The sequence below is a fragment of the Lolium rigidum genome, chromosome 6 (genome assembly GCF_022539505.1).
Source record: "Lolium rigidum isolate FL_2022 chromosome 6, APGP_CSIRO_Lrig_0.1, whole genome shotgun sequence".
In the NCBI taxonomy this organism is placed as follows: domain Eukaryota; kingdom Viridiplantae; phylum Streptophyta; class Magnoliopsida; order Poales; family Poaceae; genus Lolium; species Lolium rigidum.
This window is the reverse complement of record NC_061513.1, coordinates 82,872,946-82,945,034: the sequence shown is the minus strand read 5'-3', so window position 1 is coordinate 82,945,034 and position 72,089 is coordinate 82,872,946. Positions and strand designations below refer to the sequence as shown.

Genomic DNA, 72,089 nt, shown 5'->3' with positions numbered 1-72,089 from the left:
TAGCGAGAAAACAGGTTCATCTTAAGACTAGGAACATGAGAAACATCAGGAACAGAGAAAAAGGTAGTAGAAAGGGTGTCTCGACTGGAAACAGGAAGAGAGGTACCATCAGCCGTGATAACACGAACAGGAGAAACAAGAGAGCGAAGAGCAGAAAGAATAGAAGACGCAGAGGTCATATGAAAAAAATCTCCAGAATCCAGATACCACTAGGATGACGTACCTGACTGTGTGGAAGGTGGTGGTCGCGCGGTGACAGAAGAGCCAGGCACAGAACCAGCAGTGCCCGTCGAGGAAGATCCTGTACCAGCGAGCAGACCACGAAGACCACGGATAATGTCCTGATCATATAGCGCAACAGCAGAAGATCCTGAAGAACCAGCCTGACGACGAGTATGCTGCGGCGGACGTAAGCTGGGATCCCTCTGCCAGCAAGTAGAGACAGTGTGGCCAGTCCTGCCACAGTAGGTACAAGGAAGTGATGTCGAACCACGATGCTGCTGGGGCTGACGCTGGCCCTGGAATGGAGGAGTAGGGAGTATCGGCTGTGACGGAGACCGCAACGAAGCCGGCGGCATAGAAGGTCCACGAGCAGACGGCACAGGAGGGCCACGAGCAGCAAGAACATAGAGAACCTCAAGAAGACCAGCACCACGAAGACGAGTCTCCTCAGCACGAAGCTCAGCAAGTACCTCAGAGAGCGGAAGACGACCACGGGCAAGCAGCTGGGCACGGCGCGACTCAAACTCCTTACGGAGCCGCGACAAGAACTCAAAAACGCGCTGAAACTCCAGATCCGCGCGCACGGTCGGACGACGGGGACAGGTGGCACACACAGCTATACGGAGAGAATCAAGCTGACGCCAAATAGCAGCACTCTGAGTGTAGAACTCATCAATAGTAGAATCACCCTGCTGAAGAGCATGCTCCTGACGGACCACAGACAGGTAGAGAGCATCCCCAAACGGCTGATAGCGCTGACGAAGAAAAGCCCACTGAGCAGCCGGCGGTGGGAAGATCCATAAACTCAGCGGCATGCGAGGCGGAACACCGGAGGTGAGAACAACAACGAGCACGAGCATCCTCATCTATCCACCGAGTGTACTCGGTCGGATCCAGCCGGTAAGTCGCAACGGCGGTAGAGTGGTCCTGGACCTTCCGGTCATAATCAGCCAGAGCAGTGTCATCAGCACTCTTGGCTGCATCCTAATCCGCCTGAGTAGCATCAGGGGCAAGGGCAACAGGTGGCGGTGCAACAGGCACCGTAGGAGCAACGGGGCGCGACGGACAGGAGACCTCGCCAAAAAGCACACCCCAAAGACGAAGACCGCGCATGTGGACGCGCATGAAGGCAGCGAAATCAGGGTAATTCGCGCCATCAAAGATCACCGGGCAGCGAGGGATCGCAACATAGCCCGAGGAAGACATAGCTCTCTCTTTTTTTCGCTTTTTTTTACCTCAGATCGAAGTCAACTACGACGTGGGAGACGAGAAACGGGCCGGCGGCGCAGATCGGGGAGCGGGCGGCGCGGATCGGGGAGCGGGCGACGCAGATCGGAAGCAGAGCGGGGCAGATAGCAGAGCAGCCCGGGCGTCGGGCGTCGGGCGGGCGGAAGCAGAGCGGTCGGGGCAGAGAGCAGAGCAGCCTGGGTGGAGGGCGTAGGGCGGAGGAGAGCAGCCCGGGCGGAGTAGAGCAGAGCAGCCCTGGCGCTGCGTGGAGATCGGAAGCAGAGCGGTGGGCGGGGCAGAGAGTAGAGCGGGTGGGGCGGGCGTATCGCGCAGAGGAGCAGAGCGGAGGGCGTCGGGCGGAGGGCGTCGGGAGGAGATCGAGCGAAGCAACTTGGCGGCTTTGGCGAGCTGACCAGATCGAGGACGGGGGACGGACGGGCGACGGACGGAGACGAACAAGCAACGTCGGCTAGGGAACTAGAGGATCAATTTTTGCTTTGATACCATGTTAGGGCAATATGCTTGTTGTATTACAGGGGGCCAAAGGCTACAATATATAGTAATTGTACAGGTGCACATATGCAGAAAGCCCCCTAACATATGGGGAAACTACAATATACAAATATATACATCTAACAACGATTACACCTAGCCTCTGCAACAACGTAATACCCTAATGGCAGTACGGATGCACGTAGCCAAAAAAAACTAAGAAAATAAAGGTCCTGCTACCGTATTCTAGCTCTAGCATCAATAATACAACCACAACCAAGATAACACCTGAATTCTAGTCTCTCCAAAACCGACCCATTCAAGAAAGGAACGGTACATTAGCGTTGTTGTCATGGGATCAAAAGATTTTAGATTTTTACCCTAAAGATAATCCATGCTATCAAAACCCTTGCCTTCAGACATTGTTAGACACAACTAATTAAGGTTAGTTAGATCTTGAATTTTTATCTTGCTCTGGTTTACTCGATGCCACTCCTAGCATGCCCTTGGGCCCCAACTAGCACCGTGACAATCGTATGGAACTTCAGTGTTGTAGAAGTGATTTGGTGCAACGATGATTTGATTGATCGTGCACGAGGCACATATATAAGTACAGAGGTGTGATCGGGTCTAGTCTCCACGTGAATACAAAGGGAGAGAGACGCTACAGGTGCAACATACAAAACCCAAACCTATACATATACATATTCGTTCAACACCCCCCGCAGTCGAAGCGGTGCCAGTGACGCAAAGACTGGACCTGAAGCTCTCGAAAGTCGAGGTAGGAAGGCCTTTCGTCATCACATCGGCGAACTGCTGATCGGTGGGGACGTGTAGAACACGGACACGACCAAGGGCGACGTGCTCCCGAACGAAGTGGATGTCGAGCTCGATATGCTTCGTTCTGCGATGATGTACGGGATTAGCCGAGAGATACACCGCGGAGATATTGTCGCAGTAGACAATCGTAGCCTTCGGAACCGGGCAGTGGAGCTCCTGTAAAAGCTGTCGTAGCCAGGAACACTCAGCAACGGCGTTAGCCACAGCCCTGTACTCAGCCTCGGCGCTCGAGCGTGAAACCGTGGGTTGTCACTTAGACGACCACGATATCAGGGAGGGACCAAGGTAGACACAGTAGCCGGAGGTAGAGCGGCGCGTGTCAGGACACCCAACCCAGTCGGCGTCGGAGTAGGCGACAAGACTGGTATCGGAAGAAGCCGTCAGGGTGAGTCCCATGGACATGGTGCCACGGATGTAACGGAGGATCCGTTTTACCAGTGCCCAATGAGTGTCACGTGGAGCGTGCATGTGGAGGCACACCTGCTGAACAGCGTACTGAAGGTCCGGCCTCGTCAAGGTGAGGTGCTGAAGACCGCCAACGACGGAGCGATAGAAGGCAGCATCGGACGCCGGAGAGCCCTCAACGGCGGATACCTTGGCCTTCGTGTCGACAGGCGTGGAAGCGGGCTTGCAGTTAAGCATGCCGGCGCGCTCCAGCTGCTCATGCGCATACTTCTGCTGATGCAAGAAGAACCCGGTGGCGGTGCGGACGACCTCGATGCCGAGGAAGTAGTGGAGGACCCCCAAGTCCTTGAGGGCGAACTCAGCGCTGAGCTGCGCGGTGATCTGCTGCAGAAGAGCCGTCGAGGAAGCAGTCAGGATGATGTCGTCGACGTACATAAGGAGGTATGCAGTGGCGGCGCCCTGGTGGTACACGAACAGGGAGGCATCGGACCGTGTAGACTGGAACCCCTGTTGCTGAAGAAAACCCTCCATCCGCTGGTACCAAGCTCGAGGAGCCTGCTTGAGCCCATATAGAGAACGGGAGAGCAAGCACACATGGTCCGGGCAGGCGGGATCGACGAAACCAGTAGGCTGCTGACAGAACACTTGCTCAGTGAGATGCCCGTGCAAGAATGCATTGGACACATCGAGCTGGTGTACAGGCCAAGCTCGAGAGGCCGCAAGCTGAAGAACGGCGCGAATCGTGCCCGGTTTGACAACCGGGGCGAAGGTGTCGGTGAAGTCCACGCCAGCACGCTGATGAAAGCCGCGTACCACCCAGCACGCCTTATGGCGCTCAAGAGAACTATCCGGGTGAGTCTTGTGCCGAAAGACCCATTTGCCAGAGATGACATTGGCATGAGGAGGTCGGGGCACAAGCTGCCATGTGCGGTTGCGCTGGAGAGCATCGAACTCTTCGCGCATAGCAGCAAGCCAGTGCGGATCACGAAGGGCGGCATGGGCGGAGGAGGGCAGTGGAGACGGCACCGACGTAGAGGTAGCGTACGCATACGCGGGGTCGGTGTAGCGTGGGTTCGGACGACGAGTGCCGATCCGAGCACGGGTGAGCACACCGTCGAGAGGTGCAGCTGCATGGGGCGCGGGCGCAGCCGGCGCTGCAGGAGACGCGGGCGCAGCCGGCGTCGCAGGGGACGCGGGCGCAGCCGGCGTCGCAGGGGACGCGGGCGCAGCCGGCGGCGCAGGGGACGCGGGCGCAGCCGGCGCTGCAGGGGGCGCGGGCGCAGCCGGCGTCGCAGGGGACGCGGGCGCAGCCGGCGTCGCAGGGGACGCGGGCGCAGCTGGCGCTGCAGGGGGCGCGGGCGCAGCCAGTGTCCCGACGCTGCCGTGAGGTGGAACCTGCTGAAACGGAAACACAAGCTCATCAAAGTAAACGTGTCGCGAGGTGTAAACCCGACGGGACACGGGATCATAGCACCGGTAACCTTTGGTGTTGGGGGGATAGCCAAGGAAGACACAGGGAACGGAACGTGGGGCGAGTTTATGAGGAGAAGTGGACGCGGTGCTAGGATAACAGAGACACCCGAAGGTCCGAAGACCATCGTAGGACGGTGGGACACCGAATAGGAGCTGATGAGGAGCATAGTTCCAGCGAGGGCGACAGGGTCGGATGTTGAGAAGGAGGGTAGCGGTGGAGAGAGTATCCGGCCAGAAGCGGGGCGGGACGTGAGAGTGGAACAGCAGTGTGCGGACGCAGTCATTGAGAGTGCGGATGACGCGTTCGGCGCGGCCATTCTGCTGATACGTATAAGGACAAGTGAGGCGGAAGACAGTGTCGTGCGACGCGAGGAGATGGCGGACAGCAGCGTTGTCAAATTCCTTTCCGTTGTCACTCTGAAGTGTGAGAATAGGACGACTAAACTGAGTGGCGACATAGGAGTAGAAGGTAGTGAGAGTGGCGAAGACATCAGACTTACGACGAAGGGGGAATGTCCATACGTAATGAGAGAAATCATCCAAAAGGACTAAATAATATAAGTAACCCGTGTTGCTGGCAACCGGGGATGTCCAAACGTCACTATGTAAAAGCTGAAACGGAAAAGTAGAAATAGTGGTAGACTCGCTAAAGGGAAGCCGTACGTGTTTGCCAAGACGACAGGCATTACAAGTATGATGTTCGGCCTTAGTACATGAGAATGAAAAAGTCTGAAGAATTTGATGCAAGACGGTGGCGTTGGGATGACCAAGACGAGCATGCCAAAGGTCGACGCTGGTGGTGAGGGCGGCTGGGCGAGTGGCGGCTGTGGAAGAGGGGTGCACCGGGTAGAGCTCGTCGGCAGGGCTATCACATCGGTGCAGAACCGTCCGAGTGCGGGCGTCCTTCACAGAAAAACCAACGGCGTCAAATTTAACAGAGATAGGATTTTCACGAGTAAGTTGGCGAACAAAAAACTAGACTTTTAACTAAGTTAGGACAGACAAGGACATTAGACATCTTAATGGGAGTGGACGTGGTGGAAAAGACATACTACCGACATGTGTAATAGGAAAAGAGGAACCGTCTCCGACGGTGATGCGGGTGGAGGTATGGACGGGAGTGGAAGAAGTGAGGTTACCGGGATGATTTGTCATGTGAGCGGTAGCGCCCGTGTCCATGAAGTAATCACCGCCACCGCCGTAGTTGGCGGGAGAGGGCGCCGAGTGCAGCGCGGCGAGGAGAGCAGGGTCCCATGGCGGCGGCACCTGTGGAGGGTACGCGGCGGGTGGCACGGCGACAGGCGGAGGCGCGTAGTAGCTCGGGTACGAAGCAGCGGGAGGCGTAGCGCCGAAGGCCGGGTAGGAGGCACCGTGGGGCGACGCAGCTGGCCCGGCGAAGTACGCCTGGTGAGTCGACGGAGCCGGTCCGAATTGGCTCGGAGCGGGTGCCCGAGGCACTGGCATGGAGTATGCATGGACCATGCCCGTCCAAGGATTGGTGCCGTACGTCCAGGGAGGGGAGGGCTGCATCGCGCGGGGAGCCTGGCCGCCCCCAGGGACCAGCGGCTGCGGCTGCTTGCGGCCGCCACGCCGGTTGCCGCGACGACCGCCCTGCTGCGGTTGAGGGGCGGCAGGGGGGCGGGGACCGGGGCGGTGGGAGGAGCGCCGCGGAAGACGCCGGCGGCAAGAGCCTGGTGCTGCGCGCGAGTCTTCACGCCCTTCATCCGACGTTCTTCAAGCTTGAGGTAGGACACAAACTTGGAAAAAGAGGGGTCGGGCATCAGGGTGAGGTTGCTAGCCGCATTGCCGAAGTCCTCATGAAGATTGGCGATGAGGGTGCTGAGGATGAAATCATCATCGATCGGGGCTCCGATGTCGCGCAGCTCATCCGCCAACTGCTTGAGGCGACGAGTGTATTCGTCGATGGTCTGGTCGTCCTGGTGGCAGGATGTGAACTCTTGATGCAAGAAGACGCGGCGCTGAAGCTTGTTGTCGGTGAAGAAGCCATTGAGCTTGGTCCACACGGCGGTAGCGTCGTCACCTTCCTTGATGACGGTGAGGAACAGATCGCGCGAGATGGTGGTGAAGAACCACCGGATAAGCGTAGCGTCGATCGAGGTCCACTCGGGGTCAGCCGCCATGATGCGCGAGTCGATGGAGCCATCAACATGATCCAGCAGGTTCTCCTCGCGGAAGAGAAGGGTGAAGTAGGTTTTCCATGGGTGGTAGGAGGAGGTGGTGGCGTCGAGGGTGACGGGGACGCGATCGCGGATGTTGATGAGGCGGATGGTGGCGGGGTCGGGGCCGGCGAAGGGGTTGGAGTAAGAGGAGGCCGACGACATGGCGTCGGGGGGCGGTGGCGCGTGGGGTAGGGCGCGCGGCGGCTTGGAGGAGGCGGCGGCCAGAGAGACCTGCGGCGACGGCGGCCTGAAGGCGGCGGCAGGGAGGCGGCGGCGGTAGGGAGAGGTGGCGGCGGCGGCGGCCGAGAGATGGCGGCGGCGGCGGCTAGGAGAGGCGGAAGCTAGGGTTAGGGATCGGTGCGGTATCTGATACCATGTAGAAGTGATTTGGTGCAACGATGATTTGATTGATCGTGCACGAGGCACATATATAGGTACAGGGGTGTGACCGGGTCTAGTCTCCACGTGAATACAAAGGGAGAGAGACGCTACAGGTGCAACATACAAAACCCAAACCTATACATATACATATTCGTTCAACAAGTGTCACTAAAGTTTAATCCCAATTAGCCATCCCAAGGATCTTCAGGACAGGCGCTAACTTCTTGGCATGACACTATAATCTCTTTTCCTTTGACCATGAACTCGCATTCAAACGCATTGACTGCGCTCACGCATGGACGCCCGCCTACAATTCCATGTGTCCGTCCGCATCGCGCGCTAATCACGTCGGTGTCTAGTTTGGCACCTTGACAAATTACTGGGTTAGGACTTAGGAGTATAGCCTAGGCCTAGCCAATTTTTTTGTATGATATGAAAAAAAAAGGCCTAAGAGCCTAGCCATCTTTGTTTACTTGCTTCATTGCCCTGCCTAACTGAAATGAGTATTGGTTGGTTCGTGATGGCATTGTGACTCTCGGGAAAAATGAGAAACCCTGGGGTGTGTTTGGTGCTCCACTGGCAGTGGCGGCGGTGCAAGAAGGCGCGGTTTTGGGGGTCGGGGCCTGATGCCGGAGCTGCGAGATAGAGACGGGCGGCGCGCCGCTCCTGCAGTGTGATCTTCCGGCGGGGCTGGTGGCAGGTCAGGGACCGATCTAGGCTAGTCGACCATGCTCATGGAGTGCTGCTGGCGTGAAGGCGTTATGCCGCTCTGACCGGCGGCGTGCGAGCCTACTGTTTCAATTTCTATGGGTATACAGTAGCGGATAATGTCATGGCGGCTGTGATTTGCGGACCAATAATGGTAGAGGGGTCATAAAGGGCTAAAGGCGATGAAGACTTTGCTTCATAGGTTTTTGCCCATGCATTACGGGGTGATATCCTCGTCCATTCCATACATGTTACTTGTGAGGCTGGTGATTCGTGACTTGTAGTAGCCGTTTCATCAAGTGGGAAGGGCAGCACTGGAGGAGTACGAAGTATTGTCTCTAAACCTATAATCTGACTTTAATTAATTTTTTTGTCCTTGTTAAAAGCATTATTTTAAGAGCGCAAACTTTCTTCCAAGTCAAAACCTAAAATCTATGATTAGGCAATGGCGACTCTTGAGTTGTCCGAGGAGTCACTTTTGGGGAATGTGGACTCTGAATGCTGCCTTTGGCGGTGATTTACGCTACAGATGCAAGAAATTGATCACTGTGGTGAGGCCTTTTTTTTTCTTCTTTTTTTGCTTTTTAGTTATGTGCATTGTAATATCTTTTCGATATTTTGTTTTTCTATATTTTGTTGGTGCATAGGCTAGATGTAATTGGTATCTCCATGATATTAATTTATTTCCTATGTCAAAAAAAGAGTTTTTCCTATTTTTCAGTTTTGTTCCCGCGGTTTGGGCCATGTTGTGCAACTAGTTTAGTTGCCCACATTGTTTTGACATTGAAGGAGAAACTCAACCTCAGTGTTTGGTTACCTGTAGTTTATGTTTTTAAATAAATGCATTGTTGTTGGTTACAAATGATGTGATGTGATCCGGACTTTTCATGTCTCTTTCACTACATGTGCATAAGAACTTTTCTTAATGTTGGATTTGCTAGTACTTTTCCCTAGGAATTTTTGTCTGGATTTACTGCAAAAATATATTACTATTTATGAAAAGTAGAATTCTCGTTGATGTTGCATAAGAATTTCCAAAATGTTGGAATCGTTGTTGTTTTTTTGCTGAAAAAGACTTTTGGATTTGTTGTTTCCTAAGTATTTATTAAAATTTGAATTCATTGATCTAAAAAATTTCGATAAAGAGCATATATTAATATCGCGGAGATACCAATTACACTCAACCTCTACAACAACATCATGCCCTAATGACACAAAGGATGGACAAAGCCAAAAAAACAGAGAAGAATTACAAAAAAAGAAATGTCCCGCTACGGAGATCGAAAACTTGAAACAGCAACACTTGCATCACCAAGACAACACCAAAAGATCAACTTCTCCATAAGACAACACCAAAAGATCAACTTTTCCATAAGCGATGCCTCCAAGGAAACAGTTTGAGCAACGCCTCCAAGAAGAAAATAGTGCACAAACGCTGTTGTCGCTCGATCATAGATCTTAGGTTTATCCTCACTCTCAAAACAATGCCTTCAACAAGAACATTGTCGGGCACAACCAATTAAGGCCAGACCTTGGATTTTCACCCTGAAAGATGAAACTCTGAACTTCTCCTGTGCAGTCGCCCCCGAATACAAGTCGTTGTTTGAAGTCACGAAGCACCAAGCCAATTCCAACTCACCACCAAGATCTAATCACCATTGCTCTTCCACTGGTATCGGCTTTCATGATCTTCTCCCCCAGCACCATGAAAAGAAAACGAGCTCAATGATACTAACAACCAACAGAGCTTCAAAGCGCTCCTATGAAACCAAACGGTTAGATAAAAAACATGGGTGCACGACCGAAAACACACAATCCAACAATCTTCGAGCATTGATCGCACAATGAATTTCGCCAGCAGGGCCTTTCGGAACACGACAATCCAACCAACCCGGCGGGAAGAAGCTTCCAACCGATCTTCACTTGGCGCGAGAGGAATCCGAGGACCACCACCATTATTGGCAAGACTAGCAACCCCCTCGTCGCCGGTCAACTACCAACTAGATCAGAAGACATGGAGAGGGCAGTCCAGCACGGCCCGATGGTGTGGCAAGGACCAACACCAGGAATGCACCTGCCTTAGGCTCACCCGGTCCAGATCTTGGCCGAAACCCTAGATTGGATCGAGGCGGCGCAGAGCACCACAGCGGAAGGGCGACGACGGCGCACCACCCCTTTCTTGTCGCCGATCCGGTGGAGGCGCTCAGGCCCCGGCCACGCCCAGCTGCGCCGCCGACCAACTCCCCTGAACAGCGGCCGAGAAAACCACCTCCCCTGCCCACCATCGCACCGAACGGGTAGGCGCCACCATCACCGCCAGCGCCGGCGACCGGGAGAGGAAGGAGAGGTGAGGCTCTTAGGGTGGGGAAGGAGGGATCCTCCGGAGCCGCCCGGGGGAGGCGACTCGGGAGGAGAGCCATTGATGCTACATACTAAGAATTTTCAAATATTGGATTTGTTGGTGCTTTTTCTTGGAAGTTTTTTGGATTCTGTTGAAAAGATATGCTACCTAAGTATTGATGAAATAGATTTGTTTTTCGTTGATGCTACATAAGAATTTTCTTAATGTTGGATTCATTGGTGTTTTTTTGTTGGAAATGTTTTTCGGGTCCATTGCATAGAGTTATTGCACAATTATTGATGAAAATTTCTCAATGTTTCTTTTCGTCGGTGATTTTTGTTGGAAGGATTTTCTAGGTTTTTTTAGGGTAAGGATTTTCTCAGTTTGTTGGCAAGACACGTTGTGTGTACCGATGGAAATCGGATTTCTCTCTGATTTTCTCTCTGATGCTGGAATACTAATTTATTGACGCTGGATTAGTTTCTTCAGGCGGGTAGCGCTGGAGCCTGGAGGGAGGCTGGCATGTTCGGTTCTGGAAGTTGGAGAAAGCCCAGAAAGAAGAGAAGGACTAAACGAACTAGATTTTGATGTGCGCCTTGGCGCACGGACCCGTAAAGGTTGTGTCAATATTTATTTTATATACATTTGGAAACATCAGCAAGTATTAAATAAAAATTGAATAATTATCCGTTTGAAAAATTATTAGTTGACGAAGAGGAGCAAAGTCAGTCGCTTTTCTGCAGTCCTACACGCCTACTGCCTCCTGATCCCTAATCTCACGCCACCGCACAAGGCAAAAAAAAAAAAATCTACATAAACTCACTGCGGTTCGGTTTTAAAGATTTGTATTCTGATAACTTCGGAATGCAATCCTGTATGCACCACTATTAGAATAACATGAGATTTAAGTACATTTCATGAAAACTTACTGCTAAATGTATTCAAAGTCTAAAAAGAACAAATATGCAAGATTTGTTTTAATCTATTCGTCGTAGTCTCCATCGGCGAACACGGCAACCGTCTTTTTCCTGTCGAATCTCCTCATGTGCATCCATTGTTGCCCTGGCCGAGCTCTTGGCATCTGCATACTTCAAAAACACCTGCAATCCAGAAATAAAATCAGAATGATGGATACATTCTAGGGAAAATTCCTTACCAATTCTAAATCGCGCAAAAAACAGGGCTGACCTTGCCAATTCCAGGAACAGGGTCACAGCGGGGATGGGTCATGGAATCACAGCTTGCACCAGGTTAGCTGTTCCAAGTTTATCAGTTAGAACATGCACACGAAAAAAAACATTAGATTTGTCCAATCAAATCCAATTGAAAAAAATGATAGTATCTCTGTAGGTTAGACCGGATTGCGAGTTCTGCATGTGGTCAGATTATAAATGGCTGGGCAATAGTACTATGTAGCACTATAAAACAGACATACAGAAAGAAAACACAAGAGAAAACCCGTTAAGTAGCTGAGCAAAAGGCAAATCACGTAGGTAAATCAGAGTGCATAGAGCTCAGAAAACAAGGGCTGACTGATGTTCACCTTATTTGTGTGCTTCTAGTGTCATATCTTCCAGTATGTTATTGTGCTCTCGTCTCTGAGGCCATCTGGTGAGAGTTGTACCACCTTTGTCAGTAGGGCACCGACTTCGTACACGAGTCTCAGCTAAGAAATCAAACAGCGTCAGAAATTGGTAGGCTATAAACTGATTGTTTTCTTTATAAGAGCATGTATTTTGAGGACTAAAATGAGTTCACACCTTATGCAGCTAAAACCAAGAGGTTAGCAGTATAGTTTTCCTGTTGCGGTAATAAATATGCTCTCTACATTTATATAACAAATGGCTTTAATTGTTAAGATTTACAACAAAGCTGTACAATCTTCTTTCTACATGGAATACTGGAAGGGAACAGCAGGTTTGCGAGAGCGCCTGAATATATTAATCATTGAAATGCACATATGGAAAAACTATTTTGCAGGTATTTGATTGTTGTCGTCAAGGCCTAGAAAGGAGCATTCAACTGAACTTATATACCATACCAATAATGTAGTAGAAATGTACTACTGTACTGAGTCTTATCCGCCACATAAGATGCTCATCAGAGCAATTCATATCAAGAGGATGGTTGTGTCTGCTGATATTTATGTGTACAGAGTACTTGCAGAATAACAGACACTATATGGTAGATGTGAGAAACACCATCTAATACGAACTTAAGATAAAAAAATAGGAACTTAAAAAGTAGGAATCCGAATGGCACCACGACCAATCCCCCCGAGAGCTTCCTTGGTAGGGAACAGCGGGTTAGCGAGAGCGCCTAAATAGGACCACACGGTTCACTGAAATCTTAATTTTCATAGGATAACAATTATGAGAAAAGATAGTCGCGAGGGAAAATGGACACGAAATCAGGAACCATAATAATTGAATTCAGAAGAATCTATATAGATAATATGTGATGGAAACTTCCTTGTAAAATTAATTGGTTCCCAATATAAATTTTAGAACCGAGATCAATATTTATATCATCTCATTTGGCGAAGCTAGGAATTCAATTGTTGGGATCCATGTACCAACTACTTGATGCATAGAAATAGGCTGTCCCAATTACCATACACGGTAGCAGCACCAATTGTGTGCTACCTTTCAACCGAGCCCAACCCATCGTTCTAAGATTAGGTAGCAGTTGGCCAGCTGAGGAGAATATAGAGCAACACCCATAGAACTTCTCACCTTCTCTGTAGAAGGCCAGGGGTGGAGGGATCGGACGAATCAATTCTCCACTATAGCTAGCTGCTGGGCACATCTTCTCATCACTGTATCATCTCTCCACCGAAACCTGAGCTCCTGCACCGTGGCTCTGACCTAGGAGACCTAGCATGACAAAACAAGTAGAGGAAAGGGAGAGATTGTAGGATAACGTTGCATAGAAAACAAAAACTTTCCTACCGCGAACACGCAATCCAAGCTAAGATGCAATCTAGAAGACGGTAGCAACGAGGGAGTATCGAGTCTCACCCTTGAAGAGATTCCAAAGCCTACAAGATGAGGCTCTTGTTGCTGCGGTAGACGTTCACTTGCCGCTTGCAAAAGCGCGTAGAAGATCTTAATCACGATCGGTTCCGGCGCCACGAACGGGCAGCACCTCCGTACTCGGTCACACGTTCGGTTGTTGATGAAGACGACGTCCACCTCCCGTTCCAGCGGGCAGCGGAAGTAGTAGCTCCTCTTGAATCCGACAGCACGACGGCATGGTGTCGGTGGCGGTGGAGAACTCCGCGGAGCTTCGCTAAAGCTACGCAGGAGATATGGAGGAGAGGGGGCGGCTAGGGTTTGGGAGGGGGTGGCCGGCCACTTCAAGGGGGGCGGCCAACTTGTGGTCTTGGGGTGGCCGGCCCCCTCCCTTGGCCCCTCATTATATAGGTGGATCCCCAAGAGTTGGTCTCCAAGTCTTCGAATAAGACCCGAACCAAAAACCTTCCATAAGGAGTGGAAACCTAGCCAAGCTAGGACACCCACCAAAAAGTGGGAGTTCCACCTCCCATATGGGGGGGTGGCCGGCCCCCTAAGAGGGAGTCCACTTGGGACTCCTCCCCCACTAGGGTTGGCCGGCCATGGAGGTGGAGTCCCATGTGGACTCCACCTTCCTTGGTGGTTTCTTCCGAACTTTTCTAGAACCTTCTAGAACCTTTCATAGAACCTTCCGCGACATTTTAATTCACATAAAATGACATCCTATATATGAATCTTATTCTCCGGACCATTCCGGAACTCCTCGTGATGTCCGGGATCTCATCCGAGACTCCGAACAAATATTCAAACTCCATTCCATATTCAAGTACTACCATTTCAACATTCAACTTTAAGTGTGTCACCCTACGGTTCGTGAACTATGCGGACATGGTTGAGTACTCACTCCGACCAATAACCAATAGCGGGATCTGGAGATCCATAATGACTCCCACATATTCAACGATGACTTTAGTGATCGAATGAACCATTCACATACAATACCAATTCCCTTCACGCGATATTTTACTTGTCCGAGGTTTGATCTTCGGTATCACTCCATACCTTGTTCAACCTCGTCTCCTGATAAGTACTCTTTACTCGTACGGTGGTATGTGGTCTCTTATGAACTTATTCATATGCTTGCAAGACATTAGACGACATTCCACCGAGAGGGCCCAGAGTATATCTATCCGTCATTGGGATGGACAAATCCCATTTGTTGATCCATATGCCTCAACTCATGCTTTCCGGATACTTAATCCCACCTTTATAGCCACCCATTTACGCAGTGGTGTTTGGTGTAATCAAAGTACCTTTCCGGTATAAGTGATTTATATGATCTCATGGTCATAAGGACTAGGTAACTATGTATCGAAAGCTTATAGCAAATAACTTAATGACGAGATCTTATGCTACGCTTAATCTTGGGTGTATCCATTACATCATTCATACAATGATATAACCTTGTTATTAATAACATCCAATGTTCATGATTATGAAACTAATCATCCATTAATCAACAAGCTAGTTTAAGAGGCATACTAGGGACTTCTTTGTTGTCTACATATCACACATGTACTAATGTTTCGGTTAATATACAATTATAGCATGATATATAAACATTTATCATAAACATAAAGATATAAATAATAACCACTTTATTATTGCCTCTAGGGCATATCTCCTTCAGTCTCCCACTTGCACTAGAGTCAATAATCTAGATTACATTGTAATATACCTAACACCCATGGCATTACGGTGTTGGTCATGCTTTGCCCTAGGGAGAGCTTTAGTCAACGAATCTGCTACATTCGGATCGGTGTGTACTTTGCAAATCTTTACTTCTCCATCTTCGATGTACTCGCGAATCGAGTGGTAACGCAGCTTGATATGCTTCGGCCTCTTGTGTGACCTTGGCTCTTGTGCATTGGCGATGGCACCCATGTTATCACAGTAAATGATTAATGGGTCCAATGCACTAGGAACCACACCGAGCTCTACAATGAACCTATTCATCCATACCGCTTCTGATGAAGCCTCTGAAGCCGCTATGTACTCTGATTCTGTTGAAGAATTCGCCACCGTGCACTGCTTCGAGCTTGCCCAGCTTACTGCAGTACCATTCAATATAAACACGTACCCAGACTGTGACTTAGAGTCATCAGGATCAGTGTTCCAACTTACATCGCTGTAACCATTTACAACGAGCTCTTGGTCACCTCCATAACAAAGAAACATATCCTTAGTTCTTTTCAAGTACTTCAGGATATTCTTGACCGCTGTCCAGTGTTCCATTCCTGGATCACTTTGATATCTGCTAGTCAAACTAACAGCATGTGCTATATCCGGTCTAGTACATAGCATGGCACACATGATAGATCCTACTGCCGAGGCATAGGGGATATTATTCATCCTTTCTCTTTCTTCTGCCGTAGCCGGTCCTTGAGTCTTACTCAAGACCTTGCTCAGTAACATAGGTAAGAACCCTTTCTTACTTTCGGCCATTCTAAACTTCTTTAGAATCTTGTCCGGATATGTACTCTGTGATAGCCCTATTAGGCGTCTTGATCTATCTCTATAAATCTTGATGCCTAATATATACGATGCTTCACCAAGGTCTTTCATTGAAAAACTATTATTCAAATAACCTTTAACACTTGCTTAATAGTTCTATATCATTCCCGATCAATAATATGTCATCTACATATAATATCGGGAATGCTACGGAGCTCCCACTCACTTTCTTGTAAATACAGGCCTCTCCATGACACTGTATAAACCCGAAGTCTTTGATCACCTTATCAAAGCATCGGTTCCAACTTCTCGATGCTTGCTTCAGTCCATAGATTGAACGCTGAAGTTTGCATACTTTGTCAGCATTTTTAGGATCGACAAAACCTTTGGGTTGTACCATATACAACTCTTCCTCAATGTCTCCATTAAGGAACGCCGTTTTGACATCCATATGCCAAATTTCATAATCGAAAAATGCAGCTATTGCTAACAAAATCCTCACAGATTTTAGCTTCGCTACAGGTGAGAAAGTCTCATCGTAGTCAACTCCTTGAATTTGTCGGAAACCTTTTGCGACAAGTCGAGCTTTATAGACAGTAATATTACCATCAGCATCTGTTTTTCTTGAAGATCCATTGATTCTCGACAGCCTTTCGGCTATCAGGTAAGTCTACCAAAGTCCATACTTTGTTATCATACATGGATCCCATTTCGGATTTCATGGCTTCTTGCCATTTGTTGGAATCTGGGCTCATCATCGCTTCTTCATACGTCGCGGGGTCCTCATCATTGTTATCCACAATCATGACATTTAGACAAGGATCATACCAATCGGGAGTGGTACGTTCCCTTGTCGATCTGCGAGGTTCAGTAGTTTCCTCGTTCGAAGTTTCATGATCATTATCATTAGCTTCCTCTGTTGCCGGTGTAGGTGGTACGGGTACAACTTCCGGTACTGCGCTACTCTGATCAACGAGTATAGATTCATCAATCTCATCGAGTTCTACTTTTCTTCCAGTCACTTCTTTAGTGAGAAATTCTTTCTCAAGAAAGGTCCCATTCTTAGCAACAAAGATTTTGCCTTCGGATTTGTGATAGAAAGTATACCCTATAGTTTCCTTAGGGTATCCTATGAAGACGCATTTCTCCGCTTTGGGTTCTAGCTTGTCCGGTTGTAACTTCTTTACATAGGCTTCGCAACCCCAAACTTTCAGGAACGACAGCTTAGGTTTCTTATTAACCATAATTCATACGGTGTCGTTTCTATGGATTTTGATGGTGCTCTATTTAAAGTGAATGCGGCTGTCTCTAATGCATAACTCCAAAATGATAACGGCAAATCAGTAAGAGACATCATAGAACGAACCATATCTAAGAGAGTTCGATTACGACGTTCGGACACACTGTTACGTTGAGGTGTTCCCGGCGGTGTCAATTGTGAAAGTATTCCGCATTTCTTTAAATGCATGCCAAACTCATAACTCAGATATTCACCTCCACGATCAGATCGTAGAAATTTGATCTTCTTGTTACGTTGATTTTCTACTTCACTTTGGAATTCCTTAAACTTCTCGAAAGTTTCGGATTTATGTTTCATGAAATAGATATACCCATATCTACTCGGATCATCCGTGAAGGTTAGAACATAACGATAACCACCGCGTGATGCTACGCTCATTGGTCCGCACACATCGGTATGTATGATTTCCAATAAGTCAGTAGCTCGCTCCATCATACCAGAAAATGGAGTCTTAGTAATTTTTCCCATCAGACATGCTTCGCATCTATCAAGTGACTCAAAGTCAAGTGATTCAAGTAATCCATCAGTATGGAGTTTCTTCATGCGTTTTACTCCAATATGACCAAGACGACAATGCCACATATAAGTAGAATTATCATTCAATTTAATTCGCTTAGCATCAATGTTATGTATATGCGTATCACTACTATCGAGATCTAACAGAAATAAGCCATTCTTTTGTGGTGCTCGACCATAAAAGATATTATTCATAAAAATAGAACAACCATTATTCTCAGACTTGAATGAATAACCGTCTTGCATTAAACAAGATCCGGATATAATGTTCATGCTCAACGCAGGTACATAATAACAATTATTTAGGCTTAAAACTAATCCCGAAGGTAGATGTAGAGGAAGTGTGCCGACTGCGATCACATTGACCTTGGATCCGTTTCCAATGCGCATCGTCACTTCATCTTTCAGCAGTTGTTGTTTATTCTTTAGTTCCTATTTCGAGTTACAAATATGAGCAACCGAACCAGTATCAAATACCCAGGTACTAGAACGAGAACCAGTGAAATGAACATCTATAACATGTATATCAGATATACCTTCTTTCTTCTTCTTGACAAGGCTGCTCTTCGGATCAGCCGGATACTTGGAGCAATTACGCTTCCGGTGTCCCTTCTCCTTGCGGTAATAGCACTCGAGCATCGGGCTTAGGGCCGTTCTTAGGTTTCATAGGAGGTGTGGCAGCTTTCTTGCCACCCTTCTTGAATTTTCCCTTAGACTTGTCCTGTTTCTTGAAGCTGGTGGTCTTGTTGACCATCAACACTTGGTGCTCTTTCTTGATCTCAATCTCGGCAGCTTTTAGCATGCCAAAGAGTTCGAGTAACTCCTTGTTCATGTTACGCATATTGTAGTTCATCACAAAGTTCTTGTAACTTGGTGGCGGTGATTGAAGGACACGATTAATCCCCGATCTGTTAGGAATCACTATTCCCAAGTCAGTGAGTTTCTTCGCATGCCCGGTCATGGCGAGCATGTGCTCACTAACGGAGCTGCCTTCTTCCATCATGCAGCTGAAGAATTGTTTCGATGCTTCATAGCATTCCACGGCCGCATGAGTCTCGAATATAGCTTTCAGCTCATTCATCAACTCATGAGGATCGTGGTGCTCAAAACGTTTTTGAAGATCGGATTCCAGACTGCATAGGATGGCACACTCGAACTTGAGAGTACCGAGTTTTCCGAGTCTCGTAAACAGCTTTTACTTCATCGGTTTCAGTTTTGCGGGAGGGTCACCTAGCGGTGCATCAAGCACATATTGCAGATTTCCGCCGAGAGAGGAAGATCCTCACATGACGGAACCGGTCGGTGAAGTTGCTACCGTTGCTCTTAAGCTTTTCTTTCTCTAGGAAGCTGGTTAAAATTGATTGGGGACGCCATCTCTACAACACATATTTGCAAAAGTTTAGACTAAGTTTATGACAAATTGAGTTCAAATTTTAATTCAACATAATTAAAAACTAGGTGAACTCCCACTCAAAACAATATCCCTCGCATTGTCTTAGTGATCACACGAACCAAATCTACCGCACCTAAACCCGATCATCACGAGAAAAGGTGTGATTTCAATGGCGAACACTCAAAGTGTTCATCATATCAACCATATGATTCATGCTCTACCTTTCGGTATCATGTGTTCCGAGACCATGTCTGTACATGCCAGGCTCGTCAAGGCCACCTTAGTATCCGCATGTGCAAAACTGTCTTGCACCCGTTGTATGTACTTATTGAATCTATCACACCCGATCATCACGAGATGCTTCGAAACGACAAGACTTGATAACGGTGCTACTAAGGATGAACACTTTGTTATCTTGAGATTTTAGTGAGGGATCATCTTATAATGCTACCGTCGCGATCTAAGCAAAATAAGATGCATAAAAGGATTAACATCACATGCAGTTCATATGTGATATGATATGGCCCTTTTGTCTTTGCGCCTTTGATCTTCATCTCCAAAGCACGGACATGAACTCCATCATCTTTGGGCATGATCTCCATCATCGTCGGCGTAGCTTCAAGGTCAATGGCGCCGTCTCCATGATTGTCCTCCATGTAGCAACTATTACAACTACTTTGAAATACTACTCAACATGAAATTTAAAGACAACCATAAGGCTCCTGCCGGTTGCCACAATACAATAATGATCATCTCATACATATTCATCATCACATTATGGCCATATCACATCACCAAACCACTGCAAAAACAAGTTAGACGTCTCTAATTTGGTTTGCATATTTTACGTGGTTTAGGGTTTTCGAGAGAGATCTAATCTACCTACGAACATGAACCACAACGTTGATACTAATGTTGTCAATAGAAGAGTAAATTGAATCTTTACTATAGTAGGAGAGACAGACACCCGCAAAGCCTCTTATGCAATACAAGTTGCATGTCGAACGAGGAACAATTCTCATGAACGCGGTCATGTAAAGTTAGTCCGAACCGCTTCATCCCACTATGCCATAAAGATGCAAAGTACTCAACTAAAGATAACAAGAGCATCAACGCCCACAAAACCATTGTGTTCTACTCGTGCAACCATCTATGCATAGACACGGCTGCGATACCACTTGTAGGATAACGTTGCATAGAAAACAAAAATTTTCCTACCGCGAACACGCAATCCAAGCCAAGATGCAATCTAGAAGATGGTAGCAACGAGGGAGTATCGAGTCTCACCCTTGAAGAGATTCCAAAGCCTACAAGATGAGGCTCTTGTTGCTGCGGTAGACGTTCACTTGTCGCTTGCAAAAGTGCGTAGAAGATCTTGATCACGACCGGTTCCGGCGCCACGAACGGGCAGCACCTCCGTACTCGGTCACACGTTCGGTTGTTGATGAAGACGACGTCCACCTCCCGTTCCAGCGGGCAGCGGAAGTAGTAGCTCCTCTTGAATCCGACGGCACGACGGCGTGGTGTCGGTGGCGGTGGAGAACTCCGGCGGAGCTTCGCTAAAGCTACGCGGGAGATATGGAGGAGAGGGGGCGGCTAGGGTTTGGGAGGGGGTGGCCGGCAACTTCAAGGGGGGCGGCCAACTTGTGGTCTTGGGGTGGCCGGCCCCCTCCCTTGGCCCCTCATTATGTAGGTGGATCCCCAAGAGTTGGTCTCCAAGTCTTCGAATAAGACCCGAACCAAAAACCTTCCATAAGGAGTGGAAACCTAGCCAAGCTAGGACTCCCACCAAAAAGTGGGAGTTCCACCTCCCATATGGGGGGGGGCCGGCCCCTAAGGGGAGTCCACTTGGGACTCCTCCCCCACTAGGGTTGGCCGGCCATGGAGGTGGAGTCCCATGTGGACTCCACCTTCCTTGGTGGTTTCTTCCGGACTTTTCTAGAACCTTCTAGAACCTTCCATAGAACCTTCCGCGACATTTTAATTCACATAAAATGCCATCCTATATATGAATCTTATTCTCCGGACCATTCCGGAACTCCTCGTGATGTCCGGGATCTCATCCGGGACTCCGAACAAATATTCGAACTCCATTCCATATTCAAGTACTACCATTTCAACATTCAACTTTAAGTGTGTCACCCTACGGTTCGTGAACTATGCGGACATGGTTGAGTACTCACTCCGACCAATAACCAATAGCGGGATCTGGAGATCCATAATGACTCCCACATATTCAACGATGACTTTAGTGATCGAATGAACCATTCACATACAATACCAATTCCCTTTGTCACGCGATATTTTACTTGTCCGAGGTTTGATCTTCGGTATCACTCCATACCTTGTTCAACCTCGTCTCCTGACAAGTATTCTTTACTCGTACCGTGGTATGTGGTCTCTTATGAACTTATTCATATGCTTGCAAGACATTAGACGACATTCCACCGAGAGGGCCCAGAGTATATCTATCCGTCATTGGGATAGACAAATCCCACTGTTGATCCATATGCCTCAACTCATACTTTCCGGATACTTAATCCCACCTTTATAGCCACCCATTTACGTAGTGGTGTTTGGTGTAATCAAAGTACCTTTCCGGTATAAGTGATTTATATGATCTCATGGTCATAAGGACTAGGTAACTATGTATCGAAAGCTTATAGCAAATAACTTAATGACGAGATCTTATGCTACGCTTAATCTTGGGTGTATTCATTACATCATTCATACAATGATATAACCTTGTTATTAATAACATCCAATGTTCATGATTATGAAACTAATCATCCATTAATCAACAAGCTAGTTTAAGAGGCATACTAGGGACTTCTTTGTTGTCTACATATCACACATGTACTAATGTTTCGGTTAATATACAATTATAGCATGATATATAAACATTTATCTTAAACATAAAGATATAAATAATAACCACTTTATTATTGCCTCTAGGGCATATCTCTTTCAGTCTCCCACTTGCACTAGAGTCAATAATCTAGATTACATTGTAATATACCTAACACCCATGGCATTCTGGTGTTGGTCATGCTTTGCCCTAGGGAGAGCTTTAGTCAACGGATCTGCTACATTCAGATTAGTGTGTACTTTGCAAATCTTTACTTCTCCATCTTCGATGTACTCGCGAATCGAGTGGTAACGCAGCTTGATATGCTTCAGCCTCTTGTGTGACCTTGGCTCTTGTGCATTGGCGATGGCACCCATGTTATCACAGTAAATGATTAATGGGTCCAATGCACTAGGAACCACACCGAGCTCTACAATGAACCTCTTCATCCATACCGTTTCTGATGAAGCCTCTGAAACCGCTATGTACTCCGATTCTGTTGAAGACTTCGCCACCGTGCACTGCTTCGAGCTTGCCCAGCTTACTGCAGCACCATTCAATATAAACACGTACCCAGACTGTGACTTAGAGTCATCAGGATCAGTGTTCCAACTTGCATCGGGGTAACCATTTACAATGAGCTGTTGGTCACCTCCATAACAAAGAAACATATCCTTAGTTCTTTTCAAGTACTTCAGGATATTCTTGACCGCTGTCCAGTGTTCCATTCCTGGATCACTTTGATATCTGCTAGTCAAACTAATGCTAGTCAAACTAACAGCATGTGCTATATCCGATCTAGTACATAGCATTCCACCTTTTCCCGAAACTGTGGGACACAAATGATCACCGTTTACTCTATCTGGATTTGTATATGTCGAAATGGTTGAAACATGGAAAACATAAAAATTCAATATTCCTTGTGTTCTCAAAAATAATCATGAGTCTGACTTATTGTATATGTTGAAGTGATGCATAGTCTGCTCATTCTCTTATGTGCACTGGGAGAGTAGTGATTATTTTGACACTTTAGGTAAAATTTTCCTTTGAAAAAGGCAAACTGCTGTAACTATTGTTTATTAGTAAGGCAGCATGTAGCAACAAAGAACTATAGATACATCATATAGAAAGATACCACGAGGCAGAAACCAAACCCAGCTAATTTTTTTGCCAGTCTTTAATTAATGAAATGGGTAGATGAGCACAACGGAAAACGAAAGGTAGACGTGGTTGATGTTTTGTCCGTTGGAGGAGCAGTGGACAGGGCAGGTGGAGAATCTGGAGCATCAAGCACAGGTAAACCAACCTAACATAGAAGAGGAATAACTCGTAAGGAAACAAGCCTAATGCAAGAACACAAACACATATCGCTAACATGCACGCAACCCCACCTCTTCAGACCAAACCTAGGAGCCAACTCTAGTGTAGCTCCCAACCCATGTTCATGCGATGATTCGGCGAACATGGTCCTCTAGGGCTGTGTATCAGTCTCACTGTTACCATCACTGCACGACCTGTGAGAGGATGTTAAACAATGAATCTAAGCAACCATGCATGTAAATGAACTAACACATGAAGTTCCTGCTTGTACCTAGGTGGAGGGAGAAGAATTGAGATTTATACTGTCAAAATACATGTACAGTATGCTATTGCCATCTTTTTTTGGGAAAATAATGCGATCAAATATTAAACATAATTAAATTGCAGGTTGATTAGTTTCAATCGGAAAACAAACAATTGCTACCCTGCTCTCAAAGATTTCAAAACGCAGCCCAAGAAGACATAACAGCCGTTGTCTATTATGAAATTGATAAAGTAGCCCAAAAACAGTTCAATCTATCAATGACATCTTCCCTAGAAATGAAAGTATTAATGGCTCATTGAGTTGGACTATCTGTTCTCTAACAAAGGTTTGCAAATAAGAATATTTCAAAAATAAATTAACCATGATGTACAGTATACATGATCACATTTATAGTACTGTACATCAAAATAGGCAGCTATAGCCCAAACAAAGAGAGCGAAGATTTGTAGAACTTACTGGTTGTTGAGTTAACTACAATGTTAAATAGTAAGTGGATCAAGTCTGGCACTCAAATATATTTGTTACTTGCAAGACAAAAAGAATACATTGTAATATTGTTGTAATGTTCCATGCGAACGATCAGGTATGATTTTCTCTTCTCAGGAAACAAATTGCTATATGGTAAATAATGGATGGAACTTTGTATGTAGATTTCTTTTGAAAGAATAAAGAGATTTAATCTTCTGGATTACCGGCTTCGTGCGGCACTTGCAAGGTCAGGGGCAAGCCTTCATGTGCTGATTCCATTTCCACTTCCAAAGAGAAGCCTGTCTTATGACCATAAAGGAACGATAGCCTCTCCGATAAATAGCCGCTGCTAGACATGTCCTTCCAGTCCGAAGCCAACCATAGCTTTCTGAAACAGAGGGTTCATCTGCTGAATAAAGAATATTATCTAATGAGAAATTTATAGTGAGGTTTTCTCACGAGTTTCCCTTCTCTTTTAAGGTTAAATGTAGCAAAGATTGAAATGAAAAATGCAAAAAAGAAATGAAAGATCCTAAACAGGAAAGCTAACGTAGTGTTTGGATGGAGTGAATTGGGTCCCGAATTGGGGAATTGGAATTAGGCCCTCTAATTCTATCGTTTGGTTGCGTGTGAAATTCGTCCCCGGAAACTGAGCCAAATTCCAGCCCACCCGCCGCGAAGCGTTTTTTGTGAAGGGACAATTCGGAGGGTCGACCCTCCGTATTGGCCTGGAATCGCCTCTCCCGCATACCCCTTCGCCCTGGACAATCTTTTCCGCGCTACAGAAACTCCAACGCCTCCGTCTCCCACGATCTTGACCTATGACTCCGACGATGCTACGTACCCTCTCCGCCCGCCTCTCCCTCTCCCACTCCCCCCTCCCGCCCGGCCATCTTCTTCCTATCCAGGATATCCTCTCGCTGATCCTTACCCCAAACCCGGCCTGGTTCGAAGAGAGCGCTGGGACGGCGGCTGGAGGTGAAAAGGCGGCAGTTGGGGGTACTGGCGGCGCTAGGGGGTGGGTGGCAGTGGTTTCTGGCCGTTCTATGGCCAGTTCCTGGCTGGGTCGCTGATGGACTGTTCCCGTGAATTTTCTGGTCGTTGATGGCAGTGTACGTGAATTTGATGGCCGGGTAGCTGATGAACTGTATACAGTAGGAGCTGACGCATGTTCTGGCCGGTTATGCGTGGTATAACATGATTTTCCCTTTTCCTTCTTAACTGCACGTTTCCTTCTGTATCAAGTAGCAGCTGGGGCATTTTTAGAGGTATGAACATGAAATCATGTCTCAGTTTGTAATTTCCATCTTATTATGATTATTTTAATATTTTAATATGTATGAAAATAAGACATATAGTCTAATATACACATTATTTTTTTAACATATACACAAGTTTATATTGTCCAAACTAAACAAAATATCAAATTTCTTGGTTTGTAAATCCAAACAAAAATTGGAATTGGGTATACCATTTAATTTCAACAACAAATTCCAGCTGCACCCAAACAATATAATTTGAATTGGAGCCAATTCATTTCCATCCCGGATTTAGAATTTCCAGCCTAATTCAATTCTAGATTCAATTCACCGCATCCAAACAAAGCGTAAGGGTATCTTTCTAATGAAAATTGATGTAGAGAAGCTGCAAGGTCATTTATATAGAAGCTTGGCAATGCAAACTGAACATTGAATCATATAGCATAAAAAGATAATTCTAAAAGCTTTCCTCACAAAAAGAGATGTGCTAAGCAATTATAGGTGAAAGTAGAGGAGCAAATGGACAAAGAAATGAATCAAAACGTGCCCATGGAAGCTTGTTCATAGTAAAGTAATTAAACGAACTGTTCCTTGTGGGGGTAATCCGTCTGAATTCACATGTCTAATTGAGCAGTAATAAACTACATCGATAAAAATACAAATAATTTTTCCACCACATTTCAAAAACTTCAGCTGCATTATGCATGACCACAAGAATTCAGCCACTCACACTAATCAAAATTTAAGCACTGTGCTTTGAAACATAGGACCAGGAATTAAGAGGCTTTGGAACCAAGCTAGATTGCATACCATTAATAATCCAAGTTCTGCTGCTGCAGTTAATTAAGCGCCACGAGCACCGGCGGCACGTACCTCCAAAATCCTCTTCATCAAGAATTCAAGAACTCCAACACTTCAAATGCAGGCAAGACATAAGAAGTGCTTCAGGAAAAAAAAATCACCATAAGACCGGAAGGGTCGACAAAATACAGAGAAGTCCTTCTAAGTGGGAGAGTAAAATGACAGTTGCTACAGGTACATCGCTGTATAAAGATGGGAAAATGAGTACTCCCTCCATTCTTTTTTAATTGACTCGAATTTAGTACAAGTTTGTGCTAAATCCGAGTCAATTAAAAAGGAACGGAGGGAGTATTACATGCAGTATCTCCACTCACCCATGTATTGACATAAATTTTTGGTGCTTTTGAAGCTGAATTATCTGAGTATCGATAGAAAAAGAGGGTGTTAAAGAGGCAAAATATAGACAACATGTACAGTTAAAGAAGCATATCATGTTCTATGTCGCTCTAGAAGACAAACAAAATTCCAGTGCCAGCCAATAAACTATAAGAAAGTGCAACGTACTTTCTTTACCTAGTTCAAAAAACAAAAATGTATATTAAATCATTTAATTGGTTATTTAGCTAAACAGAACAGTGAAGAAACATATCTAACGATGTCTGCAAAATAACTTCAAATAGTATAAGATGTTGCATGTGAAGTATCTTTTATTTTTTAGTTTCCTGTGATCAAAAGCAGGTACTGGAACAAAGTAAATCTACATATACCTATGTAGCACACCTAGAAAAATAAGAGATCCCTTAGCTGACACAATATACCATAAAAATATGTATCCCAGGCATCAAATTTTCTATATTTATAACTAACTAAAGAATCATTTCAAAGTAAGAATGGTTGAAACTTGAAAACCTGACCAACAAAAAAATATATGTATAACTAAAAGCATAAGAGCATAGTGCCGATTCATGTAAAGAAATATATCGGCGTCTAAGTAAGCAGTTCTATTTAAAAATAAAGAAAAGTTTAGAAACTAAACATATTCATTTGATTTCTCTTGTATAGAAGACCAGAAAGTCTGCAGCATGTTGTCGCTTGGTTCCGGCGACTCAAAGAAGAAAACCCCTCTCAGCTTCTTGGCCTAGAAGCTACACAAACCCTCAACAGCAGGAGTATACAGGCCTACATGGGTATACCAACAAATATATGAAAAGGCAGCTTGCACAGGCATAACAACAAACAGTTGGCAGGCAACAAACTGAAAGGGAGGTGACCACGAGAGTAAGTCAAAATAAAAAGGGAAAGCTCACGAGGGTGTAGGGAGAGGAGGGAGGAGGCCGGTGAGGGTTGGTGGCAGCAAGTCCATGGCTTGGCAGAGCCTCCTTCTTCTCTATGGGAAGAGGAACTAAAATAGAGAGGAAGAGCTCACCTGGGGAGATAGAACGAACAACAACTCGGCAGTTGTACGGGCCATGCCAAAATCCGCCTCCTTCTAATCCCGTTGAAGCCAGGCCGCCCGTCCTCCTTCCTCCTAGGCATCCAGCCGCCGGTGAAAAACGAGGAACAACACGGGATTGGGGGATATTGTTGGGAGAGAGGAGAAGAACGAGTGGGGAGGGTCCCTGTGTGCTGCTCCCCGACCTTGACCCACTGAAGCACGAGATGGAGAGGGTCCGGAGACGGCGGAGCTCCGCCCGCAGATCCCCGCATCGGCCTGCTGCTTCCATGTGTGCTCCTCCACATGGCCGACTTTGTGAGGCGCCGCGGCGCAGAAACCCGATGATGAGGAGGCCTTCCAGCCGCAGCGCTAGGGAAATCGGCTGAGGAGCAGGCTTGCAAGCATGGTGGAGGGAAGGGTGTGCGTGGAGGAGCCAGGACGCCCGACGGCGGCGCTGGAGGCACGAGGGAAAGGGAGAGGCGGCGGCTGTGAGGAGGAAGAAGGCCATTGGGGAGGAGGGGAAGGGGATTGGGCGGACGAAGTTGCGTGCTCTCTCCCCGCGAGACGCCGGGCCGGGCGGGCTTCACATGACCCATGGATAAAAAGTGGGTATGCGGGCGGGCCTCGCTGCCCTGGACGAAATCGACGGCCGAGATCGCGCCACGTCAGCTCGATCTGACGGCCGAAAATCCAAACGCCTGTGAGAGCCCCTATGGGGGGCATCATATACACCTTTAGACGCCCAAACTGTACGGCTCTCCAACAGCCCAGAACAAACTTGGATCAGCCGGCGCGTGCCAAAAGAAAAGAATGCCCCCAATTCTAAAGCCTTGTTTACTCCTAGGGTATTTCCATCCCCTAGAGGTTTGGGGATGAGAGGGGATTGGGTGAAAACCCCTCTTTCACCCAATTCCCATTTTTCCCCTTATTTCCCCACATCCTCCTCCACCGCCTCAAGTTACTTTGTTTATGGGGACGAGAGGGGATATGACAGGATTGGGATCAGGGATCAGATGATAAAAACTCAACCTTTGTATCCCAGGACGTGATAATGGATACTCAATAAATTAAAAACTCCGTCTTTAACATAAACTCAGTGTCATGCAATTTTCTCAAATAAGAACACACATAGATAAATGCTCGACCCAACACATCAAACACATGAGCAACCGCCACCATAAACTCAATGTCATGCAGCTTGATAGAATATTAGAAGTCATGGTGCGCTCGCCGCCCAAAGCCAGAAACCACGTCGCCGCAGCCAGAGGACATCCAGCTAGAAATACACGCAGAGGTAAAATTTAGTACTGATACATCGCTTATAGATACTTCAAATGTATACTAACTGCAACTAGGGAGCATTGGTGCATTACTGTTCATTTAAAAGTAGTTTCAGATGCCGAGGATTGATGCATTACTATTCAAAATTCATGTGCATTTTTAGAACATCGACATGATATGTACGCTTGGGACAAAGACACAAACAGAGAACCTACATTAGCATGATTAGTTTTGGCATGCTAATTATAAGATGGTACATCATAACTTAACAGAGCTAGGCATCATCTATGTGCTTCCAGTTCTAGGTCTCAAAATAGGAAATGGAAAATATAACATCTACTCTGTCAGGTTACCAAACCGGAGAACAAAGGCTCCCTTATTATAAATGATTAACTTCACCACTTTCAAAAGTAACATCTAATTTATGTTACTCTACCAGAATATCAACTATAACATGATAGAACAGTTAGGGAGCACGATCAAGCACTAGAGGGAGCACGATCTTGCAGAAATTAAATCTTGTAAAGCAGACTACTAAAAAACAAAATGCAAATTAATTTGGAGCTAATATCTAAGAGCTAAGCTAGCAGTCAGCACAAAAACATATTGTTATCAAGCCCCCTACTGAAAATAACTATGTGATATATTGGTATTGCAGTGAAATATAGGCACTGAAATATAGGTATTTCAGTGACTAGACTTGAAAAGGAATTTGCAGACCAGAAATGTTACCTTAAGTCACAATTCTCGCAACTCACCCCGGAGCCACATGATAGCCGACTCCTAGTCTTCAGCAACCCAACTGAGGAAGGTCTCACGGTTTAAAAAGACGACAATTCTTGCAACACATTATTTTTTATTAAAAGATACATATAGACTACAATCAAGAATAAAACATCTAGTAAGGTTAATTGTATCATACATTATTACAAATAAAGTCCAACCAGAAAGTGCAGCTAGAAGCAACTAGGTAAAACTAGTCTCCACTATTTTTATTAATAGCCAACAGAATATAAAACAGATGAAAATAAAAGTACACAGGGTTCAGCAATTGTGCCATCTAAATCTAGAGCCTTGCTGGGACCCGCAAAACTGTGTGACGAATCGTCAATTTGAACTAGAACTAAACTCTTAACTGGAAAAGATATTTTGCACACAACTATTTGATCATAGTATCATGGATTCGAATAAGTACTTCACTAAATTTTTACTAGACACATAATTTACTTACAAATTTTCTATTTATCAAGCGGTAATCAAACATGAGTGTACCATATACTTTCTAAAGCAGCTTCATAGTAAAATTTCTGAAACCAAACAGAGAAAAAACTAACACAAAATCTGTGCGATGATTAATGACTAATGAAGTGTTGGTTACAAAAAGCTTGAAATCCTCATTTCCCTCCATGTTGGTGTTGGTCTCTCAAAGCAAATATGAAGCCTCGGAGTATAAAGATCTATGCAATCTGAAATGAACTGTTGTGGTGAGCTAGCTGAGTAGAAAGTCCTATGGATTCTAGTGGCGCGAACTTCATTTCTTCTTCCTCTGAGATAGAGGGCCAGAGAAGGACGATATCAGCTGGGAAAACAAACTCGCGCTCCATCCTCTCCCGGCTCCTCCGTGGCTACAAGCCTGCGCAGACGCCCATGCCTAGCTCCTACCAGCAAGCTCATGCACCGCTGCTACCGGCGGCCTGTCCAGGGAGCCGGCCGCCGACCCACCTCGCCCGTGGGTGGAAGCACGAACCGCGGATGGTCACCATGGCTGGACTCCTCGCCTACTCCACGGTGCTACTGCGAGGTGGCTCCAGATCCGAGCTCCGATGCAGACGACGGCGGCAACGACAAAGATACCCTAGCAGGGAGGGGAAAAGGGACGAGATGCGAGGACTCACCGGGGACCAGTCGCCGGAGGAGGATCTCGTCGACGCCGATTTGCTCCTTCTTTCGACGCTGCTGTCTCCTTTCACGCCGTCGTCGGCTCCTGACGCCACCAGTCGCGTCCCTCTCTCCATTTCCACGAGAAGAAACACGAGGGTACCCTCGTGGGTGAGGATACCCGAGGGTGAAGCTTAGCGGGTCGGAAAGTTCGGGGATGGGCCGGAAATTTCCCCAGAAATACATGAGAAGTAAACGTGCCATTCGGGAAGTTTTGGGATTTGGTCATGGGCCGGAAATTTCCCCTCCCATCCCCAAAAAAAACCAGAGAAGTAAACAAGGCCTTAGTGGGTAGAAATGAGACTAGGTCGACGTTTTCGACCAGCCGCCCTACCTCAGTGTCCATTTGAAACACATTGGCCTTCAAGTCTGATGTTTTGTGCAATCTCCATCTTCCTCTTCTTGTACTGGTGCAGAGTCTTCTTCTTCGGAAGCTCCCAAACCGCCTTTGTAATCCACTCCTGAGCAAACTCATTCCCGGCATCACGAGGAATGCCTTTCACGCAAGAATCATATTTTGGTTCCAAGCCTGACCATGCAATATTCTGCAGGTTCCACAGCATGGTCTCGCCATGTCGAGCGGCAACCAACCCCATCTTGCTGACTTCAGCCAAGGCCTGTGCGAACTCCAGCCTTTCCTTGCTGGCTAGCTTTCAGATCGCGAAGAAGATGACATCCCATCCTTCACGGAGCCGGTAGTCACAATCCAGGCTCCAGATGTGCTCCCTGTAGGCAGTGTGAACTAAATCAAGAGTCAGTTGGGGATATTTGGTGGCCATCATCAGCACTTGCTCAGCGCCTCTGGTTTCCATCTCTGTCCACCCATACGATCCTTGATCCCCGATATAATGTTTTAGCCACTGGAGCTGTTCTGACATTTCGTCACAGAAGGTGACATAGTCTTTGTCCATTTCATAGGTACTGAAATTCGAGCGGTAGTCCTCCCAGCGTAGGTATTCGACGCCGCCACGGTTTGCCACAACAAGCCGGTGGTAGTTGGATAAGTGCTTGAGCTTGGAGAATTCAGGGTCGAAGCACCAATCTACGGGCCCATCTTCATCCTTCTCAAGATGTTCAAAGTAACGGCGCACGTAGATGTGGAGCCGAAATAATGACACGGTGCCAAGAAAACCAGGTAGCTCCTTTCTCAGCGTCTCGTCATCGTAATCCAGCTTATTGTCTGACGACTCTCTCCTTGTCGACAGCTTGTGAGCTCTGAGGCGGTAGAGCACGAGATGCTCGTAGACATGGCGCTGCGACTCGTCGTCGAGGGTGCCGCGTCTTAGGACGGTATCCTTGCTCTTCAGAGCCGTCTTGATATCAATTATGGCCTCAAGGCTGATGTCCAAGTCTTACATATCCGTCTCAGCAATCGTGTTGAAGGGTCTTCTTGAACCCCCTGGGCAGGAGAGAATGATGAGCTTATACACCTCGCCGGAAACCGTCAGAGGAGATTAGCCGAGGTGCTTGGGCTTATTCTCTCCCGTCCACTGTCCTGAACCGGTATCGGCGCCGATGCCCGTGCCGTCCGGATGATCGTATTGAATGGTCTTCTCATGCAGCATCTCGGATCACCGGTCCTTCTCTGGAGGAGGACGGCGGCTGCGGCTGCGATGCAAGGAACAAGCTTGGTGGAGAAATCGAGGGAAGGAGGACGGGCGACGACGTGCACACGGAAGCAAGTTAGACCATGTTTACTTCTCTGGTTTTTTTGGGGCTGGGAGGGAAAATTTCCCGAACGGCCCGATTACTTCTCATGTATTTCTGGGGAAATTTCCGGCCCATCCCCGAACTTTTCGACCCGTTAAGCTTCACCCTCGGGTATCCTCACCCACGAGGGTACCCTCGTGTTTCTTCTCGTGGAAAGGTAGAGGGACGCGACCGGTGGCGCCAGGAGCCGACGGCGGCGTGAAAGAAGACGGTGGCGTGGAAAGAAGGAGCAAATCGGCGTCGACGAGATCCTCCTCCGGCGACTGGTCCCCGGTGAGTCCTCGCATCTCGTCCCTTTTCCCCTCCCTGCTAGGTTTTCTTTGTCGTTGCCGCCGTCATCTGCATCGGAGCTCGGATCTGGAGCCACCTCGCAGTAGCACCGTGGAGTAGGCGAGGAGTCCAGCCATGGTGACCATCCGCGGTTCGTGCTTCCACCCACGGGCGAGGTGGGTCGGCGGCCGGCTCCCTGGACAGGCCGCCGGTAGCAGCGGTGCATGAGATCGCTGGTAGGAGCTAGGCATGGGCAGTTGCGCAGGCTTGAAGCCACGGAGGAGCCGGGAGAGGACAGGGCACGAGTCTGTTTTCCCAGCTGATATCGTCCTTCTATAAGAAATGAAGTTCGCGCAGCTAGCTCACTAGAATCCATAGGACTTTCTACTCGGCTAGCTCACCAGAATCCATATACAGTTCGCTTCAGATTGCATAGATCTTTATACTCCTAGGCTTCATATTTGCTTTGAGAGACCAACACCAACATGAACACCAACATGGACACGGAAATGAGGATTTCAATCTTTGTGTAACCAACACTTCATTAGTCATTAATCATCGCACAGATTTTGTGTTAGTTTTTTCTCTGATTGGTTTCAGAAATTTTACTATGAAGCTGCTTTAGAAAGTATATGGTACACTCATGTTTGATTAACGCTTGATAAATAGAAAATTTGTAAGTAAATTATGTGTCCAGTAAAAATTTAGTGAAGTACTTGTTCGAATCCATGATACTATGATCAAATAGTTATGTGCAAAATATATTTTTCAGTTAAGAATTTAGTTCTTGCTCAAATTGACGATTCGTCACACGGTTTTGCGGGTCCGAGCAAAGCTCTAGATATAGATGCCATAGTTGCTGAGCCTGTGTAGTTTTATTTTCATCTATTTTATGTTCTGTTGGCTATTAATAAAAATAGTGGAGACAATATATGCCTAGCTGCACTTTCTGCTTGCACTTTATTTGTAAGAATATATGATACAATTAATCTTACTAGATGTTTTATTCTTGATTGTAGTCTCTATGTATTTTTTAATAAAAAAAAATGTGTTGCAACAATTGTCGTCTTTAAAACTGTGAGACCTTCCTCACTTGGGTTGCTGAAGACGAGGAGTCGGCTATCATGTGGCTCCGGGGTGAGCTGCAAGAATTGTGACTTGAGGTAACACTTCTGTTCTGCAAATTCCTTTTCAAGTCTAGTCACTGAAATACCTATATTTCACTGCAATACCAATATACCACAGTCATTTCGACTAGAGGGCATTTGTTCTCCAGTTTGGTAATATTGTATAGTTTGGTAATCATATGTTTTTGTGCTACCTGCTAGCTCTTAGCTCTTAGATATTAGCTCCAAATTTGCATTTGCATTCTGTTTTCTAGTATTCTGCTTTACAAGATTTAATTTCTGCAAGATCGTGCTCCCTCTAGTGCTTGATTCTGATTCTGAGGCATCATAAGTATGTTACTTATGAGGTTACCTAACTGTTCTATCATGTTATAGTTGGTATCCTGGTAAAGTAACATGAAGTAGATGTTACTTTTGAAACTGTTGAAGTTAATCATTTACAGTAAGAAAGCCTTTGTTCTCCAGTTTGGTAACCTGATAGAGTAGATGTTATTTTTTCCATTTCCTATTTTGAACCTAGAACTAGAAGCACATAGATGATGCCTAGCTCTGTTAAGTTAAGATGTACCATCTTATAATTATCATGCCAAAACTAATCCTGCTAATGTAGGTTCTCTGGTTGTGTCTTTGCTCCAAGGAACTCCGAAAACATTGGGAAGACAAGATCGTTGAAGCTCACCAGGAGGTCGAAAAGGTCCGGCGTGAGATGATAGCTCCCCGCAAGATCACTTTCGCAACTCCAACGGAGCAACAGCCGCTCGCAACCCCAAAGGACAATATGACGAAGGCTGCAGAGATCTTGAAGAAAAACAACGAGGAGATTGACATCGACTACGTTCGCACGCTCGTCACTTCAGCGGTGAAACAGCAGAGCAAGGCAGACACTTCGCGCAAGTTGGAATCTAACCCGGAGCACTGAATATGTTCCAAGCCTACATATCATTCGATATTCTAAAAATGCGCATAAATTCTGAATAGTAATGGAACAATCCTCCGCATCTGGAACTACTTTTAAATGAACAGTAATGCACCAATGCTCTCTAGTTGCAGTTAGTATACTTTTGAAGTATCTATAAGCGATGTATCAGTACTAAATTTTACCTCTGCGTGTATTTCTAGCTGGAGGTCCTCTTGCTTCGGCGACGTGGTTTCTGGCTTTGGGCGACGAGCATACCATGACTTCTAATGTTCTGTCAAACTGCATGACATTGAGTTTATGACGGCGGTTGCTATGTGTTGGATGTGTTGGGTCGAGCATTTATCTATGTGTGTTCTTATTTGAGAAAATTGCATGACACTGAATTTATGTTAAAGACAGAGTTTTTAATTTATTGAGTGTCCATTATCACGTCTTGGGATACAAAAGTTGAGTTTTTATCATCTGATCACAATCCTGTCATATTCCCTCTCATCCCCAGAAACAAAGTAACTAGAGACTGTGGGGGAGGGTGTGGAGACATGAGGGAAAATTAGGGAGAAAATGGGGATTGGGTGAAAGGGGGGTTTTCACCCAATCCCCTCTCATCCCCAAACCCCTAGGGGATGGAAATACCCTAGGAGTAAACGAAGCCTAAGTACTATGCATAATGTAATGGTCTCTGCATATCCAGTGGTTGCACATGTTGTTGACCTAATGGAAAGCCCGTTGTGTAAAAAAATCTCTCAAAAAAGGATGTTTCATGTAACTGGTGGAGTGATGGAGTGAGTCGAGCTTGCATATTTTGCATCAAAAAAGACAATGCTGGAGTTTTAAAGAGCAGAGCCTGGGCTGAATGACATCAACGCTCTACAGTCTGCACTATCACTGCATCTCTCAAATGTTCATTCACAGGCAGGCCAAACCAACAGTGGAACCGTTGAGCACTTGCACTAAGCAAGATCTGTGACCAATGTGTAGGCATTTAAAATGTCTTTAGATGCAAAAGAAGCTTGCGTGCAAAATATGGTCCCGGACATCGAAATAGCTGAACAGATGCAGAGCCTGCTGGCCGATTGGTTCAGGGCTATTTATCGGGGACGCATGCATATATGCAATCAACCTATCAGAGAGCAGAGAAAGCAACACTCCGTAACATCATCAACACTGCACCACTACTTCTGTTAAAAAAACTAAAAAGGGAATAAAATGCCCTTGTTATATGGAGATTGTACTACCGAGTTATGTTCTGGGTGTTGTTAATCTTTAGGGGATATTAGAGTAGTGTTGTTGGCTTCCAACACGTTAAGTTGACACCTTCAACAATGAAACTGGGAGGGACAAGTTCCCAAAATGAAGCGAAAAGGCTTAATTTATATATGACAGCAACTAGATATGATTAGCTACCACAGATAAAGAAACTGTTAAATCACAAGGTTTGAACATTGCAAGACAGGAAACTTACCTCTGAATGGCCTGAAGGACAAAATGTTTTACTCCCTCCGGTTCATATTAATTGACTCTAATATGGATGTATCTAGAACTAAAATGTGTCTAGATACATCCATATTGAAGTCAATTAATATGAATCGGAGGGAGTATATCATTATATGTTCTCATAGTTACAATTGATGCTCCATTAAGCAGTGAGCTTTGTACAGCAAGATCAGGAAAACTGACCTGCAAAAGGCCTGAATAATAAGATGTCTGATGTATTTTCCTAGTTCACAACGATCTTTCATGGATGACAAAGCCAGATGAAAATAAAATGAAGATAACCTGCACTCCAGAATATCTGGATGGCGACACCTCATTAGGTATGAGAGGAATTGAGAAAACACTGCCATTGCTCGGAGAGATAGAGAAGTGGCACTGCACAAATAATGTCTGATAAATGATGACTATCTACCTGAACAGTACACAGAAAGCAACCATCTGCTACCAGAAATACTAAATTTGAGATGAACAAGTGGACAGCACAAAGCACTTCTCAGCCGATGAGGTGTGGAAGTCAACCGGTCCACCACCAAGCATTGAACCCAGTGTGTCTCGCTCCCTCTAAAAGTTATGCACAAGAGTAACAGTAACTGAGATGATCACGTAATTTATTTTAATATAACCTCAGAATAATTGGTTATTTGACTTCATAGTAAGTTTCATAATTGTCATACTGAAGGTCGAATTCATCACAGTAAACACAACCTTTACTCAAATATAAGTAGATAGATAAATGCTACAGTACATTATGAACATATTCTCACAATTAAGGAAATGCCACTCCTACCATCTTTGTAGGAAGCAAGAATCCAAATGTGAGAACAAGGTAGTTCACCTACTATCCTAATTCATATGATTCGAGCTTGTTTGATTTACAACTCTAGTGGCTCGTTATCTAATCAATTATGGCGATCAGTTCATAAAAGGGAAAATAAAAAGACAAAGCTCACTACAGCAACGAAAATAGTACTTGACAGTGCCATGAATCCATTCTGGATGGAGCTACAACTAATCCACCTCTACTTAGCAAACCAGTAACCTAAGAAACTTCTATCAAAGCCTTAACTTGTTGTATGTCATACCATTTGCATTGTTCATGCTTCAAAGAGAAAATACTAGATCAAAAACCGGAATGGACAAATTGGAAGGTATAGTTTATCTTCGATGCAGAGCTAACAGTTGAATCATCAAGGGTGAAAAATGAAAATAGTCATAAAATACACAGCATTTGAGAAATAATTCCAAACACAAAATATTAGATTCATAAAATCAATTTTTCGATGGAACAGGAAGACTAGCACCAAGCTAGATAATGTGTAGTAACAATAAGGACTTCCTGGATCTCATCTACGTAAAATGGATGGAAAATTTTCAATAGGTATTACAGCACAGGGCTAGATAAAGCAATACCTTATTCAACCAGTGTAAGCAGTTAAGCACTACATTAACTTGCACTTTTTTTGTTCTATAAGAACAAGAGAAGAAATTTGGTAAACCAGGCCATGATGAAATTTGGCTTACATCAGTGCGACAAATAAAAGCCTAGGAACATCATCATCAAATAATTTTACTTCCCCGCCTCGTCCTCAAATAATGTCAGAAAAACTCCACTGGCTAAAATATTATATTGGGAATCAAGGATCAGACGAGTGGACAGAGATGGAAACTAGAGGAGCTGACGAAGCACTGATGATGACGACCAGATATCCCAAACTGACTCCGTATTTAGCTTACACTGCTTACAAAGAGCACATCCCTGGAGCCTGGATCATGACTACTGGCTCCATGAAGGATGGGATAGCATCTTTTTTTGCGATTTGGAAGCTAGTCAGTAAGGAAAAGCTGGAGTTCACACCTGCCTTGACGGAAGTCAGTAAAATGCATTTGGCTGATACTCACATGACAAGTCCATGCTGTGGAACCTGAAGAATATTGCATGGTCAGATTTGGATTCAAAATTCGACTATAGCCTGAAAGGAATCCCTCATGATGCTGGGAATGAGTTTGCTCAGGAGTGGATTACAAAGGCGGTTTGGGAGCTTCCTAAGAAGAAGACTCTGCACCAATATAAGAAGAGGAAGATGGAGATTGGAGAAAACATCAAACTTGCGGCACAAGGATGGTACTGGGCCGCGGCGGCACAATTTGAAGGCCAATTTGTGTCGGATGGACACTTAGGCAGGGCAGGTGGTAAAAAACATTGACCCAGTGTCTCTATCATTTATACCCAGTCAAGTATGCATAATGTAATGGTCTCTAAATATCAGTGGTTGCACATCTGGTTGATCTAATGGAAAGCCTGTTGTGTTAAAAAAAAAAATCTTAAAAAGGATGCTTCACGGTAGCTGGTGGAGTGCTCAAGCTTGCATAATGCATATGATTCCAGGCAATGCTAAAGTTGTAAAGTGCAGAGCATGACCTCAATGACATCAACACTCTGCAGTCTGCACTATGACTGCATTTCTCAAATGTTCATTCGGTGGCAGGCCAAACCAACAGTGGTTGCATCCAGAACTTGCACTAAGCAAGAGATGTGACCAATGTCTAAGTTAACATTTGTTCTAAATCTAGATCTTTCCGAACATTAGTAGCTACAACTATCAGATGCATTGCTCCCTCCGTTCCATAATTCTTGTCACGGATTTGGATGTATCTAGATACATTTTATGCATAGATACATCCAAATCTGTGACAAGAATTATGGAGCGGAGGGAGTAAAAAACATGTGCAAACAAGAGGATCGAGCAAATCCCGGGACATTTAAAATGTCTTAGATGCAAAAGAAGCTTTTGTATGCAAAATATGGTCCGTGACATTGAAATAGCTGAACAGATGCAGAATCTGCTGGGCCTATTGGTTCAGGGCTACTTATCCGGGACAGGGGGGCTGATAATGGCCCCGAGTGTTCTCGCATGCAGATTTGCAATCAACCTACCAGAGAGCAGAGAAAGCAACACACACTGTAACATCGTCATCACTGGACCACTAAAGAGAGAATAAAGCTCTGCTAAAAAAACTAAAAAAAGGGAATAAAATATCCTTGTGATTTGGAGATTGTAGTACCAGGTTATGCTCTGGGCATTGTTAATCTTTTGGGAGTATTAGAGTCGTGTTGTTGGCTTCCGACATGTTAACCTTCAACAATGAAATTGAGAGTGACAAGTTCCCAAATGAACCGAAAAGGCTCAATTCATATATGACAGTAACTAGATATGATTAACTACCAGAGATAGGGAAACTGTTAAATCACAAGCTTTGGACATTGTAGGTCAGGAAACTTACCTCTGAACGGCCTTAAGGATAAAATGTTTGATATGTTCTCATAGCTACAAATGACGCTTCAGTAAGCTGTGTACATCAAGATCAGGAAAAGTGACCTGTAGAAGGCGTGAATAACCAAGATGTCTCATGTATTTTCATAGTTCACAATGATCTTTAATGCATGACAAAGGCAGGTGTTTTTTTTTTTGAAAATAAATTGCACTCCAGAATGTCTGGACAAAAACACACCTCATTAGGTATCAGAGAATTGAGAAAACACTTCCATTGCTCGGATAGATAGAGAAGTGTCACTGCCCAAATAAATATCTGATTAATGATGACCATCCACCTAAACAACACACAGAAAGTAACCAGCTGCTACCAGAAATACTAAATTGATATGAACAGCACAAAACACTGCTCAGCCGATGAGGTGTGAACCCAGGGTAGCTCCCTCCCTCTAAAAGATATGCAAAAAGAGTAGCATTAACTGAGTTGATCAGGTAATTTATTTTAATATAACCTCAGAATAATTGGTTATTTGTCTTTATACTTAAGTTTCATAGTTTGAACTCTTCAAAGAATTTCGAGGATCATTTCAAAACCTAGCGGTGTCATACTGAAGGTCAAATTCATCACATTAAACACAGCCTTTACTCAAACGAGTAGATAGATAAATGCTACAGTGCATTATGAACATATTCTCACAATTAAAGAAGGGACACTCCTATCATCTTTGCAGGAAGCAAGAATCTGAATGTGAGAAAAAGGTAGTTCACCTACTACCCTAATTCATACGGTTTCGTGCTTGTTTGGTTTACAACTCTAGTGGCTCGTTATCTAATGAAATATGAAGATCAGTTCATAAAGGGAAAAAAAGACAGCTCACTACAGCAAACGAAAATAGTGCTTGAGAGTGCCATGAATCCATTCTGGGATGGAGCTATAACTAATCCACCTCTACTTAAGAGGACTAATACACTAAGAAACTTCTATCAAAGCCTTTTAGCTTGATGTATGTCATATACCATTTGCATTGTCCATGCTTCAAAGAGAAAATGCTAAATCAAAAAACAGGAACGAATAAATTTGATGGTATAAGTTTATCTTTGACACAGAGCTAACAGTTGAATTATCAAGGGACAAAAATGAAAATAGCAATAAAATACACAGCAGTTGAGGAATCTTTCCAAACATAAAATATTACATCCATAAAATCATTTTTTCTGATGCAATGGGGAAACCAGCACCAAGCTAGATATTGTAGTAACAATAAAGACTTACTGTGGATCTCATCTAAAATGGATAGAAAATTTTATAGGTATTACAGCACAGTGCAAGATGAAGCAACACCTTATTCAACCAGTGTAAGCACTAGACTAACTTGCACATTTTTGTTCTATCAGGACAAGAGAAGAAATTGGGTAAAACAGGTCATGATGAAATTTGGCTTACATCAGTGTGACAGACAAAAGCCAAGGAAAATCCTCATCAGATAATTTTATTTTTCAGTCTCGTCTTCCACTTCACGCTCCTTTTCTTCTGATATTGATTCGCCCTCATCAGTTTCAGCTCCTGATTCATTGTCCTCTGTAGTATGTGGCATCCTCAAACCCTTTCGGGGGTAGTACTTCTTCCGCCCAAGCCCAACAAGATTGGTAGCCTCTTGCACCCTCGATGCCTCCACCAATGCATCCACTACATCCTGCAGCAGACCAACTGATACTCTAGAGCTCCCTTTGCCAGTAAGTAAATCATGGCAGTACCTCAGTGCACAATCTAGGTCTCCAGCCTGCAGAAGCCGTGGCACAAGAGTTTCATATGTCCCCCTATTTGGGGTATACTCATTTTTAATCAAATCATCATACACCTTCTTGGCATCCTGTAACCTCCCAGCATTGCAATACCCTCGAATCAGCTCATTGTAGGACACCGTATCAGGCTTCGGCCCATCCTTCTCCAACATCTCAACCACAGCAACTGCGTCCTCAATCCTCCCTTCCGCAACCAAACCACGGAGCTTGGCGTTGTAGCACTTTGTGTATGGCTCCAAATTCCTCTCCTTGAGCATATCCCATACCGTCTCTGCTTCATCCATGCGGCCAAGGTTGTAGAACCCATTCAGAAGCGTGTTGAAAGAAATAACGTCAGGCGTAACACCATTCTTCTCCATGAGTTGGATGGCGTCAACAGCAGCTGCGAGGTCGGGTTTCTGGCACAGCGCGCGGATGAGTATGTTGTAAGAGTAGACGCTGGGGGCGACGGCGGGGTGGGAGGCTGGCATCTCCTTGAATGCGACGGCGAGGGCGTCAAACTCTCCGGCTTCGGCATACGCGGCAAGGACGGCGTTGAACGGCATGGTGGTCTGATGGTGCGCGGGGAGCTCACGGAAGGTTGCGGCGGCGTGGGACGGCATGGAGGCGCGGCCGTAGAGGCGGATGAGGCGCGTGGCGAACCCCTCGGTGGCGGTCTCGAGGAAGGGCTTCTGCGCGTCGAGGATGGCCTCGATCCCGTCCTGGCGGCCGAAGGAGGCGAGGCGGCTCACGGCCACCTCGTAGACGCGGTGCCGGTCGCGGAAGCGCGAGGATAAGGTGGACGCCTCCACGAACTCGGAGACCAGCTTGTCGGGGTCGCGCTGCCGGAGGAGGCGCTTGAGGGTCTCCTGGAGGGGCTTCGCGAGCTTGTGGTCCGCGCCGGACGCGGGGGCGTCGGCGGCCGGCTGTGCGCCGAGGGGCTTCGCGGGCTTCTTGTCGGCGACGGAGTCGGTGGCGGTGGCGGTGGCGGTGGCGGGGGGTTTCGGGGTCGGCGAGCGCTTGATCTTTGGTTTGTGCTTGGGTGGTGGCTTTACGGTTGGTGTGGAGGTGGCGAAGATGCGGGAGAGGCTGTTCGCCCGGGTCGAGACGGCGGCGGCGGCCGCCGCCGCTGCTTGGGAGGCCATGGTGGGACGGCGGATGGGGTTTGGGTCGAGAGGAGGAATGGGAGAGGGAGGGTTTTGGCAGACGCGCCTCACTGCTTCTTAATCAGGCCGTGGAAATGTTAGCCCAGCCCAACAGAACGCCCCAACCAGCCTCCCACCTACAACCCGATCCATTGGCTTGGTCACCCACTTGGAGGCCCGTATTTCCCGCTTTTTCTATGCACCGATCTGGTCGGCGCGTTACCTGGGCATGGGCAGCCCGGCCCAGTCAACCTGACCCGATCCGGCCCGAAAATCCTGGGCCCCACTCGGGCTGAGATTTTGAGCCCAACTGTCAGGCCGGGCCAGGCTTCGAACGAAGGGAAACATGGTTTAAGACGTAGCTGGGCTGGGCCGGCCGGGCTCGGGCTTTTTTTGGCCCGGCTCAACCCGACTTTTGCCCAGGGTATAGCTCGGACCGCGCGCCGCACACCCCCGTACGGTACGGGCCAACCCAGTTAGGTGTCGGGCATTTTACCTTTTCAGTTTTTTCAGTTTTCTTTGTCTTTTTTCTTTTCAGATTTAGAATGTTAACTTTTAAAAGTTTGATTCTTTTTCTTTTTAGATTTAGAATGTTTAATTTTCGGTTTCTTTTTTCTCTTTTTTTCCGGATGCGGCGGCGGCCGACCAAATCGAGGGCATTGGTAGCCAGGTGAGGCGTGACGGAGGTAGCGCCGAGGGGCGACTTCGGCCGACTAGGATAAGGGTCACAGCAGACGAGCAAGATGCACCTGCGGCGGAGGAGCAACGTGGGAAAGAGGATGAAGTAGCACACCATCCGAAACATCTGCAGTGGCAGTGCTGGGAAGCATGGAGTTGCTAAGTGCGGGAAGAGTTAACTTAGGCTCTAATACCATTGTTAGGAATGAGAAGCTATTATTCACTGGGAACCAAAGGCCAATACATGTACGTACACACATGTATATAAAGTCGGTCGGAGTGTGCATATATGGAACATGGGGGCATGTGAACCCACTTTTTGAAAAGTTCCGTTTGTGATGTCAAAACATGTTTTAAAAATCAAAACACAAAATGATTTCCCAGATGATCTCAAATATGTGCCCTGGATATGAGTTTCGTGACGAAAAAACTTTTTATTTTGTCTCGGCAAAAAAGTGAAATTTTGCAGGGCTATATAGTAGTATATATGTGACGTATTTTGTCTTTTTAGATTCTGAAATAAAAAAGTGGTTTCTCCACGAAAACTTTCTACGCACACATGAAACATCGTACGTACCCGGATATTTTTATTTCAGAATTTTTTAACATTTGGAAAATGCATTTCCAACTAGGGTTCACATGCACCCATGTTCAAACCGGACTTTTCAAGTCGAAACTCCTTATAGAACGGAGAGACTAGATCTCTAACAACAATATCTATATGTGATATCTTCAGCTTGTCGACAAAAAAGCAGACCCCGATTATTTCGTCTCATAAATCATGAGAATAAACACCACAAAACAGAGAGAGATAACGGACGGGTACCTAGCATACACCTGTAATTCATTCGTACTATGGATTAAAAAAGGGCCGCTGAAGAAAAATAAACACCCAAAATCCAGGTGGCAGAAACGGCTTGCAAAAAATTACGACGAATAGACTAATCATATGATATAAATGCTGCTTTTCTAAAACATAGCAGCAGCGTGGCCGCAAGGTTTGCCTTTGAAATATTCATACCAAATAAACCATTGTCTGTGTACCAGAGCTAATTGCATTAATTACAAGCAAGTGTACGAACTTTGATATAAGTAAGAAGATGGCCTTAACCTCAGGAATAAATAATTTGAAAGTGTATTGCTGAAATATCAGGGCCTTCAATTTGTTGTTTGAAACACACCTGCAGAGGAGGATACACAAAATGGTCTAGACTGAAAAACAATGTAAATCGGTGAAAGAAATATATCGGAAAAGGAAGTGCAGTATTGGTGCATAGAAAAATAATTGGGAAAACGCTTACGATCCGGCGACCGATCGGGTCATCCGGCCTCGCTCCCGCTTCGGCTTAATGGGCCTGTTTTTCGGCCCAATAATAGTTTCGCTGTAAACACATGAGTGAGATGATGAACTATTTGTTGTAAACAATCCGTAATTTTTGTAGGATTTGTTGTTAACAATTGTTGTAAAGAGACAACATTTTTTTATTTTTTTTGCTGATGCTAATAAAGTGATTTTTTTTGTTGTAACCATTTGTGACTTTTGGATAAAATAGTAGGTAATTTTTATTGTAATTCAATCTGTAGCAAATTAAATATCGCTTGACCACTTTGCATCATTTTTGCAAACATATTGATTTTTTATTGTAATCGTTTGTGACTTTTTGTAAAAAAAGTTGGTGACTTTTGTTGTAATTCAATATGTAACAAATTAATGTTTTCTTCTTTTTTTTGTAAACATATGGATTTTTGTTGTAATAGTCTCCGGTTTTTGTTAATAATAATGGCTACTCCAACAAAACAATTTGTTGGTTTAACCACTTTATTTGTGACATTACCTTTTAAAAATGTTGCGACTTTTTGTTGTAATAGTATATATTTTTTGTACGCGGAGAGATGATTTTTGTTGTAATACTCTTCACATTACGGAGGTACTGCGGGTTGGTTTCCAGAAAAAGGAGGGTGGTAAATGTAAAATTGCATTTAAACTATTATCTAAGAAATATAGTACTGTGGGTTGATTCTCCACAAAACCGGAGCTAGGATCGCCATCGGATCGCCATCGGACGGCGCGGAGGACAACCAATTTTTTTGCCCTAAATCCACCGCCCGACGCGTAGCGTTCGCCAAATAATTGTAGCATTACATACTCCGATCTATATCACTATTAACTGATCTTTTCCCAAGTGTAGAACAATGATGCTATCACTGGTCTCCACTCCGATCTGTATGTAGCATAGATAGCAAAACAACAATACTTAAACTCTCCCACTTTCCTGCTCTTGCATGCCCAGCAATCACAGCAATGAATAGGCTCTGGCAGTTGTCTCAGGCATTTCATCCTGCAGCCTTCTTGCATCCGCATCATCTACACCTTGCGGTCACCGAGAAGTACCTGATGAAGTCTTAAATCTGTCTCGAGAAGGGGTGATGGAAAATAGCGAGGTGCGGTGTTGAGCAGTGTGTGGACGCCAACTGTTGTCGAGGATGACGACCACGCGTAGTAATGAAGATGGAGTGGAGCGTCCTAACACGTGGATGGAGAGAGCACATATGAGCTACAGACTTCAGTGCACAAGGCTAGCTGGCAGTGAAGTTTTGTATGAATAGGGTGAGAAATGGAAGCGGTAATGCTGCCTGTGTTAGAGCAATTCCAATAGCGCAGCCGGGTGCTGACTATAAGGCCAGCTATAGTCAGCTTATATCTAACTTGTACAATAGTTGGCTTTAAGGATTGATAACTTTATATGTAAAAGGCCCACCACACATACTCATAAAGTGCCTAGGAGCACGTGCAAGAGTTGGCTCTTGCATGAGAGCTCATCTCTCTTCTCTCTCCACTTCTCTCTCATCCACCTAAGCAAAACAACACTATTTTAATTCTTATAGCCTGCTGAGTCAACCTTATTGTACTTGCTCTTAGAGCAATTCCAATAGTGTAGCCAGCTGCTGGCTATAAGCCAAGTGCCATGTCACCTATAGCCAACTTAGAGCCAACATATACAATAGTGAGCTATAAAAATGTAGTAATTAATCAATATGTGACCCACCTTTCACTCTCACAAAGTGCCTAGGAGCACGTGCTAGAGCTGGCTCTTGCATAAGAGCCCACTCTCCTTCTCTCTCCTCCTCTCTCTCCTCCAACTAAGCAATAATATACTATTTTAATCCTTATAGCCAGCTGACTAGGACTTATTGTACTTGCTCTTAGTGGACTAATTAGATGAGAGAAACTGAAGGAAAGCAGAAGGAAAGATGACGAAGGGAAGTGGAAGTACATATGGAAGCGACGCACGGAATCTGGAACATCAACCTTTGAATTAATTGTTGACAGCAGTAAAGAGAAAGAGGAAGATAAAGTGCAGCAGACCAGGCAAGAATTGAAGTGTGTGTCGGTAAAAAATAGACTGGTAAAGCTCTAAAGAAGTATTTAATTGTCAATTTTCCAAAGAGATTAATTGCGGAAAGACATGATGATGCTGCAGGCTATGATTGCTCAAGGATGCTTGCTTAGGTGGATAGCTTGCATGCTGAGAGAAATACCTTTAGTGGCCCCTTCTAACTCTCTATCCGCGGCTAGATGGACTAGACCCCTGCTGAACCTTGCCAAGATAAATTTTGATGCATCTTTCATTGAGAACACCGAGTCTGTTGCATGGGGTTTTGTTGCAAGAGATGAAACAGGGTGAGTTCATTGCGGTGGTGGTCGAGAAGCTGAGACATATCCGCACTGCGCTCCAAGCTGAAACAGAAGCTTGTGCAGCTGCGACAGAAGAGCAGCAGTTCTGGGTCTGCACCGTGTGTTGTTTTTGAATCTGATTGCCAGACTTTGGGGAGTTATGATCTATCTGATCTGGGAGTCCTTATCCGTGAAGCCAGAAGTGTCCGCATTGTTTCTTTCGAATCCTACGAGTTTAGGTACTGTCCTCGTTCCTGTAATAAAATTGCACATGAATTAGCTCAACACGGCCTGCGCACTGATGATGAGTGTGTTGGGTGGGCCGAGCACGCCTCAGACTTTGTATCTGTTATTATGGTGACCAGCGAGATCGCTGAGTCCTCTGGTTATTGGATTCCTATATTCCCCTAAATAATTGAACGATGGGAGCGATAAGTTCTCAAAATGAACTGAAAAGGTACAATTTATATATGACAGCAAATAGATATGATTAACTACCAGAGATTGGGAAACTGTTAAATCACAAACTTTGGACATTGTAGGTCAAAAAACATACCTCTGAATGGCCTTAAGGACAAAAGATGTTTCAGTAAGCAGTGAGCTTTGCATATCATGATCAGGAAAACTAACCTGCGGAAGGCATGAACAACAAGATGGCTAATATAGTCTCGTAGTTCACAATGATATTGCATGAATGATAAAGCCAGATGACAAAAGGAAACATGAAAATAACCTGCTCTCCATAATATCTGGACAAAGACACACTTATTAGGTATCATAGGAATTGAGGAACACTTACATTGCTCAGATAGATATACCAGTGCCACTGTCCAAATAAATGTCTGATAAATGATAACCATCTACCTGAATAACACAGAGAAATTAACCATCTGCTACCAAAAATACTAAGTTTGACATTAACAAGTGGACAGCACCGAGCACTGCTCAGCCGATGAGGTGTGAGCGTGTGGCGTCAACAAGTATATTCCCACAATTAAAGAAGCCCCAGTCCTATCAAGCAAGAATCTGAATGTTGAGAAAAAGGTAGTACACCTAGTATCCTAATTCATATGGCTCGTGATTGTATGGTTTAAAGATCTAGTGACTCGCTATCAGATCAAATATGAAGATCACTTCATAAAATAAAATGAAGAAAGCTCACTACAGCCATGGTTTTCAAGGCATTAAGGCTTCTTAGAGCGGAGGGGGGGGGGGGCGCTCTAACGATTAGGCGACGCCTAGGTGGATGCTTTGGACGCCTAGTAATGCATGAAGCTGATCATTGACCAATGGCCCTTTAACTACATAACATTTGCATTTTTCATTCTTCAAAGAGAAAGTAGTAAATCAACAATAAGAATGGTCAAATTGGAGGTAAACGTTTATCTTCATCACAGAGCAAACAGTTGTATTATCGAAGGCCGAAAATGAAATTAATAATAAAGTACACAACATTTGAAGAATTTTTATGAGCACAACATATTAGATTTATATATTTAATTTTAATGTAACGAAGAAAAATCAGCAGAGGCTAGAAAGACTTGCGGTAGGTATTACAGCACAGGGCAAGATAAAGCAATGTCTTATTTAACCAGTGTAAGCACTATATTAACTTGCACTTTTTCTATTAAAACAAGACGAGAAATTGGGTAAAACAGGTCATGGTGAGATCTAGTGTGACAGATCAAAGCCTAGCCAATGAAGGGACATCCTCGTCAAATAATGTTATTTTTCAGTCTCGTCTTGCACTTAAAGCACCTTTTCTTCTGATTAACTACCAGAGGTTGGGAAACTGTTAAATCACAAACTTTGGACATTGTAGGTCAGAAAACTTACCTCCGAATGGTCTTAAGGACAAATGTTTGATAGGAGTATGTCTCATAGTTGCAAGAGATGTTTCAGTAAGCAGTAAGCTTTGCACATCAAGATCAGGAAAACTGAGAAGGCATGAACAACAGGATGGCTGATATATTCTCGTGGTTCACAATGATCTTACACGAATGATAAGCCGGATGACAAAATGAAACATGAAAATAACCTGCACTCCATAATATCTGGACAAATACTGGAAGACACACCTCATTAGGTATCAGAGAAACTGAGGAAACATTTCCATTGCTCAGATGGATAGACAAGTGCCACTGCCCAAATAAATGTCTGATAAATGATGACGATCTACCTGAACAACACAGAGAAAGTAACCATCTGCCACCAAAAATACTAAATTTGACATGAACAAGTGGACAGCACCTCAGCACTGCTCGGCCGATGAAGGAACATCCTCGTCAAATAATGTTATTTTTCAGTTTCGTTTTGCACTTAAAGCACCTTTTCTTCTGATATTGATTCTTCCTCATCAGTTTCAGCTATTACTTCGTTGTCTTGTGCAGTATGTGGCATCCTCAAACCCTTTCGGAGGTAGTACTTCTTCTTCCCAAGCTCGACCAGCTTGGTAGCCTCCTCCACCCTCGACGCCTCTATCAATGCATTCACTACATCCTGCAGGAGACCACACTCCACTCCATTGGTCCTTTTACTACTTAAGAGATCATGGCAGTACCTCAGTGCACAATCCAGCTCTCCCGCCTGCAGAAGGAGTGGTAGGAGAGTTCCATATGTCCCCTTATTTGGGGCACACTCATTTTTTATCAAATCATCGTACAGCTTCTTGGCATCCTGTAATCTCCCTGCTTTGCAGTATCCTCGAATCAGCTCGTTGTAAGACACCGTATCAGGCTTGGGCCCATCCTTCTCCAACCTCTCAACCACAGCAGCTGCATCCTCAATCCTCCCTGCCGCAACCAAACCCCGCAGCTTGGCATTGTAGCACTTGGCGTCTGGCTCCAAATTCCTCTCCTTCATCATATCCCACACCGTCTCCGCGTCATCCATGCGGCCATGCTTGTAAAAGCCATTCAAAAGCGTGCTGAAACAAATAGTGTCAGGCGAAACACCATGCTTCTCCATGAGGGAGACAGCTTCAAGAGCAGCAGCAAGGTCGGGCTTCTTGCACAGCGCGCGGATGAGTACGTTGTAAGAGTATGCGTTGGGGGCAACCGAGGGGTGGGAGGCTGGGATCTCCTGGAATGCAGCGGCGACGGCGTCAAAGTCTCCACCTTCGTCGCACGCGGCGAGGACGGCGTTGAATGTCCCGGTGGACTTGTGCTTCGCGGGGAGTTCATGGAAGGCCGCGACGGCGTGGGACGGCATGGAGGCGCGGCCGTAGAGGCGGATGAGACGCGCGGCGAACGCCTCGGTGGAGGCCTCGAGGAAGCGCTTCTGCGCGTCGAGGATGGCCTGGATGCCATCTTGGCGGCCGGAGGAGGCGAGCCGGCTCACGGCTGCCTTGTACAGGTGGTGCTTGCCGCGGAAGCGCGACGATGCGGCCGACGCTTGGACGAACTCGGAGACCAGCTTGTCGGGGTCGCGCTGCCGGAAGAGGTCCTTGCAGATCGTCCGATAAGACTTCGGAAGCTTGTCGGATCCAGGAGCGTCGGCGGCCGGCTGTGCGCCGAGGTGCTTCGGGGGCTTCTTGGCTGCGATTGAGTGAGCGTCGGCGGCGGGCGGTTTCTGGGTCAGCGCGCGCTTGATCTTGGGACTGGGATTGGGTGGTGGTGTAGGTGAGGAGGAAGCGAAAATGCGGGAGAGGGTGTTCGCCCGGGTGGAGGCGGCGGCGGCGGCGGCTGCCGCTGCGTGGGAGGCCATGGGGGGAGCGGGGGATGGGGGTTTGCCGGTTTGGGGCGAGAAGAAAAGGAGGATTTTTTTTTTCTTTTTTGAGAGGTCGACGAGGAGGAATGGGAGAAAGAGCTAAACGGGCCAAGCCCACTATCAAAAGTGCGAAATGGGGGTAACTAGCGCGCGCATTCTCTCTGATTGCTATTTGACGCTTCATGTGTCGGTTATCGAGTTGACCCGTATCCCTCCCCGCCCCCTGTTGCTGTTTTTGGCCGGCCCACAGTGGTGGCAGGGGAAGAGGATGACGCCTGGAAGACGAAGACCACACACGAGGAGTTTGCTGATGCGTTGGGTTTAGGGTTTGGGGTGCGAGTGAGATGCAAGGATGAAAGGACGAGATGTCGCCTAGACAGGAGGTGAATAAGCGTTTAAAAACTCTTGCGGATTTGTCTTGTAAGAATGCGGAATTAAACTAACGTTTAGTTTACAAGCACAAATCCCAAATATGTTAAGCTCAACTAAGTGTAACAATAACAACTAGAGCTAAGCAAAATAGACACAAGATATATGTAGCACAAGTGGTAGCAAGATATATATACTTCAAGCACGATGGCTATCACAAGAAAAGAGAGCTCGGGTATAGAAATAACCGAGGCACGCGGAGACGAGGATGTATTCCCGTGTTCCCTTCCTTTGCAAGAAGGTACGTCACATTTGGAGGAGTGGAGGTCCCACGAAGGATTCCCCGCGCCACGAAGGCTCACCCTATTCTCCGAGCCACACCCACGAAGGATAATGACCATTTCCTTATGGTTAGCTTTTCCTCCGCTCCGGAGATGGCAAGCTCCACAACCACTTCACAAGCTCCACGAAGGAGAAGCCCGGGCCTCTTCACAATCTTCCTTGAAGAGATCACCGGAGCAACAACCGCCAAGCCAACTAGGAGGTCTCCCTCCAAGAGTAACAAGCTCACGGTCTCTCACTCGAACTAATCGTGGTGGAGAGTTCAACACTATGCAATGATGCAAAGCAAGAACACTAGAGGTGTTCAAGTCCTTCACACTCAAATCCCACCCAAGCAACAAATGCTAGGATGAGATTGGAGAGGAGGAACAATGGGGAAAGTCAACAAAAGACTCCAAGATCTAGATCCAAAGGGTTCCCCTCACTTAGAGGAGAAATTGATTGGTGGGGATTGTAGATCTAGATCTCCTCTCTCAAATCCTCAAGAATTGGCAAGAATCATAGGAGGAATCAAGAGGGGAAGCAAGTTCTTCCAATAGCAACAATGGAGGTGAAGAAAGGGGAAGAACTACCTCAGCTCAAGGTGGAAGAATGCTATTTATAGTTAGGGAGAAGAAATAACCGTTGGGGAGAAAAAGACAATAAAAAACGCGCAGAAAATAGCCCAGCCGGCTGACCGGGGCAGAGGCCGGACAGGCCGGTCAATGGCCCGGCCGAGCCGGATCCCAGGCCGGATGGAGGAGCAGGCCGGTCGGTGGGGCGAGCGGCCCAGGCTGGATGAGGTTGGTGGGCCGCGCAGAGGGGAGAGGCGGCCCAGCAGTGGCAGCGCCCAGTCGGGCCGAGCCACACGCCGGGCAGGCTAGCGCCAGCCGGCTCCTGGGTCGGACTAGGCTAGATGGCCCACTGGAGGTAGCCCGGCTCGCACAGGCGCTAGACCCGGCTCAGACCGGGTGGGCCGGTGGCTGGGCCGGCAGGCCGGTCGGCCGGCTAGCCTCTTCCTCCCCCTTTTTCTTCTTTTTAGTCTTTTCTCCTTTTTCTTTAATAACAAATGCTCCCGAACTCCAAATTGAATGAAACCAATTTTGTTTGAAAGATAACAACAAATGCTATCCTATAGAAAGTGAAAACACAAGAATCTGTAGGAGGGGATTTTATCATGAATATAAAAGGTAGAACCTTATATCATGAATAACCGGTAAAATCACCCAACCTTGAAAATGCCATAGAAGAGTCATGCGAACTCCGTTTTCGATGAACTTGGGCTTGTTGTAAAGCTAGCAACAAGCTTAAGAACCTCACACAGAGAAACACCAATAATCAATAGGGATATGCAAAGTATGCACATGATTGAGCTCCCTAAGACGATGAATCAAGTTACCCAACCGAAAGCCCCTCTTGATAGTGCGGCTATCTATCCTATAATCCGGTCTCCCAACAACCACGTTGAGACCGATAAAAGGAAAACCTAGAAAGGCCATAACTTTGCCTTGCGCATCCCGCTTGATCTTGATGATAGCTCTTCAAGCTCCACTCAAGCCGGAATGCCTCACTTGATCATCGTTGCTTCGTGAAGACTCACAAATGCTCCCCCATACACCATGATGGGAAAGCTCCATTGATGCACATCTTCACATGTCTATTATTACCAAATGGACGGTAAGCTTCAAGCATGTGATCCACTTGAGATGCTCATCTTGAACTTGCCCAACTCAACCTTGTATCTTCTAATACTCTATCATAACATCTTGAGGTGTATAAAGAATTCTTCACTTGGAATCAAGCTCTCAAGATCTTGATCATTCATTGCTTATCACATAAGATAGAGCATGGCTAATATTGAGTTCCACATAAGAACTCCATCTTCATTTCTTCTTCTTGATCATATCACATATATATCTTCAAATCGATGATCTTGATGCCAATACACAAGGTGTATCTTTATCTTCATGGCATCCATACTTGAATCCAACACATGGAATACAAGTAGTACATATGGAATATTCCTTCATATAAACTCAATGAAAACATTAGTCCATAGGGGTTGTCATTAATTACCAAAACCACTCATAGGGGAAATATACCCTTACAAAGGAGTTTGCCGACGAAATGGGCCTAGGGTCTGGGGTGTGCAGACTGCAGAGGGCTCATCGACTCTAGTGGTGGGGGTATTTAGAGGGAGACCACGGGAAAGGGGCAGCGGAGGACCGACTGTGGGCTACGCTCAAGGAGGAAGGGTCATCGAGGCACCACGTACTCCACGACGTTAGTAGGCGGCCTGGCCGACAATGGCCACAAGTGTGCGGAGCTAGTTGTTTCGACGCGAAGTATACCAAGGAAGGAGACGATGGTGCCATTACGGGCGGCGGCCATAATGGCTGGTTGCATGCGTCAACGTGCTCACCACCGCTTGAAGCATCAAATAGGACCATGATGACCCACAAGTATAGGGGATCGCAACAGTCTTCGCGGGAAGTAAAACCCAATTTATTGATTCGACACAAGGGGAGACAAAGAATACTTGAAAGCCTTAACAGCGGAGTTGTCAATTCAGCTGCACTTGGAAACGAGACTTGCTCGCAAGAGTTTATCGAGTAGTAACAGTTTTATAGCGATAGCGATAGTGAAATAACGACGAGCAGAGTAACAAAGATAGCAGTAGTGATTATAGTAAACAAGCAGGATTAAAATATCGTAGGCACGAGGGATGGATGAACGGGCGTTGCATGGATGAGATAAACTCATGTAACAATCAAAGCAGGGCATTTGCGAGATAATAATAAAACGGTATCCAAGTACTAATCAATCAATAGGCATGTGTTCCATATATAGTCGTACGTGCTCGCAATGAGAAACTTGCACAACATCTTTTGTCCTACCAGCCGGTGGCAGCCGGGCCTCTAGGGAATCTACTGGAAATTAAGGTACTCCTTTTAATAGAGCATCAGAGCAAAGCATTAACACTCTGTGAACACATGTGATCCTCATATCACCGCCTTCCCCTTCGGTTGTCCCAATTTCTGTCACTTTGGGGCCTCGGGTTTCGGACAACATGTATATAACTTGCAGGTAAGATCATAAAACAATGCATATCATCATGAAACAATAACATGTTCAGATCTGAAATCATGGCACTCGGGCCCTAGTGACAAGCATTAAGCATAACAAGTTGCAAAAATATCATAAAAGTACCAATTACGGACACTAGGCACTATGCCCTAACAATCTTATGCTATTACAAGACCAATCTCATCCAATCCCTACCATCCCCTTCAGCCTACAGCTGGGGAATTACTCACACATGGATGGGGGAAACATGGATGGCCGATGGAGAGGCATCGGTGGTGATGATGGCGACGACCTCCTCCAATTTCCCGTCCCGGCGAGGTGCCAGAACGGAGTTTCTGGTCCCGAGACGGAGTTTTGCGACGGTGGCGGCGTACTGGATGGTTTCTGGCGACTTCGACTTCTCGTCTCGCGTTTTTAGATCGAAACCCTTAAGTAGTCCAGAGAGGGGCGTCAGAGACCAGCCGAGGCGGCCACACAGTAGGGCGGCGCGCCCCCTCCGGGCCGCGCCGGCCCGGTGTGTGGGGGCCTCGGGCCTCCACCGGCTTGCCCTTCCGGCTCCGTAATTCTTCCGGAAAAATAAGACCTTCGGCATAAATTCCGAGGATTTTCCCGAAAGTTGGATTTCTGCACAAAAACGAGACACCAGAGCAATTCTGCTGAAAACAGCGTTAGTCCGTGTTAGTTGTATCCAAAATACACAAATTAGAGGCAAAATAATAGCAAAAGTGTTCGGGAAAGTAGATACGTTTTGGACGTATCAACTCCCCCCAAGCTTAGCTTATTTCTTGTCCTCAAGCAATTCAGTTAACAACTGAGTGCGATAAAAGAACTTTCACGAACACATTTGTTCATATGATGTAAATATTCTCATGATATGGCAAGTACTTCAGCAATTCATCATAAGATACATGCAAATAAAATCATCTAATAGCTATGTCAATCATGGAAAAGGTGCCAACAAATTAACAATAAGCATCATGAATAATGTCTATCAGCAGGATTGCAATGTTCATACAAGGATATGATAAAGTGGTATCTCGCTTGCCCGTATTTGTTCAGCAAAACATAAATGCTCGAGCACCTTTGAAATTTGTGGAAAGACTGTAGGTAGAGACTATCAAAGATAAAAGCATCAAAGTTATACCACAGCTAATCATATTTTGGGACAAGTATATTATACTAAGAATGACAGTTGTGCTCTCAAGAAAGTGCTCAAATAAAGGATGGAGACTCAATGTAAAAGTAAAAGATTGACCCTTCGAAGTGGGAAGCAGGGATTAACATGTGCTAGAGCTTTTCATTTGTAAAACAGGAGTAAAATTATTTTGAGAGGTGTTTGTTGTTGTCAACGACTGATAATGGGTACTCTAACTACCTCGTCAACCAGACTTTCAAGAGGGGCTCCCATGAAGGACGTTATCTCTACCAGCAAGGTAGATCATCCCTCTTCTCTTTTGTTTACACATGTATTTTAGTTTCATTATGGATGACACTCCTCCCAACCTTTGCTTACACAAGCCATGGCTAACCGAATCCTCGGGTGCCTTCCAACATTCACATACCATGGAGGAGTGTCTATTTGCAAGTTAAGTTGCTTACTAATAAATCAGGGCAAAGCATGTGAAGAGAATTATTAATGAAAGTTAATTAATTGGGGCTGGGAACCCCGTTGCCAGCTCTTTTTGCAAAATTATTGGATAAGCGGATGTGCCACTAGTCCATTGTGAAAGTCCGCCTGGAGTAAATGACAAGATTGAAAGATAAACACCACATACTTCCTCATGAGCTATAAAACATTAACACAAATTGAGAAGCATTTTGAAGGTTTTAAAGGTAGCACATGAGAATTTACTTGGAATGGTTTGAAATGCCATGCATATGTATTTATGGTGGACACTCTGGAATAACTTGGTTTTCAGGGGTTTGGAAGCACGAGCAGCGTTCCCGCTCAGTACAAGTGAAGGCTAGCAATAGACTGGGAAGCGACAATCAAGAGCAGTAACTGTCATAATCACGCTTGCGACAAAATAAATTAACAGAGGCATAAAAGTGATACAAGAACTCTGAGGTAAAGTAAATCATCGAGGCTTAATTGACTTTTGTTCAGTCATATGCATGTGTGAGCATGTGCCAACTTGATTCAAGTGAATTATTCAGAGGAGGATACCACAATGTCATATCTATCTATGAATAAAGCAATGCAAGCAAATATTTATGACATGCTACTCATATTAATAAATTGGAGCTAATCATGAGAGATCATGAACTACTAGACTTTCTTAAATGACATATACCTCACATGAACCAACTAAGCATGATCACATGGATGAGTATATGTACAAAAATGAAAACAAATAGAGTTCATACCAGCCTCTCACCACAATAGGATTGTTGTAAATCGTCATTATTGCCTTTTCACTTGTGTAGCTTGAATAATATGGAGTGAAAACCAAGCTCCAACCACCGAAGACCACTGAACTCCATAATGAACTTTACAAAACCAAAGAAGAACAACAAATATTTTTGGTGTTTTCGAATTGGAAACAAGAACAAAAGGAAACAAACAAACAAAGCAAAATCTTTTTGGATTTTCTTATAGCAAACCAACGATAGCAAATAAAGCAAAAGAAAAGCAAGAAACCAAAATAAACAAATGGTAAAGAGAAACAACAGAAATATTTTTGGTCTTTTTGTGTTTTAGGAAAGAAACAAAGCAGAAAATGAAAACTAGAAGAGTCACATAAACACAAAGCAGCAGAAATCTGCCAAACTTGACAGCAATACAGTAATCGATTTTTAAGAAATTCTTCCGCTGCCCAGCTCGAAAAGTGTTAAACTAATGAAAGTTAGATAACAATCCGGGGAACATGCACAAAAATTGGCTTCGCAAAATAACGTTCTGTCTGTTTTTGAGAGATTTTTTGGTATCAGTCCAGAATCTGTTTTCAATGAGCACTTCCCCAAATATCATCTCCCTCTTATTAGAAAACCACTCTAAGAAGCTAAACAAGTATGTACAAGTATCCAGAAACCATAATATGCAAAGAATGAGTGATGTCGGTATACCTCCCCCCAAGCTTATGCTTTTGGCCTAAGTGGAGATCAATCCCATGGTGCCCATGAAGTGGCACCTCCGTAGTACGACGAAGATGGATCCGGGTATGTGCTGGAAGAAGCACCCGGATACGTGACGGTGTAGTCATAGGAGGGCTCGGCGTCCTCGGAGTCATGCTGCTGGTGGAAGCCATGTATCTTCAGTTGCTCATCCACCTCCTCCTTAGAGCGCGACCATGGTTCCCTGTGAATACTGAACAAATCTGGTTGCGACAATGGAACTTCCCTCTCTTCCCCGTCAGCAAACAACATTCTATAGACAATATTATCTAGACTAGAGTCAGCTGTAATAAATTGATGACTCTTCATAGCAGCAATATCAAGCCTTATAGGAGTTATTTTCACATCAGTAGGGTCAAGAGGAAGCTCTAGATGTGCTAAAATGCGCGATGCAATAATTCCTCCATAAATAGGCCTCCTTGTTAGACAAGTGGCGAGCAACAAGAGCACCAAGATGATAAGGTGTCTCTCCAGTGAGTGCAGCAATTAAGAAAGCAAGATGGTAACTAGAAATATTGCTAGTGTTCTCCCTACCAAGAATGCCAGTAGCAAGGTAATAAGCAAAATACTTAATAGCAGGGAGTTGAATGTTTCTTATCTTGCCGTGCTGAATGGTGCGACAATCATCATTGGTGATTCCTCGATAGATCTCCAGCAATTCCTTGGGATTGCTCTCAATCTTCTTCGCTGTACCTACAGGGGCAATATCCAATGCAGTACAAAAATCTTTCAACTTCATAGTAATAGGATCATCATAAATTCTGAATGAAACTGATGGTTGGAAGTGTTTGTTGTTGAACTGAAAGCTCTCAACAAAAGTTTTAGTAAGCATGCAGTATTGATCCCTCTCACCCTCCATGTAGGCGGTTAAGCCCACATTACCGACGAGGACCAAGAAATCATCCAGCAACCCTGCATTACTCAAAAAGTCATAACATGGAAAAGGTGAAGCGTTAGGGACTCCATTGTCCTCTTCGGCTTCGAAGCTCGGTGCGATGACATCCTCATTATAAGACCGCCTAATCTGAGTGGATGACCTTGAGGGCCTCCTCGTGCTTGTCGTCTCTCTTTCAAACACTTCTCCAAAGTTATGGTTATCCATCTTCCTTTTCTGAAATTTTTCAACAAACATTATAAAATTTGATTTGGTGACATATAATTGAGGGAAACTACTATAGGAACTTGCTAGAGTACTAATCATGCATTAAAACTAGTTTTTACCACTTAGAACAAGCATGCAAGCTCACTAAACATGTTACCTACAGCAGCAAAATATTCAAGATATACTCAACCAAACAAAATTCTACTTGGATAATCGGAGGAGTCACATACCGGAGAGCAAATGTACCAAATTTCAGACAGAAATCTGGGCTGAGTAAAGAGATCGAGAAATCTTGAGCTCTTGAGCAGAAACGCGAGTGAGAGAAAACGAGTACGAGTTTTTTCGGGAGAGAGAGTGCAATGAGTGAAAGAGATGAAGTGGTGGGGCAAGGAGGGGCCCACACACCAGGGTGGCGCGCCCCCCTTGTTGGCCGCGCCGGCCTGTGGGGTGCCCCACTGGTCATCCCCAGGTGCTCCCAAGTGCCTCTTCGAAAAATAAGACCAACGGTATAATTTTTGTAAATTTTTGAAAACTTTGAAAAACGCACATTTCTGGGTATTAAATTTATTATTACTGGGCAGAAAAAAGATTTGCAAACCTCTAAACAACTAAAGCATCTTGCAAAATAAGTAGTGCTACATCAAGTAAAACAAGTGGAGGAAGAAAGAAATGTTGTTTAGCTCTTCTATGCATATAAAATATACTTGTTAACAAGGTTGATCAAGTCTTGCCACCAAATAAATCTTACATGTCATAGGAAGAAATAAACCTCAAATCAATCATGTTACCTTATATTGTATTGATATGGATCCAATCACAAGAGTTTGATATTCTTCTTTAGGCTCATATATTGGACAATTAATATCTCCCACTTTGATAGATCTCAAATTAGAAATTGTATTAACTCCACATACTTTATCAATCCTCTTGGGAAAATAAACAGTATGTTCCTTGTCATCAACATTGAAAGTGACTTTTCCTTTATTGTTATCAATAACAGCCCCTGCGGTGTTAAGAAAAGGTCTTCCAAGAATAATAGACATATTATCATCTTCAGGCATTTCCAACATAACAAAATCAGTTAATATTAAGCAATTATTAGTAACTTGAACAGGAACATCCTCACATATACCAACAGGAATAGCAGTAGATTTATCAGCCATTTGCAAAGATATATCAGTTGGTATCAACTTATCCAAATAAAGTCTCTTGTAAAGAGAAAAAGGCATGACACTAACACCTGCTCCCAAATCACATAGAGCAGTTCTAACATAATTATTCTTAATAGAACAAGGAATAGTAGGTATACCTAGATCGCCAAGCTTCTTTGGAACCTTGCCATTGAAAGAGTAATTAGCAAGCATAGTGGAAATCTCCTCATTAGGAATTTTCCTTTTGTTAGTGACAATATCTTTCATATACTTTGAATAAGGAGGCAATTTAATAGCATCAGTCAAAGGGATTTGCAGGAATAAAGGTTTCATCCAATTACAAAATTTATTATAGTGTTCCTCTTCCTTTGATTTTAGTTTCTTAGCAAGAAAAGGCATTTGCTTTTGAACCCAAGGTTCCCTTTCATTACCATGTTTCTTAGCAATAAAATCTTCTTTAGTATACTTTTTATTTTTAGCATGCTTTTCAGGTTCTTCTTCAACCTCTTCTTTATCGAAGCATCATTCTTATCATTATCTTTATCATGTTCATTACCACTTTCAGTTTCAGCATCGAAATAGAAATACTATTAGGATCATTAACAGGCTCAGAGGATTCTACAACAGTTTTATGTTTCTATTTCTTTTTCTTAGATGGAGCACTAGTTTCAGTTCGTTGAGAATCTTGTTCAACTCTTTTGGGATGCCCTTCAGGATATAGAGGATCCTGAGTAGAAACACCACCTCTAGTTGTTACTTCATAAGCATGTTTTTCTTTAGAATTATTTTTCAACAAGTCATTTTGCACTTTAGTGAGTTGATCAATTTGAGTTTGAACCATATGAAAATGTTTAACAAGCATCTTAACATCATTGGAGGTTCTCTCCACAATACCATGCAATTCACTAATAGCTCGAGAATTTTCCATTAAATGATTCTCTACTCTCATATTAAAATTATTTTGCATAACAATATAATTATCAAACTCATCTAAGCATTGAGCAGGAGGTTTTTAATACGGAATATCTTCCCTAGTAAAGCGTTCAAGAGAGTGTACCTCAATCATGGATGAAGGGGGAGTGATCTTACATAAATCTTCTATGGGAGGTAAATTCTTCACATCTTCGGATTTAATACCTTTCTCCTTAAGAGACTTCTTGGCTTCCCTCATATCTTCATCATTTAATTTAATCATACCCCTCTTCTTTAATATTGGTGTCGGGGTTCGTTCAGGTGTAGACCAATCATCATGATTCCGGCCTATTCTAGCCAATAATTCTTCAGCGTCGTCTGGAGTTCTTTTCCTGAAAACACAACCGAGCACAACTATCCGGGTATGCCCTAGACTCAATGGTTAGTCCACTATAAAATATATCAAGTAAATCATGCTTTTCCAAATCATGTTCAGAGCCGAGCTCTAATAAGAGAGCAAAATCTCGCCCAAGCCTCGGGCAATTTCTCTCCATCTTCCTGATCAAAATTATAAATTCTCTGCAAAGCAATATGTTGAGCACTAGCAGGAAAGTATTTCCGGAAGAAAACATAAGCAATTCTTTTGGACTATTAATAGAATCAGGTGGCAAACTATTATACCAAGTTTTAGCATCATCCTTTAATGAGAATGGAAATTTTTTAGCAACGAAATAAGTACGCTTCTTAACATCATCAGAAAACAAGCTACTCAGAGTAGACAGCTCAATCATGTGTTCTACAACACTTTCTTTTTCAGTACCACAAAAAGGTGTTTTCTCGACAATAGATATATGAGATAAATCAAGTGAAAAATCATAATCCTTATCCTTAATGTTTATAGGAGATGTGGCAAATTTAGGATCAGGAGACAGTTTATATCTAACAGTATGTTGTGCAAGCAACTTTTTAATTTTTCTTGCATCAGTAGTAGCATTGCATTTATCAATGAAATCATCATCAAGTTCCACATAATCCTCATCAGGATCATCACTAGAGTATTCAACAGACTCAGGTGAATTAACAGGTGTAGCAGCATTTTCCTTAGGAGTTTCAGTATTTTCAATTTGTCTAGACCTAGCAATTGTAGCATCTAGAAAATATCCTAATGAACCATCATTATCAAGCACAGCAGAAGCATCATCAAAATTATAAGAGGAACTTTCAGATTCAGCAGAAGTACCAGCATGTGAAGCTTGTGGTGGTGAAACAAGTTTATCTATCACAGATGGTGAATCAAGAGCGAGCAGAGGTACTCAGAGTTGTACCTTTTCTTGTAGTGGATGGTAATATGGCGACTTTAGTATCGCGAGGTTTACCCATGATGGAGAATTTGCAGTGAACAATATCAATCCAAGTGAACTTCCAAATAAAGCTATGCTCCCCAGCAACAGCGCCAGAAAATAGTCTTGATGACCCACAAGTATAGGGGATCGCAACAGTCTTCGCGGGAAGTAAAACCCAATTTATTGATTCGACACAAGGGGAGACAAAGAATACTTGAAAGCCTTAACAACGGAGTTGTCAATTCAGCTGCACCTGGAAACAGACTTGCTCGCAAGAGTTTATCGATAGTAACAGTTTTATAGCAGATAGCGGTAGTGAAATAACAACGAGCAGAGTAACAAAGACAGCGAGTAGTGATTATAGTAAACAGCAGGATTAAAATACTGTAGGCACAGGGATGGATGAACGGGCGTTGCATGGATGAGAGAAACTCATGTAACAATCAAAGCAGGACATTTGCAGATAATAATAAAACGGTATCCAAGTACTAATCAATCAATAGGCATGTGTTCCATATATAGTCGTACGTGCTCGCAATGAGAAACTTGCACAACATCTTTTGTCCTACTAGCCGGTGGCAGCCGGGCCTCTAGGGAATCTACTGGAAATTAAGGTACTCCTTTTAATAGAGCACCGGAGCAAAGCATTAACACTCCGTGAACACATGTGATCCTCATATCACCGCCTTCCCCTTCGGTTGTCCCAATTTCTATCACTTTGGGGCCTCGGGTTCCGGACAACAATACGTGCATACAACTTGCAGGTAAGATCATCAAACAATGCATATCATCATGAAACAATAACATGTTCAGATCTGAAATCATGGCACTCGGGGCCTAGTGACAAGCATTAAGCATAACAAGTTGCAACAATATCATAAAAGTACCCATTACGGACACTAGGCACTATGCCCTAACAATCTTATGCTATTACATGACAAATCTCATCCAATCCCTACCATCCCCTTCAGCCTAAAGCGGGGGAATTACTCACACATGGATGGGGGAAACATGGCTGGTCGATGGAGAGGCGTCGGTGGTGATGATGGCGATGATCTCCTCCAATTCCCCATCCCGGCGAGGTGCCAGAACGGAGTTTCTGGTCCCGAGACGGAGTTTCGCGACGGTGGCGGCGTACTGGATGGTTTCTGGCGACTTCGACTTCTCGTCTCGCGTTTTTAGATCGAAACCCTTAAGTAGTCCAGAGGGGGGCGTCAGAGGCCAGCCGAGGCGGCCACACAGTAGGGCGGCGCGCCCCCCTCCTGGGCCGCGCCGGCCTGGTATGTGGGGGCCTCGGGCCTCCACCTGGCTTGCCCTTCTGGCTCCGTAATTCTTCCGGAAAAATAAGACCTTCGACATAAATTCCGGGGATTTTCCTGAAAGTTGGATTTCTGCACAAAAACGAGACACCAGAGCAATTCTGCTGAAAACAGCGTTAGTCCGTGTTAGTTGTATGCAAAATACACAAATTAGAGGCAAAACAATAGCAAAAGTGTTCGGGAAAGTAGATACGTTTTGGACGTATCAGACCACCCCGCATCTCTCCGAGGTTGCCCAACACATATTAATGCTTCTTAATCAGGTCGTGGAAAAAAATTCTGATAGAGGATGGAAAAACCTCACGATTCGAGAATCGTGGAGGGGCGACCCAACACCCTCCTCTCTAATGATGGCGTTGTTGGTCCTAGTTGTTCTCCATCCTCCATGTTCCGTTTTCACCGACTGCCCGGAGAGTGAAGCCACCAGCAACGAGCGCACACGGGCCAAGATCGAGATCTACGCCATTTCCAATCATATGAGTCAATTGTGATGTCGGGGAGAGTCCCGAGTTAGCACACAAACAAGGGCCGAGCCGGCTGGGGTCATGGAGTCGGCAGTCCTCCTCTCCAAGGTAGTGACGGCGGTGGAGCTGCTCCAGCAATGGGAGTGGTCGTGGGGGTGAAAAGGCCGAGAGATCTGCGGCCATAGGCCAGCAACATTACTAAGTTCTGAGGCGGCGAGCATGAGGCTCGATTTTCCTACCACGTGCAAAATGGTCATGATTCCAATGGCGGTGTACGATTTATCACACACGCCGATGTTTAATTTTTCCTAGATTCTCTACGAGAGGAAGGCTAGGGTGAGGCTCTCATTACACTAGAGATCACCGGCGGAACTAGTCACCAGACTCTCCTGCCATGTGGATGCCAATGACGGAGCTGCATGTGGTGGTAGGGCCGACCGACGATGCGCCTGATCTCGCAGACGGCGGGCTCTGGACTACAGTGCACCAACGTCTACATTATTTTAGAGCACGAACAACGGCCTACGCAAAGAGCCTCTCAAGCTGAGAGAGACTTTGTGAATACCGGTGCACGCCATAGCTCACCGTCTGCCGTTGGTCGACATGTTCTTGAAATTCCGCAACATAGGCAGGAGGCCGAAGTGGTGCCAGAGGTGACTTGACTGAGCTCACCACATACTCTAGGAGGGAGTGCGGGTTTGAGCACGTATACATTTTCTACTCAGCGAGGGGTAGGAGTGTTCCTGCGAGGTGGGGACCAGCATCCTCACATTTGCTAGGATTCCACTTGCGGAAGCACATGGGTCTCCGTCTAGCGAGTGGATTCGTGCGCAATCGAATGCAGATGCCACTTAGATTGGGATGGAGCAGAAGCCCACAAACAGGCGATAATACATGGATGCTGGGTAGCCAACTGAAAAGAGTTGCGCGAGGTATATCCATACAGTACATGTGTCGTTTTGATCTTAGGATAGCATGTTGATGCAGAGCCATCTTATATTGTCTCTTTTCTTTAGATGGTTGATACATGCATTGATTTGGATGGCTCATGGTGTAATCCTTTTTTAAGACTTAAAGATAAATAAAGTAATAAAAGGCCGCATGTATCAATATATGCAGAGACTGGGCCTAACTCTCCAGTTCGAAAAAATATCAGGCCATGAAAATGTTAGCCCAGCCCAACGCAACAAAACCCAAGCACACAAAAAAAAACCCTCCGACGCACAGACCGGTCCATTTACCTGGTCACCCCGGCCATGGACGGGCACGTCCGGCGGCTGCTGAACCGCGTGGCGATCGCCCTGGCGGCCGTGGCCACGGCCGCCCTGATGCACCTGTTCCGCCACTCATCCACCTTCTGCTTCACCAGCTCGCCCGCCTACTCGTCCCTCTCGCTGGCGCCCTTCCCCCGCACCTCTTGCGACGCCGCATCCCGCCGCGTCGTCGACCCCGACCTCCGCCTGGCCAAGCTCCGATCCGCCCCGCGCTGGCGACGTCACAATGCGGCCCTCTCCGCGTCGCTGGTCGAACCTCTCCGGCGCCTGCGCCTCCTAGGCAACTCCTCCCGCGTTCTCTGCATCGCCGCCGGCGCGGGGCAAGCAGTGGACGCGCTCCGCGTGGCCGGCGTGGGGGACGTCACCGGCGTTGATCTCGTTGACTTCCCTCCCCTCGTGCGCCGCGCAGACCCGCACAACCTGCCGTTCTTCGATGACGCCTTCGACCTCGTGCTCTCAGACGACCCGGCGGCGCTCACGGGCGCGCTCTTCCCGTCAAGGTTCGCGGCTGAGATCGAGCGCACCGTCCGCCGAGGTGGCGCAATTGCGCTCGCCGTCGATCGACACATCAGTCTCTCAATCATCGCCACCCTCTTCAAAAAGTCACGCGTCGTCGATGTGAGGAATACTAGCTTGAATGGCTCCTCGTCCAGCATAGTAATCCTGAGCACCAATGCGGAGCGCCACTGATTCCATTCGTCATTGTGTTCATGCAGTGTTAATATTCGTTTCTTTTGGACAGTCACGCATGGTGAACTTTAGTCTTGTTGCTTTGAGTACTTTAAGTGAAACGGAATTTTGTTGTTCTGTGTTGTTTTGTCATCAATCCTTGTCAGGCGGCTGTTGTTCCAGTTACAGAACATCTCTAGCTGCGATTGCAATTGTTGCTCTCGGTATGAAGGGGATCACAACTCTAGTTTATAGGAGTTAGTTAGCGGCTCTTTCCAGTGGCGGATCCAGAAAAAAATAGGAGTTGGGGCAAATAAAGTGATTGGGGGCATTCATGTATAAATTTGCAGAATTTAAAGAAATCTTGTTCAAATGTAAATGAATATTAAAGTGATTCAAAAATTTGAGTGGGAGCCTAAGCCCCCACTCAGATACACTTGGGTCTGCCCCCGCTCTCTCTTCTTGTTGTAACATGTATAAATGAAGTGTCAAGCCAATGAATATAGGTGTGCCCAAATTCCCGTCCCCTTATTTAGGTTCGCATATGTCATACTTCTATAGGTTCCCTTATTTAGGTGGTGAAATAATAATATCTATAACATCCAATCAATACTGCATGAAAATATATTCATATATCTAATGAAACTAAATTGTTGTTCTAGATGTTGCTACTTTTTTTATAAACTTGGTCAAACATAAAGTAGCTAACTTACAATACTAGAACTTCAATTGTTGGAACAAAGTGAGTACATGGTATCAGATAGTGAAGAAGTCCTTCACTGATCCTTTCGCCAGTTTCACGCATTCCATTCATTCCCATGGTGCACTATGAGGTCTCTTCTTCCTCCAACCCCTTGTCCACCCCTATAAATCGACCACTGTCACAACAACTCCCCTTTTGAATTCAATACTCGCGGTTGCAAAACCTTCTGCACCCTTTTTCTGTAATTCATTCCAGTTATAATCCAATGAAAAATATGATACACTATATCACAAAGATCATTAGGCGTTATATGATCAAAACATGTTATATTCCTAGTTTTCTACAAGGACCAGAATAGAACAACCAATTGAGCTATGATAGCCTCTCTCTTAGATTTGGTTGTGTTGGTGTGTTGAAAGCACATTGGAAAACACTCCAAATATATGTAGATTGAAAACTTTGTAGGAAGTTCAAACACCATAGCATTATACAAGGTAATATTAAAGCTTTTTGTCCCAACCTCCACGACACCATGTCATCTCCCTGCTGGAGCTAGACATTATGAAGTAATATCTAACAATTTACTCCATTCAATAGCCCCCCTTCGCCCCCACCCCCGACCCACACACGCACGTAAACATCTTCTACATATGAATGAAGCTACATTCTTTTTAAAGGACATGACATACAATGTAGGGAACATATAGCTGCCAAAGTATGCCCCTTATGCCATATAATATTCCACAATCTAGTTTTACTCTCAGATACCAAAATTCTGCCACAAAATATTGTTTTATTTCCATTAATCTTGCACATAATTGTGATGTCCTTGGTTCCAATCACTTGAGAGATGGTTTGTTTCTAATATCTTCATGTTTTGAGCCATTTACATAGTATAAAGTATTGTTACTTTGTCCAAGTGAACGCATTTGCCAAAAAAAAAGTTTAAGTGAAGGCCCATGTACCCTCGTCGGTTGGTGGATACTTGTGGTCTGGACATGATCTTTATTGCGTTCTTACCCCACTGAGAGCAAGTTCGGCCTAGCTCAAAGGCTTAAAGAAACGAACTGACATTTGGACCAGGCAAAGCTAGTACTAACATCTTTTTGTGGGCCTTCTCGTGTGCTTTTTCTTATAGGGCTCCTTATCTCCGGCTTGCTCCGTGGTGTAAATGTGCCAGGCCTGAATGAAGCAAACGTCATAAGAGCCCAAATAGCTATTGAGCTACTTTGATTTGATCAACCAGATTTCCATGTTCTGAAAAAAAAATGGATTCAATTCTCAGATTTTTTCTAAGTTTAGCAGGACCGTGATTGAACATTCCCAGGTTGCATCAAGAAATGAAAACAGGTGCCGCCATTCGATAGGTACCGACGATAGCCACGATAACTAGCTGGGCCGTGTTAAGAACTACACTCCGTCTTATCTAGACCGTTGAAATCTAAGACAAGAACCTAAGATAAGTTTTGTGACTTTCAAGGAGGATATTGTTACCTTCGTCAGACTGATCGATAACACTCGTCGATTGACAACTACTACTTTTTTCCATCGAGAAAGGGGTCGATAAGAATCCGGCTAAGGTGTCAAGGTGGGATCCCGGCGGGATTTCACTTATATACTGTATTTACCTTTTCTAGTTTAATTTTAGTGTTAAAATTTACATAAAAAACAAAATACACTACAAGTGAAATTTATATGGGATTTCACTTGACATCGTAAACCCGGCTTGATCTTGATTCGGCAGATCAACAAATTAGGACTGACTTGCTTCGAGAAAGAGTTTACGGATCGAGCTTTCTCCCCGGAGGAACATATGGTCGGATGATGTTGCTCAAACTGAATCATGCATTCACGCCAATGTTATGGAAGTTCCTGGTCGCAACTCATGCAGTGCAGTTTCCCTACGTGCAAATTTACCATCTGTGACAAACAAACAGGTTCTTCTAGTTCTAGTTTGACCATCCAACTTGCCGTCGCGCGCAGAGCGTCAATTCAAAGGAGCGGGACATGCGGGATCTGGGCCATCTCGTGCGACGATCAGAGCACGGGCACTGCTGGACCTCGTGCACATGCGGCTCCCGGAACAGCGCGAGACGTCGACCTCTATAGAGGAGCGGGCGTGCAGCGTGTTGAACCTCTCACAGTTGCCCTAGGCTGATAGGCAGACACCGCACCATCACCAGCAGCGCCGCTGTGGCAGGACGGCGACCAGATGTGAGCTAAATCCGGCCCGTAGCCGGGAATGTGCCGCGGGCACCGTCGCTATCCCACGAATGGCTCGCGCTGCCAATGCAGGACGAAGCTACTGTCGCTGAAAGCGCCACCCGTACATCCATGGAGGATTACAAGGCCTCCCTCAAATGACGTCGTCGCGTTCTAATCCGCCGCACAGTGGCATGCGGTGCAGCTAAGTTCTTAATGGTTCCACCGCCCGCTGCATGTGAATGTGATGGAGTGACTGATGCAGCAACCAGATTTCCCGTCATTTATCAGTACGTAGTCCAACTCTGATTATAGCTATCCAGTAATGCTGTTTTGGCCTGTACCGTGCGGCCTGGAATCGGAAGGGAAGCTGGGCGCCGAACGTATGGAGACAAGGGAGTAAATGGTGGCTTGACTTCCTGCCTCCCATGCTCCTTGCTGGTCGCCGGCCGGGCGTGAATGCGCGTCGGAGGGATGGGCCGCCATGGGTCCTTCTCTGTCGCTGCCGCTGCCGCTGCAGGAGGCGTGGAATTGCTTGTTCCTCCGGCGCTGACGAGGCCAACGGCGAGGCACCGGAGCGGTGTGGGGGGATCGCGGAGCCACGTTGAGCGGACGGCAAGCGACATCACATCCGCCAGCTAGCCCTATCACCCCCACCACCCTGCATTAACCGGAGGTATGGGGATAGGCGACCTACATGTCCCCTGCCACACGTGTGCTCACGCTGGAATACCTAACCGAGGTGATGCTAGTGCAAGAGTACACATGCTATAAGAGCATCTCCAGCCGTCTTTCCGGCAAGGTCTCTAGGACGTTTTTTCTCTAACCAGATGGACGAAAACGGTCCAGTCACGTCTCCGGCTCCTCGTTTTCGCGGATTTGGCCTTTCATCCATCCGGAGAGCTCAGGTCATCCCCGCCTCCCCGGCGAGCGCTCGGGGCGTCCGGACGAGAGAAAAGCGGGGACGGGTCTGCTCTGTCGGCGAGAGAACACACGAACCCCACCACTTTGTCGACGCAAATCCCCCCATCCCGTTGCTCTGTCGCCGCCGGCACCACCCCTCGCCAATCCGCCGGCCGGCTGCCTCACCTCCGCCGTTCCTCCACCTAGCAGCCTATATTCCGCCACCCGTCGTGCCCTCTGCCTATTTTCCACCGTCGGGTAGCTCCCACGCGTCGCTCCTCGCCGACACGCCCGGCAGGTGTTCGTCCAATTGCCTGGCCGGACATGGACTCCGACGAGGAGGAGGAGCAGATGTTCGCCGAGCTTTTTGAAGAAGAAATGGCAGCCGCCGCCCAAGACGAGGAGCACATGCTGATGCTAGCTTGCCTGTCCAGCCTGTACGCCAAGTCGGCCATTGGTCGCCGTGGTGGCTCGGCACCAGGTCGCCGGAAGTGCAAGCCGAGGCAGTGAATAGAGGGCTACTGCATGCTCTACGCCGACTACTTCGTCGACGATCCATTGCACGGTGAGGCTATTTTTAGGCGTCGTTTTAGGATGAGCCGGAAGCTCTTTCTGAAAATTGTGTATGCCCTTCGAGAGTATGACTCCTATTTTAGATGCAAGTTGGATTGCACCGGCATGGCAGGGTTTTCCGCCCTCCAAAAGTGCACGGTGGCTATGCGGATGCTGGCATATGGAGCTATTGATGATTCTATCGATGACTATCTTCGGATGACGGAGTCCACCACCCTTGATTGTTTCTACCGGTTCTACAGGGCGGTGATAGCAGTGTTCGGGGACATCTACTTGAGATCACACACTGTCGAAGACAATGCTAAGATCCTCACTGTCAATGAAGCTCGAGGATTTCCAAGATGCTTGAAAGCATTGGCTGCATGCATTGGAAATAGAAGAATTGTCTGTTTACTTGGCAGGAAATGTACAAGGGTCACAAAAAAAGCTGCACTGTGATACTTGAGGCAGTGGCTACCCATGATCTCTGGATTTCGTACTCCTTCTTTGGTATACTGGGATCCAACAACGACATCAACGTCTTGCAGTGCTCGCCGATCTTCTCAAAGCTTGTTGAGGGTCATGCTCCCCCGATTAACTTTGTGATCAATGGCCGGTAGTACAACAAGGAATACTATCTTGCAGACGGTATCTATCCAAAGTGGGCAACATTTGTGAAGACTATCTCAAACCCAGCCCTTCCGAAGGAGCAGCAGTTTGTCAAGGAACAAGAAGGTTGCCGAAAGGACGTCGAGCGTGCATTTGGTGTCCTCCAGCAGAGATTTGCTATTGTCCGGTTCCCCGCTTTGACTTGGTCGAAAGATCAGATGTGGGAGGTGATGAACTGTTGTGTGTGCTTACACAACATAATTATCAATAATGAGCGGAAGTATCCGGTTCCTCTGAGCGAACAAGCTGCACCATATGACAGAGAGGATCCTCTTGAACAGCCTAACCACCAGGTGCCGACATCATGGGCCGCGTTCATCGCTATGCGTCAGGAGATCCGAGACTCCACAATGCATCAACAGCTGCAGACATATGGACGCTTCGAGGCAATGATACGTCTCAAACGTATCTATAATTCCTTATGTTCCATGCTAGTTATATGACAATACTCACATGTTTTATATACACTTTACATCATTTTGACAAGATGCCGAAGCGCCAGTTCCTGTTTTCTGCTGTTTTTGGTTTCAGAAATCCTACACAGGAAATATTCTCGGAATTGGACAAAACAAAAGCCCACGGTCTTATTTTCCACGGAGCTTTCCAGAACACCGAAGGAGAGACGGAGAGGGGCCAAGGTGGCCCCACACCCTAGGGCGGCGCGGCCTGGAGGGGGGCGCGCCGGCCTGTGGGGTGGGCCCCTCGGCCGCCTCCCGACTCTGCCCCTTCGCCTATTTATTCTCTCCGTCGCGAAAGCCCTAGTACCGAGAGCCACGATACGAGAAAAGTTACTATGCCGCCGCCGCCAATCCCATCTCGGGGGATTCTGGAGATCACCTCCGGCACCCTGCCGGAGAGGGGAATCATCACCGGAGGACTCTACATCATCATGCCCGCCTCCGGATTGATGCGTGAGTAGTTCATCCTTGGACTATGGGTCCATAGCAGTAGCTAGATGGTTGTCTTCTCCTCTTGTGCTATCATGTTTAGATCTTATGAGCTGCCTATCATGATCAAGATCGTCTATTTGTAATGCTACATGTTGTGTTTGTTGGGATCCGATGAATATAGAATACTGATGTCTACGGGTGCTTCTATTCTTGTAGACAGTGTTGGGCCTCCAAGAGCAGAGGTTTGTAGAACAGCAGCAAGTTTCCCTTAAGTGGATCACCCAAGGTTTATCGAACTCAGGGAGGAAGAGGTCAAAGATATCCCTCTCATGCAACCCTGTAACCACAAAGCAAGAAGTCTCTTGTGTCCCCAACACACCTAATAGGTGCACTAGTTCGGCGAAGAGATAGTGAAATACAGGTGGTATAAATAAGTATGAGCAGTGGCAACGGCACCAGAAAAGTGCTTTGCCCAGGACAGTAAACAAGCAGTAGTAACGCAGCGAGTAGTAACGCGAGTAAAACGAGTAAACAAGCAGCGATAGCGATATTTAGGAACAAGGCCTAGGGATTAGACTTTCACTAGTGGACACTCTCAACTTTGATCACATAACAGAATAGATAAATGCATACTCTACACTCT

The 72,089-nt window shown here is 45.7% G+C and overlaps 3 protein-coding genes and 2 long non-coding RNA genes across 6 annotated transcripts; 1 reads left to right on the top strand and 4 right to left on the bottom strand.

The window, feature by feature from the left end:
• Positions 1-11,066: 11,066 nt before the first annotated feature.
• On the bottom strand, positions 11,067-13,157 carry LOC124667756. 2 transcript variants are annotated; one of them, XR_006991390.1, is made up of 4 exons: positions 13,005-13,157; positions 11,813-11,935; positions 11,458-11,524; positions 11,067-11,369 (listed from the first exon to the last, which is right to left on the bottom strand). It is a non-coding gene; the product is annotated as an uncharacterized LOC124667756 (long non-coding RNA). The 2 variants fall into 2 exon arrangements; XR_006991389.1 differs by lacking the exon at positions 13,005-13,157 and having other exon boundaries at positions 11,813-12,486.
• Positions 13,158-22,915: 9,758 nt separating this feature from the next.
• Positions 22,916-23,361, bottom strand: LOC124660125. Its single transcript, XR_006989800.1, has 2 exons — positions 23,246-23,361; positions 22,916-23,160 (listed from the first exon to the last, which is right to left on the bottom strand). It is a non-coding gene; the product is annotated as an uncharacterized LOC124660125 (long non-coding RNA).
• Positions 23,362-40,557: 17,196 nt separating this feature from the next.
• Positions 40,558-42,340, bottom strand: LOC124662862 (pentatricopeptide repeat-containing protein At1g55890, mitochondrial-like). Its single transcript, XM_047200648.1, has 2 exons — positions 42,191-42,340; positions 40,558-42,121 (listed from the first exon to the last, which is right to left on the bottom strand). Exons 1-2 carry the CDS (start codon positions 42,338-42,340, stop codon positions 40,904-40,906), a joined length of 1,368 nt encoding a protein of 455 aa, XP_047056604.1. The 3' UTR covers positions 40,558-40,903.
• Positions 42,341-48,132: 5,792 nt separating this feature from the next.
• Positions 48,133-50,399, bottom strand: LOC124662861 (pentatricopeptide repeat-containing protein At3g13160, mitochondrial-like). The gene has a single exon (XM_047200647.1). The coding sequence runs from the start codon at positions 50,397-50,399 to the stop codon at positions 49,014-49,016; it is 1,386 nt and encodes a 461-aa protein (XP_047056603.1). The 3' UTR covers positions 48,133-49,013.
• Positions 50,400-64,840: 14,441 nt separating this feature from the next.
• On the top strand, positions 64,841-65,548 carry LOC124660552. Its single transcript, XM_047198374.1, has one exon. The coding sequence runs from the start codon at positions 64,841-64,843 to the stop codon at positions 65,546-65,548; it is 708 nt and encodes a 235-aa protein (XP_047054330.1).
• Positions 65,549-72,089: the final 6,541 nt, after the last annotated feature.

Excerpts from the sequence above, each read along its gene's own strand:
- LOC124662861 (XM_047200647.1), bottom strand. The coding sequence starts at position 50,399 with ATGGCCTCCCACGCAGCGGCAGCCGCCGCCGCCGCCGCCTCCACCCGG.
- LOC124662862 (XM_047200648.1), bottom strand. The coding sequence starts at position 42,340 with ATGGCCTCCCAAGCAGCGGCGGCGGCCGCCGCCGCCGTCTCGACCCGG. Across the intron at positions 42,122-42,190 it reads CGCCGACCCCGAAACCCCCC|CCGGCCGCCGACGCCCCCGC; the intron begins GCCACCGCCACC and ends CTCGGCGCACAG.
- LOC124660552 (XM_047198374.1), top strand. The coding sequence starts at position 64,841 with ATGGACGGGCACGTCCGGCGGCTGCTGAACCGCGTGGCGATCGCCCTG.